At 41.0% G+C, this 72,089-nt stretch overlaps 1 protein-coding gene and 1 non-coding gene across 2 annotated transcripts; both read right to left on the bottom strand.

Moving 5' to 3' along the window:
* Positions 1-9,943: 9,943 nt before the first annotated feature.
* Positions 9,944-41,642, bottom strand: TEKT3 (tektin 3). The gene is made up of 7 exons (XM_034989282.1): positions 41,064-41,642; positions 38,532-38,615; positions 30,836-30,906; positions 26,650-26,793; positions 22,521-22,743; positions 19,349-19,503; positions 9,944-10,424 (listed from the first exon to the last, which is right to left on the bottom strand). The coding sequence occupies exons 1-7, from the start codon at positions 41,640-41,642 to the stop codon at positions 10,208-10,210; spliced, it is 1,473 nt and encodes a 490-aa protein (XP_034845173.1). The 3' UTR covers positions 9,944-10,207.
* LOC118000200 lies at positions 23,562-23,664 on the bottom strand. Its single transcript, XR_004676407.1, has one exon. It is a non-coding gene; the product is annotated as a U6 spliceosomal RNA (small nuclear RNA).
* Positions 41,643-72,089: the final 30,447 nt, after the last annotated feature.

The raw sequence follows: 72,089 nt of genomic DNA on the forward strand, positions 1-72,089 counted from the left end.
AATTAAGGTATATATTAGCATACCGCTTGTGCAGATTTGGAGGTATGTGTATTTGCATACTGTACTCCGAGTTAGGTCATGTCTCTTGATTTATCATAGCTATGTACGTTTAAAGTTACTTTCTAGGTCTTAGTTCTCCTAAATGGTCTTCAATGCCATCTCCTATTTTTCTATTGTACTGTATACTGACTGGTACACTAAACTAAAACTAAAAAAATGATGTTGCCTGTCCCCACTGGTACATTCTTGCATTTCAGGGCTTTGGTTCATCTTACTGTGGTCATCAGCACTATACTTTACAGTGTGAATATAATAAACCTAAGCTCCAGCTCTAAATCAGACTTCCCACCCCACCCCCACAACTTATTGTTAGGTTGTTTTGTAAAATAAACATCTGAAGGTATAGTATTATTATAGGTTTGCCCTCTCTCATCTCTCCAAGCGAAATCCTCCTGACTCTTGGTAAGGTTTGAATCACTGCAACAGAAAGGTGCAGAATCTCCAGCTCCACGAGGCCACCTTCCTGCATGGCAATAGTGAGTCAGAGCAGAACAGGGGTTCCCTCTTTTAGACTGAGCGTGCACTCTACAGTTTACTCCAGGCTAACTCTTCAGTTTCAGGCGAGTTCTCTGTTGTTTCCCCAACAAAGAAGCTCTATCTTAGCCTGATTCTTGCTAGAATTCTTTCTGATGGTAACTAATCATTTGTCTGTCTTCAAAACACTCTTCACATAGGTAGACTATAAAACAAGTCAGATAGCTATTTGACATATAGCTCAGAAGCATGCCTCTGGTGGGTGACAGGTCCTCAGTATTTTCTTCTGTAAAGCAGAGACAAAACTCCTACCAATAATCACTTTATAATGTGAAAACTCTCAAATGAGTGTAATATGCCAGTTTTAAGTGAAAAGCAAATCAAAGGGGACTCTCCTATATGTCTAACCATACTTTCAGCAAGTGGCTTCCTTTCTCTTTTTCTTTAATAATTGCATTCATTCAAAACCACTATACATTTGAACGAATTTGTAATTTTTAATATTTGAATATAAGCTCTCTTCAAAACCAAGTCCAAATTCTTAATCAGAGTCAGTTGGTTCAAGTCAAACAATCTCTTGCCATCCTTGCACAATTTTAGTTGGGATGGTGGGGTTGGCTTCCTCAGTATCTACTCAAACCTTCTGAAAATATACTGTACTATACCATAGAGGCTAAAGCCTTTAAAAAAAAAAAACAAGAAAACTCCATTTCCCAGACTGTCTTGCAGCTCAGGCTCTGGATATGATTGAGGTTGCACTGATCTGGTATACATGTGAGGCTTGCCTTTGGAATTCAGCTCCATGGGAAGAGAGGAAGGATGCGAGGCATGAGTTTTGCTCCTGTGGATGACAGAGGTCATGTTGCTGGAGTTGGTAGCTGTGTTTACCACTTCCTGATTTAGCAGAGGTGACTTTCTGATCCCAACAGAAATAGTGCTGGATGTAATAGCTGTTAGTGGTGGCTTCTCAACTCAATGGGAGTTTTCCCAGCCCATAAAAGGCATCTTCTTTGGTGGCCTAGTTTAGCGACTTGGTTTGGGAGTAACTCAGGAAATCAGCCAAGAGTCTGTTTCTTTAGCTTTACCAGTGACCCTAGAAAATATTTAATACACTATACAGATGGTCCCCTACTTAAAATGGTTTAACTTATGGTTTTTCAACTTTACGGTGGTGTAAAAGCAATAAGCATTCAGTAGAAATCATAATTCAAATTTTGAATTAAATCTTTTCCCAAGCTAGTGATGTTGCCTGTCCCCACTGGTGCATTCTTGCATTTCAGGGCTTTGGTACCATCCTCTCTCATGATGCTGAGCAGAGGCAAACTGCAGCTCCCATTCAGGCAGGGATCATGAGGGTAAATGACTTATACACTTACAACCATTCTGCACCCATGTATCCATTCTGTATTTCACTTTCAGTAGAGTATTCAATTAATTACATGAGATATTCAACACTTTATTACAAAATAGGCTTTGCATTAGATGATTTTGCCCAACTGCAAGTTAATGTAAATGTTTTAAACACATTTAAGGTAAGCTAGGCTAAGCTATGATGCTTGGTAGGTTAGGAGTATTAAATGCATTTTCTGACAATACTTTCAACTTACGATGGGTTATCAGAATGTGACCCCATCATAAGTTGAGAAGGATCTGTGTCTCTTTCTGTCTAATGTAGCTGGAAGAGATCATCCTATCATGAAATTGCCCACTAGGGATAGTCATTATTTCACCATTGATGGGTCTCTCTCATCCCTGACCTTTTGAACTTTCTCCTCAAGAGATAAACATTATCCTTCTCTTCTTGAAGGATGAACGATAAACATCTCAAAACTTCTACCCTCTATGTAGGTAGTTACTCATCCTGAGTACCAATTAACCAGAACAAGGATGATTCTGGAAATCTCACTAGATAGCTCTGTGCTTGTAGATTTAGACTTTTCATCGATTACTCTCTATATTTCATAATTAGACTCCTTTCTACATTCGCTAACACTATCACACCACAATACTTAGTACTCATTATATTAATATGTTCCAGTGTTTCCTGAGCTCCATATGAGCAAAGAAATATGTTGATAACTAAGGTGGGATGAAGAGAGTCCAAACCAACATAACAATGGGAGAGATCTAGTTCTGAATTCTCTTTTCTCTCTAGAGGAAGTTAGGGAGCTATTTTTGTAGCTATAACGCCACCTCAGATGAAAACATAAAATGCACACATATGGGAAAGAACTTACTTTAGTTAACTAGCATGAAATACTGATGTATGTGGTCCTAAACACAATCACTTCCCATCTGGGACTGAATGTTTTTTTAAGAAAAATATGCTGGCAAGACCCAGCACATGGAAGGCAATCCTGCAATCCATCATTGTCTACGGTTATTGCCGACAGAATTCCAGGAAAGGTTGAATGAAGGAGAATTTGATTTCTAGAACTGAGTACCTTCTATTAAACTGTCAGAGATTTTTTTTCTTCTATCTGAAAAAACAGAGTATACACCCAATTATTATCCTTAAATTCTACTTAAAAGATAGAATCAAGGAAGTTTAGAGCTAAGACTTTGAAATACTATGGTAAAATTAATTTATTGTGTTTATGAGACTGCTCAAAATATTATATCCTCATGAACATCTTCTGAAAGGAAAAATAGCACATTGGTTGCAAAATATTTTTTTAAAAACCCACAACTTTGAGAATGTCTAATTCATTCTAAAGAGTTTAGAAAGAGGCAATGTAGTAATGTATCAGTGAAAATTTTTTTTCAATTTTTAATTTAAATTCAATTTGTTAACATATACTGTATTATTAGTTCCAGGGGTAGAATTTAGCAATTCATCAGTTGCATATAACACCCAGTGCTCATTACATCAAATGCCCTCCTTAAAAAAAAAAGAAGAAGAAGATAGCAGGAGGGGAAGAATGAAGGGGGGGAAATCGGAGGGGAAGACGAACCATGAGAGACGATGGACTCTGAAAAACAAACTGAGGGTTCTAGAGGGGAGGGGGGTGGGAGGATGGGTTAGCCTGGTGGTGGGTATTGAGGAGGGCACATTCTGCATGGAGCACTGGGTGTTATGCACAATGAATCATGGAACACTACATCTAAAACTAATGATGTAATGTTTGGGGATTAACATAAGAATAAAAAAAAAAAACTCCTAGAAGAAAACAGGGGGAAAAAAAAATGCCCTCCTTAATGCCCATCACCCAGTTACCCCATCCACCCCCACATCCCCTCCAATAACCCTCAGTTTCTTTCCTATAGTTAAGAGTATTTTATGGTTTGTCTCCCTCTCTGTTTTCATCTTATTTTATTTTTCCTTCCCTCCCCCTATGTTCATCTGTTTTGTTTCTTAAATTCTATATATGAGTGTAATCATATATTTGTCTTTCTCTGACTGACTTATTTCACTTAACATAATACCCTCTAATTCCATCCATGTCATTGCAAATGGTAAGATTTCATTCTTTTTGATGGCTGAGTAATATTCCATTACACACACACACACACACACAGCCACATCTTCTTTATCCATTTATCTGTCGATGGACATCTGGGCTCTTTCCATAGTTCGGCTATTGTGGACATTGTTGCTATAAATATTGGGGTACAGATGCCCCTTCGAATCAGTATGTTTGGATCCTTTGGATAAATGCCTAATAGTGCAATTGCTGGGTCATAGAGTAGCTCTATTTTTAATTTTTTGAGGAACCTCCATACTGTTTTCCAGAGTGGCTGCACCAGCTTGCATTCCCACCAACAGTGTAAGAGGGTTCCCCTTTCTCCCCATCCTCACCAATATCTTTTGTTTCCTGAGTTGTTTATTTTAGCCATTCTGAGTGATGTGAAGTGGTATCTTATTGTGGTTTTGATTTTTATTTCTCTGATGCCTAGTGATGTTTGGAAGAGAACCTATCTGAGTTCAGCTCCTGAATCTGAAACTTATTAGTGTCTTGACTCTGGATTATTCTATTTCCCTCAGTCTCAATTTTCTCATTTTTTTAATGTGAATAGTTAAATGTGTGCACCTTAGAGAACAGCTGTGATTATGAAATAATATTTATAAAGTTCTTCTACTCAGCACAAGTTGACTATCACTGTTTCATTACATGTGTCAATATCAAGAGATGATCATCAAACCAGAGGATGGATGCCACTCATGCTTTAATTTTATGCAAATTTTCCAAAATGAAAGCTTCTTCAATGCCTCTGTTCTCAATTCTAAATCCAACAGTGCCATCATTTTACACATTTTGTTGTTGTTATTGCTAAGAAGAACTATCTAGAGACCTTCTAACAGTATAAAATAGTGGTTAAGAGCTCATATTCCAGTGTCAGATAAGGGGGTTGAACACTTAATCCAGCATTTCTATCTGAGTAACCTCAGACTAGTTGCTTAACAACTGTGGGGTTATGCATCCTCTCTGAGCTTCAGTTTCCCCATTTGCAGAGTGGCAATAATAACTCTCTCATGAGATTGTTGTGGTTATGATGAGAACATAGTAATGAGCAACTCAAGAAACCTGAGTCATTAAAAATATCCAAGACCTTAGTAGTTTAAGACAACAGTTTATTATTTCTTATGATTCTATAGGTTGGTTGGGCAGTTCTACCTCCCATGGTGTCAGCAGAGACACTGGGAAGGCAGGAAGATTCAAATGGTCTCATTTACATGACTGGCAGCTGGTGCTGGCCTCCCTATGAGCCCATCTGCAGCTATTGGCTGAAATTCTGTTCCACATGAGCTTCTCCATGTGGCTGTTTGGGCTCCTTCCCAGTATGGTGATCTCAGGGCAGTCACACTTCTTATGTGGCAGCTAGGTCTCAAGAGCATAAAAGCAGAAGCTTCCAGGCCTTCTCAAGGCCTTGGCCTAGAATTGGCACAATGTTAGACTGCATTCTGTTGGGTCAAGTGATTGGAAAGCCAGCCTATATTCAAGGAGAGGAGAGGATTTTGCAAAGATGTGAATACTTGGAGGTATGGTTATTTTCCCACAAGACCCTAAGAAATATCTACTACATCTACCTTTTAGGGAACTGAGAAAGTTGGATACCCCTTCCAGTTATTTTAAAGTGTCAATGCTTTGAGGTTCCTGGGTGGTGCAGTCAGATGAGCATCTGACTCTTGGTTTCGGCTCAGGTCATGATCCATGATCTCAGGGTCCTGGGATCAAGTCCCGAGTCAGGCTCTGCACTCAGCAGGGAGTCTGCTTGAAGATTTCTCTCTCTCCTTCTCTCTCTGCCCCTCCCCCTACTCATGGGCACATGGTCTCTCTCTCTCTCTCAAATAAATGAATAAATCTAAATAAATAAAATGTCAATGCTTTAATCTTTCATTTGATGGTATGGGTGGTGCTCTTAAATCTTGTCTGTGGCCCTAGCTTATTATTTTCCTCTCAGATTTCCTGGCCTCATCTCTTTTAAAAAGCCTCCATCTTTGCTACACATATCAAGTGACCTGGGGTTGAAAGTTGAAACCAACTAGCTTGTTGCAAATAAAAGAATATCCCCCGATACATATCATGATCTTTGTTATCAGTAAATGCGTAAGTTTCCATAAAGAGCAGGTTCTCAGGCAAGCAGAGCACCATTTGGTGGGGGGCTGGGGAGTAGGAAAAGCATCCTTACATCTGAGTGACTGAAGAGCTAAAATACCCAAGACAAGAACCTTGAAACTTAGTCCAAAGCTATCACACTTCACCTTACAGGGAGGAGGAAAAAATAATACAGAAAAACAAGGAATTTGTATGGTTCCCACAGCCTTATCCATCCACACACAATGCAGTACCGTTTAGAACAGCAGTAAAATGCTCCCTGTTCCCCAACAAGCTCCCTCCTCACCGTGCCATGATGCCACCAGAGTTGCATTTTGGTCCTGGTGAGCTCTTTAGAAGGTCATTTCACTCAAAGGAAAAAGTTGACAGCAGAAAGCTCCCAGCAAAATTAGCAAATAGCAAGGTCCAGAGGGAAAGAGCCGTAGTTCACAAAACAGAACCTTTTTGATGTTGACAGAGAAAGATTCGAGCTGAGGAGGATTCAGAACAACTTAGAGCAGGGCTTATTGTATTTATGCTGCCTCTTCTCTGCCCTGGATCCCTTGCAGACAATGCTATCCTAGGGCTCCTCTAGATTCTTACCAGTCCAAGCTCACCCAGGGCCTGAGAATCCTTCTCAACTCAACACTCCATAAATACACACTACCAAGGTCTGGAGCTGGTCTGCAAGGTGAAATCGATTGTCCATCTCTGGTGAAGAGATTAAGTATTGTCTTTTTCCCCATGAATTCATGAATATGTGGGGTTCCAAAAAGACCATCAGACCACTCTGCACAGAAGGCTGGTCTTGGCAATCATGCCAAGGATAAACGCAGCACTGCTGGGAACAGTTGAAGGAAGGGTCAGGTCTAGCAGAGTGGACACCGACAGGGGAACCTGGGGACACGACAATGAGCAGCCACTCTGCCTCCTCCTGTATGCCTTGGGTCAGCCCTGTGCGCAAAGGCAAGGACTCCATCCCTGTTTTCAGAGCAAAACAAAAATTATAACCTAAAACCAGACCCCAGCTCAGCTATTTACAGCATGAACTCAGGACTCAAAAGTGCCAGGTGAGGTGTTTATGACAACACTTCCCCAGAGGCATAAATGGAAATTACTAAAATTATAGGTGACTTGGCTATTTAGGGGCAGTTACGAGCATTTCTAAATCTGAATGATGCCTGGGGAGGCTGGAAGCCTTTGACATTCCAGCAGCCCTTCTTAAAGCCACATAGTATTAAAGATACTTGGGGCCTGAATATATAAAACCACATCCTGTGTTGGTATCTGCAGGCCTGTGATTCTTAAACAGGATCGCACTTTGTGATTCTTAGCTGTTCGTGGATTTCAGCATTAGAATATTTATCCTCGTGAAGTGGCCACAACATTTAAGACTAGTAACCGAATGTTTATTTGTGGAACTTAGCCTTGCCCACGGTTTACCGAAATAACAGGAAAACTGGCCTTTTTCTGTGTCTGAACTATGTTTTCTTCCCAACACGTTCTTGCAATGCCAACAACGTATGTTTAAGGAAAAAAACTCCACCGGCATATAGTCCTTAAAAAAGTTAACAATTCATGGAAAAAGTTGGTAAGATTTTCCCTGAAACATATAACAACTTAGAGACATGTGGGATTTCTGTTTATTCTTACTGTCGTCTAAAAGTGATGACTATCAACACTTGATTACTCTCATTGCCTAAGTGAGTGGAACTTATAGATCTTTGTTTCCATTAGAAGTGAAGGGAGAAGGACAAAAACCTACAATTTGATTTCTAAAATGATATACTGAGACCACAAAAATACCCCTGGTCCAAGCTTACCATGTTTATGTCAACTCTACTAGCATTTTGAGATGTTTCATGAAGTTGACTAACCAAGGTCTGAGAAACTTTTAAGGAACAGAAAGAGAGAGAGAGATGGGGTTTGGGGTTAATCAACAGTGCTTAGATAGGAGCAGAGAGGATAGACAGAGAGATGCTAGCTAGCTAATGGGAGAGAGGGGGCTACACCTAAGTGACAAGTAGGATAACAGACAGAAAACCTTTCCCTCTGGTAACCCCCCATCTCAGGACTTCTGTGTCAAAGGACTCAAAGCCAGAATGCTGTCGACATCCTATCAGGTTGAATTCTAGATGGTTAAATGTAAGTTCAGAAAACACTAGAGGAATTAGAAGAAATTACAAGTAAATCATCTTGAGATGAGGAAGAGCTTTCCCGGTGTAACTCCGAAGGCATAAATAAACCATAATGGAAACATTGGTACACTTCACCCTCTGTACGTTAAAAACCATAAACAAAATGTAAGGGCGAGTGCCGTATAAAGAATCCATGTTTGGTACCTATGGCGAAAGTGTCCTATGGTTGATATACAGGGAATTCTCACAAATAAATGGAAAAAAAAAGAAAAAAGATAAATACTCAGGGGAAATAGGCAAATAACAAAAACAAGCAATTAACAGAAAAAATTCAAAGGCCCAGGGAAAAATGCTCTACACCATTAGGGTCCAAAGAATAAGATGTTAAAGCAATTAAGATCATTTTTATAGTATTGAATGGTAAAAAAAAAAAAATCAGAAAGAGTTATCAAAGATGCAGAAAGACACACCCTCTCATAGACTGCTGGCAGGAGTACAAAATAACACAATTTTCAGGAGGGCAATATGACAACACACTGTAAAAAAGCTTTTTTTCAAAAAATTGGTTATAGAACATTCTAGAACCTCCATGCAATGGTATTTTAAAAAGCCATTAAAATGAAGTTGTGAAAAGATGTTTAATGACATGGAAAATGTACATATGATTAAGTGGAGAAGCTTAAATGAGGCACTGAGAATGGTATCAGACACATAGTAGGTGCTTTATTCAGAATGATTCTGATTTTGAGAGGCGCACCAGTGTATAAATATAGAAATAAAAATCTATGCATATCAAAATACCTAGTTAGTTTAGAAATATAGAAGACATTTATTTTCTTCTTTTGTTGTCTGTATTTTCTCAAGTTCCCACAAGCAATATGATTGGTTTTTGGAGGTAGAAAGGAAAGGTTTTCAAAAATGATGCTGTGGATAAACAGCCAGTGACATATTTATATATGTAAATAACCATAAACATTACATAATACCCACATGTGTAGATAAATATTATATGCACATAGAGTCAAAGCAAAGGAATTGAGAGCACGGAAAATAAAATGTTGACAAACCTCAGTGACCATTTCTGGGTGTTATGATAACGTGTGCTTTTTAGGAGTTGGTATGTGTGTGTGTTCTCCATTTCCAAAATATGTTATGCAAATGTTTTTCATTTATAATAAAGAAAAAGTTATTTTAAGCAATAACCCCTGGGATACCACAGGACCTCCTGGAATTTAAGCAGTGCCCCATTTTGCAACCCATCTAGGGTCAACGCCTCTGTCATCCTGGACCCCTTTGCACTCAGTTCCCACGGAAAGAGTCACCAAGTCCCGTTGATTGGTTAGAATATGTTTTGCATCTCTCCTTTCTTTGTTTCTACTGCCATCACTCTAATATCGTTGCTCGATCACAATTTCATAAGGCCATTTACCTGCTCGGAGGTGTCCGTCAGCTCTCCCCAACTCCTTGACCTGGAGTTGAAGGCCTCCCCATGTTATATACCCTGCATTATGAATCACAATCAAACCGGTCTCATTATTGTTCCAAATACACTGTGTATTTGTTTCACCCTTGTTTTTGCTCAGACTACCTCCAACCACTACATACCCAAGGGCCTTTCTCCTTTCCGTTGGGTTTCCTCTGAGGCAGAGCTGAAAATCCACCCTATTTGTGATTCCTGCCCCCACCGCCTAGAGGAAATACATTTCTCCTTTCCAGCCCATTCATGTTACACAGAGAACAACAAGAATAATACAAATAATCTTTTTTTTTTACCTTCTCTATTAGATTGATTATATTTCTTTATATCCTTACCATCGCTCAGAAGCCTAGTAAATAGTACAAAATGAAGGTTTGGATGTAAATAAAACACTCTCCAAGACAGGACATTGTTTACATTTCTATCAACACAATCCTTTAATAAGTAAAGATATTAGCACTCCATTTAAATTAGCTGCCACAGGGCTGTGGTTCCACTTCGCTGGCTCCTGGTGGGGTCCCCTAACAGAAGCCTTCCAGCCGAAGGGTGTTGGGGAAGGTCTTGCGCATGCTCATGCATTTTTCTTGGTCAATGTACAGGGAGTTGGCTTTGACGGCCAGGTCATGCTCCAGGGTGGCCTTGGTGTGGACCAGCGACTGCAGGGTGTCCTCCGCGTCCCTCAGGCGCTGCTGCAAGGTCTGGATGGTGCTGTCCACCTCGTACACCTCGTTGACAAGGCTGCGTGAGGAAAGAGGCATCAGGTTAGATTAGCAGAAGTCACAGTCTGCAGGCTGGTTATGCGCTGAATTAAGGGCCTGCAGGGTATTGAAGTCCTACTGGAAGCTGCTGGGCTGAGTGCACACGGGGCTCCCAGAGGCACACGGGTCATCCCAACGTCAGGACAAACATGCAGAGGAAGCAATACTGGGCTTCCTTGTGGTTCTAGAATCAGGCCAGCGCCACTCCCAGAACCCAAAAGGCAAACTAAGCATATTTTAGGGACACCATCAAATTTACCATCAAGTTTTCATACACACACACACACACATTATGGTATTTTTTAAAAAGGGAAAACTTGTAAACATGTGACATTTTTTTAAATAATAAAAATGGGAAAAATCAAAGCTTAGCTGGACTTTCTTACATTTTTATAATCGGAATTATTTTCATGGTTAGGAAGAGGGGGACACCCAAGTTTACTCGGTGGCTAGAATTCAGCACAATAGCAGTGGGAGGGGTTAGTTAATGGGGCATTCCTGAAATTATAATGCTCCTGCCCCCCAGCAACATCCCAAGGCAATGCCTCAAGTTCCCAGACTAAATATATTTGTAATTGTTGAAAACATAATAGAACAGGATAAGGCTTGAAATCGGCTGTATAAACAGTGAAATGGGTTGTAGTTCTAATAGTTTTAATTACCCTGTGATGATTAAAAAAAAAAAGACATTTTTTCATTAAGACAAAAAAGAAAAAATTCATTTCATGGAAAAACCTATAGCATCTCCTCAAATTATATTAGTCAATACTGTTTCAATTTTCATTTCCCTGATTATTAGCAAACAGGTGTCTCTTGGCCTTGTTGCTTGTTGCATTTCTTCTGTGAACTGCTTCTCTCCCTTGCTCCCTTGCTACTGAGGTATCTGACTCATTTGCAAAGAGCTCTTTCCATGTTAGGCATATTGATTTTTTTTTTTTTTTGGTCTGCTTTGCTTCTGGCAAATGTTTTCCCTAATTCATTTTTTGCCTTTTTAATTCTGGTTATGACGTATTTATTATATGTAAGATTTCAATTTTTTTACAGTAAGCCAAATCTTTCTCTTTCTTTGTGATTTCTTCCATTGTGTTTATATTTAGAAAGTCTTTCTCTTCCTGGGGAGAAATTAAGCAGGGGCTCCTTTACCCACTGATTTGGCCAATTATATTGAGGAGAGATGACTATGTGGTCACTTAAGAAAAAAATTAGGGAACAGTTTAAAAAAAGACAATAATAATAATAGCAACACATTTATTAACTACTTTATTATATATATGTGTATATATATATACATACTATACATATGTATATAGTATATATTATTCTAAGTATTTTACACGATCAGACAATTTAATCCTCATAACAACACCATGAAGTAGATACTATGATTATCCCCATTTTACAGATGACAAAACTGAGGTATAAGAAATTTAGATAACTCTCCTTTACAGTTTTGCTTGGAACTACCCATCAGCTGCTTTTAATTACCATGCTGCTCCCCTGCCTAACTCTGGTCAGCTAAAAACACAACTCAAATTTATCAAATTGTAACTAGTGATTCAATATTAAGGTCTTCTTTATTTGGGAATCCATTTATCAGCAGACTGGAGGTGCATGGAATTAATTAAAATATACAGTAATACAGGGGTGCCTGGCTGGCTCATTCAGTAGAGCATGCAACTCTCAATCTCAGGGTCATGAGTTCAAACCCCACATTGGGTGTAGAGCCTACTTAAAAAAAAAAATAAAACATAAAACATACAGTAATGTAAAGAGAACAGCGACCACATAAAGATATGTGTGTCCTTAGGGATAGAAAGGGTTTTCACCAGCACAGAAGAATATCCAGGCCATGTTAAAATTATTATTAAACCAAGGCAACAGTCTAACTTCACAGAACTCTGCAGCTGGAAAATAAATGTGAGAGGTCATCAAGCCCAGCTTCTTTGTTTCACAGACAAGGAAACTGAGCTGGGGGACTGATGAGCTTCCCTCCCCACAGGCACGCGGCCCACATGTGTTTATAAGCTTCGCACAGTTATCCAGGAAACTAAGAAGGAAATAAGGAGTCTCACTGGCCATAATAAGGAACTGGATCCCATTTCCTGCCCCTACCGTCTGAGCTCCCTGCAAGCAAAGGACAGAAGCAGAGACCCGGGATGTTGGCTTCAGCATCCAGGACCCCCTTGGGTAAGACCATTTCTATTTGTAATGCCCACCGTGTAGGGTGGCCAGGTTAATACACAGGATGCCCAGTTAAATTTGAATTTCAGATACATGTGCAATTGTTTTAGTGTAAGTATTTTTTTAACTGTGATCAAAGACACACAACAGAGAATTTACCGTCTTAACCATTTTTGGGTGAACAGTTCCAGCAGCATTCCCTGCATTCACACTGATGTGCAACCATCACCACCGTCCATCCACGGAACTCCTTACCTTGCAAAACTGAAACTCGGTCCTCATGACACACGGACTCCCCATACCCCTGAGCCCCTGGCAATCACCATTCTACTTTCTGTCTCTCTGAATATTTGGGATATATTTATACCGAAAACCATTCATGGTTTACCTGAAACTCAAATTTTACTGGCCATCCTGAGTTTCGATTTGCAAAATTGGGCAACCCCACCAGAGAGGCCCATGTAGTGCTCGGCACGAAGTGGGCTCTCACAGAATATTAAGAAGGTACCAAAGCAACAATTTTTCTACCCCAAACCCTCCATGCTCTCTTCTTCTTAGAGGACAAACGGCACATTTTTAAGGAGATGCACCAAATCAGAAGCCGCTGTTTAGGCTGAGTGGAGGGGAGACAAGAGGGCAGGGAAGGGGGTTCTCATTTCGGACTCCATAGAGATCTGTATTCGGTGAATTCATTTGAACATCAGAAAGCATCTCAATCTTACTTGTGAAATTGAACAAGAAAACTTGCAGGGAAAAATACGGTGAAATGTGTGACATAGAAGAATAAAGGAATAATTTATTCGCAGTGTTATCTTGTGTTGAGCAGTAGTATGAGAAAACAAGAGGAAACAGCATTCATACCTAATGATAACCTATGTTCTAGCCACATGATGGAAGCAATGCAAGCAACACTTTGGAAAAAAGAGAATTGCCATGGGCGAAGAAACTCACAATACGGTGTTGATTTGAAAAGTCAAGATAGGGGTTAAGCGGTTAAGCGACTGCCTTCGGCTCAAGTCATGATCCTGGAGTCCCAGGATCGAGTCTAGCATCGGGCTCCCTGCTCAGCAGGGGGTCTGCTTCTCCCTCTGACCCTCCTTCCTCTCATGCTCTCTGTCTCTCATTCTCTCTCTCTCAAATAAATAAATAAAATCTTTTTAAAAAAAAGAAAAAGTCAAGATAGGGGCGCCTGGATGGCTCAGTTAGTTAAGTGTCTGACTTCAGCTCAGGTCATGATCTCGGGGTCCTGGGATGGGGCCCCCATCAGGCTCCCTCTGCCCCTGCCCTCCACTCTCCTCCCCTCCCCTGCTCATGCGCCCATTCTCTCTCGCTCTCTCTTTCTCAAATAAATAATCTTAAAAAAAAAAATAAAGACTAAGTCAGGACAGAAAATCCCATAAGCAGCATGATCACAATTTTAACACGCCTGGTGGCAAATACAAAAAAACGCTAACCTCGATTATCCCTCGATGGCACAAAGAATCAAGATGGGTTTTATTTTTTACTTCCTTTTTCTGATTTTTTTCTATCATGAACAGATGCTGCTTTTTTTTTATTCTTATGTTAATCCCCATACATTACATCATTAGTTTTAGATGTAGTGTTCCATGATTCATTGTTTGTGCATAACACCCAGTGCTCCATGCAGAATGTGCCCTCCTCAATACCCACCACCAGGCTAACCCATCCTCCCACGCCCCTCCCCTCTAGAACCCTCAGTTTGTTTTTCAGAGTCCATCGTCTCTCATGGTTCGTCTACCCCTCCGATTTCCCCCCCTACATTCTTCCCCTCCTGCTACCTTCTTCTTCTTCTTCTTCTTTTTTTTTTTCTTAACATATATTGCATTATTTGTTTCAGAGGTACAGATCTGAGATTCAACAGTCTTGCACAATTCACAGCGCTTACCAGAGCACATACCCTCCCCAGTGTCTATCATGCTACTTTTAAAGCCAGAAAGAATGCGGTAAATATTTTACCAAAAGGAAACACAATTTTGAGGGACTTAAACTCTCTTTGGCCTTTAGAGACCAACACCACAACAGGGCAACGGGGCAAATTTATCTGCTCTGCCGTGCCCACCTATACCAGCCCGGAGGGGTCTGCTCCCAAGACACCTGCAGGCAGCCCGAAAGGGGCAAGGTGCTCACAAAAGGCTCACAGAAGCAACAATAAGCTGTGAAGACGCATCCACACAAAGCATCTCCCTTCATCTTAGAAACTGCACTGTTAAGAAAACAGAAAGACTTTCAATGGGGCGGGGGAAGGAACTGAAACCTAAGTGCCTAAAGTTTCCTTTGGTCTCCGATTGGTAAGCACAAAATCTGAGAACCGATCTAAAAGCCCATTTCTGTTGTTGCTTCGATCCAAGGTGGATTAAAAAGAAAGTCTCTTGGAAGACCCCAGGGTATAAAGTATCACTAGCAAAGAAACAGGTACTTGGGGTGGTTGCTACAACAGTACCAGGGATGGGGTTTATGGAAGTGGGTTGTATATAATCCCACCAGGCCCGCCTCTCACCTTCCCCTGCACTACTCCGCTGGCTTCAGAAGGAACCCTGAACCCAGAGGCAGGAAACAGAGCACAATGATCTATGAGTCCTTACTCCTAGCTGACAAACACTGGTCTAGTGGAAAATTTATCCCGGTAGAGAACTTTTGAAAATACAGATGTTGAGGGCGCCTGGGTGGCTCAGTTGGTTAAGCGACTGCCTTCGGCTCAGGTCATGATCCTGGAGTCCCGGGATCGAGTCCCGCATCGGCCTCCCTGCTCGGCAGGGAGCTTGCTTCTCCCTCTGACCCTTCCCCCTCTCGTGTGCTCTCTGTCTCTCATTCTCTCTGTCTCAAATAAATAAATAAAATCTTTAAAAAAAAAAAAAAAAAGAAAAGAAAATACAGATGTTGAAAGATCAATGATTTTTTTTTAATTTTTTTTTTTTGATTTTCTATTTTTTTGGAAAGGGAAAAGATCTACAAAATGCAGGCTGCTAGCACCCTTCCTCCCACTCCTGCGTGAATATGGCTGGGGGGTCCTGTATTCCCCTCCCCTTGTGCCCTTAGAAACACATTCTCACCCATCAAGGCCACATCTCTGCCTCGGCTTCCTTGTTCTTGGCCGATCACAGAGAGCTGTTCTGCTGAAACTGCTCATTTTGGGGGGAAATTACAGAACTGAAAAAAACATTTTGCATTCAAATACAAATAAAGCTACCGTCGTTTTTTGGATTTTTGGTTTTGGTTTTTTGGTTTTTTTTGTTTTTCGCCCTAAATGTACCAAGATTATTGAAGCAAAGCAGAACCTGGTGTGGCCTGCCACCAAAAATGCCAAACATGGTTAGAATTGCTTTTGAAGGAATGAGATCTTGCCATTTGCAACGACGTGGATGGAACTGGAGGGTATTATGTTGAGTGAAATAATGATATGATCTCACTGATATGAGGAATTCTTAATTGCAGGAAACAAACTGAGGGTTGCTGGAGTGGGGGGTGGGGTGGGAGGGATGGGGTCGCTGGGTGATAGACACTGGGGAGGGTATGTGCTATGGTAAGCACTGTGAATTGTGCAAGACTGTTGAATCTCAGATCTGTACCTCTGAAACAAATAATGCAATATATGTTAAGAAAAAAAAAAGAAGAAGAAGAAGGTAGCGGGAGGGGAAGAATGAAGCGGGGTAAATCGGAGGGGTAGACGAACCATGAGAGACGATGGACTCTGAAAAACAAACAGGGTTCTAGAGGGGAGGGGGGTCAGAGGATGGGTTAGCCTGGTGGTGGGTATTGAGGAGGGCACATTCTTCATGGAGCACTGGGTGTTATGCACAAACAATGAATCATGGAACACTACATCTAAAACTAATGATGTAATGTATGGGGATTAACATAAAAATTAAAAAAAAAAGCTGGAAAAAAAAAAAAAAGAATTGCTTTTGAAAGGACCCGTTCAGAACACTGTAAATGAAAATAAAAGTCTCGAAATGAAAACTGCCGTTTTTCTCTGTCCTCGTTCCCCTGAGCCCGTGGTCTTTCTGGCAACAATACTTGAACAAGAACTCCTTACGGAAACAAAAGTAGGTTTTGTCCTAAAGTCAATAAAGGGGCAGAGGAAATGGACATAGTATGGATTCCATAGGAAGCAAAGGGAAAGTAAATTCGTGTAGCTGTGAAGGGGTGGAAAAAGTAAAAATAATTCGGCTTCTGTGGAGCAGGCTTCAATGCCTATTGTCTGATAACTCCAACAACAAATTAGACCACTACTCAAAACCCTTTTATTTTTTTTAAGGATTTTATTTATTTATTTGACAGAGAGAGACACAGCGAGAGAGGGAACACAAGCAGGGGGAGTGGGAGAGGGAGAAGCAGGCTTCCCGCCGAGCAGGGAGCCCGATGCGGGGCTCGATCCCAGGACCTGAGCCGAAGGCAGACGCTGAATGACTGAGCCACCCAGGAGCCCCTACTCAAAACCCTTTTAAAAAAACAGCCCCGGGTTTGTCCAATGCCAGTCTGAACAACTGATGGATCCCCGTCTCTACTTCTGGTGACTCTGCAGAAACTCAGAGAATAAAACTTCGCTCAACTTCCCCTAATATGATTTGCAGAAAGCCACCATTCGTGATCTAATCCTAACTGGCCAGATGGCCGTGTCCTCACTGCCACACTCTTCGGAAGCATGTGGACACCGCAGACGGGCCTCTGGAGTGGAGGACAGCTAATGCTAAATAATGAACGGGCTGTGTAGGAAGAGGGGTTCTCTGGAACCCACTTGGGGAAATGTCTAGCCAGCATGGGTGCACACCTATATGGCTATGGCCCAGACAACAGCTCTACAAGGAGAAATGCAGCTAATTCGTTGGCATATATGCCAGAGCATGCTTCTTAGCATCCAACACAGACAACATGCATGCTGTATGGGTAGGGCGTTTTGCTGTAAAGATCTCCTCTGTGACCCTCAGTTTCATCCTCTATGAGAGAGAGATGGGGATACAGTATCTGCTTTGCTGACTCGCTCCATAAGGGCACTGAGGAGGTTGGATGGGATCGGGAGCACGATAGGGGGATGATAAAAGCACCATACGTGTGAAAGATGGGGGAAGCAGAAGCAAACAGTTGGTTTGGTTGGATAGGGCTCTGCAGTGGGGCAGGCAAGAATTCAAACCATGCCTCTACTTACCATGTCACGCAACATGCTTCTGCCTCAGTTTCCTTATTTTTGAAATGCAGACGATGAATGAGGTAGTGTAAGGAGCTGAGGATGGAGCTCAGCACAGAATGAGATCCATATATGGCAGCCTACTCTACTCCTGCCACTTCAGCATCTTTCTTGTCTTCATTGTTGTTGGCACAACAAGGATCTCCCTTACCCTCCAAGAAATCCACACTTGCTTCCTTGGCAAGGCTCAAAGCTGATTTATCCCTAGGATCAATCCTTTGTGATGATGAGGGAATCCCATCATGGAACCAGGTAGGAGGCGAGACTAGTGGCATTTCCCCACGGCACCAGAAAGAATTTGGAGTTCAAGTGAGGCACCTTTGTTCCTCCAGTTGCTATAAATTTGATTTGCTTCTGCACAGAGCATTTCATGACCTGAGAAAAGCCATGGAGAAATCCAGAAAGAAAAGACAAGCTGACAGATATTGGGAAATTGGAAATGAAGCCAGAACGTCGGCGGGGTGGGGGTGGGGGGGGGAGTTTTGCCCAATTCCTGAGGAGCCCATCCTAAAAGGAATGTTCAAAGCTAAAATCATCATCATGATAAAAGACGCCTAGTGTTGGGTGGATAAATGGCGGCATGAGAGTCTTGTGGCCATGTCTATGGGGGGATGTGCTTGATGAAGTCCAGCTGTTTTCGATTTCCAGTGAGAACAGAACAAACTGAAGTGACCCTGAAGGGGTTCTAGGGGACCATGAGGATGGTCTTAATGGGGAGAGTAGATATAAATGCCAAAAAAGGCTAATGAGAACAATATGGGTGAGAGCAAATAGAAAGGGGTCAGTGGAGCTGGTACCACAAGTCCCTTTTCTGATGAGTCCCAGGCACTGAAAACCACACAGCAAGTAATGCACTCTGCTGCTTATAAGAGAGATATTCTGGAAACTCCAGACCCCAGGGAAGCGCAGAGGAACCCAGAGGCCACATTGGCCCCACTGAATGAGGCTTCACGTTTATTATCACTTTTTTTTTTTTTGTATATGGTGTTGATATCATTTCCCTTTTTTATTTTTATTTATTTTTATTTTTTAAATTTTATTATGTTATGTTAGTCACCATACAATATATCATTGGTTTTTGATGTGGTGATCCACGATCCATTGTTTTCGTATAACACCCAGTGCTCCATGCAGTACGTGCCCTTCTTAACACCCATTTCCCTTTTTTTTAAATTGTGGTAAAATGTACATAACACAAAAAACTTACCATCTCAACTGTTTTTCAGTGTACAGTTTGGTGGCATTAAGTACTTTCAAACTGTGGTGCGTCTATCACCACCATCCATCTCCAGAACTTATTCGTCCTCCCCAACCGAAATTCTATGCCCATTATTAATAATTATTAAGACTTCCGAAGAAGGCTCCAACACAATGACTCTTACTGTGCTCTTCCATATGACCAGTGAGAAAGCGGAAGGAAGCGCCTTCATAAAGAGCATGGAGCCGCCATGGGGCTGGTGGGTTGCCCCAAGGAGCGCCCCGAGCTTGCCCCTCCTGCTCAGGGCCCACTTCCGTCTCACCGTAGCTGAGCCATGTCCCGACAGAGCTCTATGTTGGGTCTCCTGGTGCGCTCGTCCAGTCTGGTCTGAGCCACCTTCAGGAAGGCAGACTTGTCCTTGATGGCCTTCTTGATGGATTCTATGGTCATTTCAGTCTGGAAGATCTCCTGCAGCGTCTGTGTGAAGAGAAGCAAATGTTTGAGGCCTCTTGCATTTAAGGCCTGAGGCCCACCTTGCCCTCTCCCATGGGGAGGTGGTTTCTCTGAGGGCCTTTCTCCCCCCACCCCAGCCCCATCCCCGGGAATCTCTGGAGAGCTGACTGTGTGTGTCTCTTCCCAACTCCAGGTGAAATCTGCCAGGCGGAGAGTATTTACACCACAGAAATGAGCAAATACGACAAATCGGAGCCTCCTTCCCACACACAGCCCCCACCGATTGTTAAATAATTACCAGCACACATGTGTGTGTAACTCTGAAAAAAAGTGAGGCCAAGAGGTTTCAATGGCCCTTACATCCCTCCTCACATCAGTATGTCCTGCCTCTTTATCTTCTTACTAGTGTCATAGAGATGTTTTCCTGCTAGTAAGAAGCAAACCAATTCAAGTTTCTGAGTGTCTCCCTTGCAAGGGAGGAGCGCTGGCAGTGTTGGGGAGTCCTGATTTTATATTCTTTTTTTCTTAAAGGAAGATCCTCCAAACTACATAAACCCAGATTCCTCCCTGGTCTCCTCTCCTATGCTCTGACAATTCTTCTCTCTTCTATGACTTTGACCTCTGCACTTGCAATTCTCCATATCTGTCCACTACTCCCCCCTTCCTCAGCCACCTTCCTGTGGCCTGGAGACACACCCCAGTGTCACCCAAATTCTTGTAAAACTTCGTGTCTTGACCACGACGCTCTCACTCAATCCCACCTGGGCATTCTCCAGTTGGTACCCTCCAACCCTCCCCCCATGGTCCCTGCTCCGTGCATTCCACAATGGTCCTGCTCACTCCCTGCACTCCGACCAGCTCATCTGGAGGTGGCCCCTATATTCCTGGACCCAGTGGCCCTCGTGAAACTGTACTCTCAAAGGCGACAATAACCCTCCCCGATGTCTCCCTCTCTTTGAAACCCTTGCCCTGTTTGTCTTCTCCGGCCAGCTGCTGTCCTAATTCCTTGCCTCTCTCTGTAGCTGCTCCTCACCACTTCCCAGTACAAGGCTCTGTCTTGAGCCACTTCTCTGCTCCATCCTTTCTCTCCTGCAGAGCTCTCCTGTAACCTCATGGATTCAGCACTTGCATAATCCAGGAGCCCTGAAATCTGTCACTTGAGCTTTGACCTCCCTCCCAAGCCTTCAACAACCTGTTGAAGATCATTGCACTGTTCCTATCCCCGAAGCCACCCTAGGGGCTCCCTGCTCCCGAAGCCATTCCTGTCTCTCCCCAGTGGAAATAACTCTTCTGCTAAACTTAACGTTTTATCTGCAGCTCCTAGGAGTTCTTTCTGCACCTTTCTGGTCCTTTCTACTTTCATGTCTTGTCTTGCTCTAAGATACAAGATGGCAGGGCCAGTGTGTTGTTCATGTGTGCATACCCCAAAGCACCCAGCACAGTACCTCCAATGTAGCTGTGCTGGCCTGAATGCTATCCCCTCCCCACCCCCAGGAAAGTTCCTGTGTTGAAGTCCTAACCCCCCGCCCCAGTATCTTAGAATATGATTGTATTTGGAGATGGAGCCTTTGAGAGAGGTAATTATGCTAAAATGAGATCATTAGGGTACGTCCTAGTGCAATAGGACTGGTGTCCTTATAAGAAGGGGAGATTAGGATGCAGGCATGCACGGAGGGAAGAGCAAGTGAAGACAAAGGGAGATGGCCATCTCAAGCCAAGGAGATAGACCTCAGAAGAGACCAACCCTGCTGACACCTTGATCTTGGACTTCTAGCTTCCAGAATTGTGGGGGGGGAAAAGATGACTTTTGTTGTTTATGCCACCCAGTCTATAGTGCTTTGTTGGGATAGCCCCAGGGAACTAATGCAGAAGTAAATAAAAATTTGTTGAACAAAGGGACTCCATCAGGGCAGCCTTCTAGAAGCCTTTAGAATAGCTTCATACTGCCCAGTGGATACCTTCCCATCAATGTCCTCTACAGCTTGGCTCCAGGCTGCCTTTGCAAGCTTCTCTCCCAGGACACATGCCCTCCATTTACAGATCCAAACTCAACCTCTGACTGGCTACCTCCTGAGGCTTCGTTCGAGATCTCGTCCCCCCGCCCCGAATGTTCACCTCTTTCTCCAAACCCCAACAACACTTTCTGCATCTGTTATCTGGCAACCGCAATCTGTAATTTTCTATTGTAGTTACTAATTGTTCATGAGCTTGTCCTACATATGCACATCTTCACAAATATAAGCTTCCTGGGACCAAAACTGCATATTATACTTCTCTCTGCTCTTCTCTCTGTCGTCCAATAAGTATTTGTTGCTCAAAGAAGACACCATGAAAAAGGAAGTTAAATTGCTGCAGTCTGAGAAAACATGGCGCCCTCAATTGGATAATACTGCCTTCCAGCACACATGGCCGACTGTGTCAGGTTCTTAAAATAAGAAATGAAAACCTATAGGCAGCATAATCCACAGAAATAATAAGAGCTCCAAGACCAATGCTAAATAAAGAAAGAGCTCCTTGTTTATCTTGAAACACTCAAATTCTGCTTAAATCCTTCATTTTATTGTCATTGTAAAATGCTTATGCTTAGAGCACTTTAAAAAGTTCAATATCAGAAACACTTTGAACTACCTAATAGTTTCCTGTATTTGGTTTTGTATTCCAGAGAAAGGTCCTGAAGTAATTTAACAGAAAACATTCCTACCATATGTTCTAATAATAAATTCACTTCCTAGTTACATGCAGTGATTCATTAAACTTTAATCATAATATTTTTGTTTCTATTAAATACTAAGAACCTTTCAGTGCATAGTGCATTCTTTGTATTCCAAAAACCAGTGGATTCCAATTTCATTTTGACACCTGCCTACCTGGATAAAATAAATGGTGTGCTTTGTACTGTTTTTAATTTTTCTTAGTCTATATGGCCAGGAGTTCATGCGTCTTATGGTGTCTCTCCAGGAGTGGTGAGAGATTTGTGGTCCCAGAGCCCCCTGCTCTATCTATCCAGGTCGGCTAAGGGGTACCACCGGCACTTGATTTACCTTCGCTAAGTGAATCTGAATCTTATTTTTAGCATCTGCAGTCTCAGCAATGCGATTGGTGAAAGACAAGTTCACTTTGTTGAATTGATTCCACATCTCATTGGCAGTCACAACCAAGAGGTTTTGAATGTCGTCTCTTAGCTTGGCAGAGGCTGCTCGTTCACTTTGGGAACTGAGAATATTGTCATCTGTAAATTTGGCCCAGGATTCGGGCACTGAGACCCTGGGGAAAAAAAGTAGAACCATACAATGGTGACAGTGATGAATCAGCCTAGACAGACTGTAAGCGATCATTCATTTTGTGAAAGGGGAAACCCCCATCACTGAATCCTGGTTTATTATATAAAGTGTAAACATCAGAGGAAAGCTTATTTAAAACGTTTCTTAATTGTTCCTTATTTTTCTGCTTAGTTTCTGTAAATCCAGAGCATACACTAAGTCCTCTGCCAATCAGCAGGGAGGGGGGGCAGGAGTGGGGAATGGGTGAAGGATATGGGTATTTTGGGCTCATAAGAAATGTGTCTCACTGGCCCGATAAGCATGTGAGAAAATATCCAACCTCAGGAGTAATCAAAGGAGTACTAACGAAAACAGCAACATACTAATAACCCTTCATCAGAATAGCAAAGACTGAAGAGAATGATAATTTTCTGGTGAGCCTGTTTTTAAAAGGTTACTCTCAAATCCTGCAGGCAGGAATGTTGAATTGGTAGAACCATGCTAGAAGACAACATACACCAAGACCCTATCAAATGTATATAACCCAGAAATTCCATTTATGGAAATTTTTACTGAGATATAATTGGCATATAACATTGCATTATTTTCAGGTAGGTGCACACCATAATAATTTGATACATGTCTACATTGCGAATTGATTGTCACAATAAATTTCGTTAACATCCATCACCATACATAGTTACAATTATTTTTTTCTTCGGATGAAAACTGTTATGTTCTACTCTCTTAATAACTTTCCAAAACATACAATGCAGTATCATTAACTATAGTCACGAAGCTCTACTTTACATCTCTAGGACGAAAAATAAGGAGTGCTTCGTGAATTTGTGTGACACCCTTGCCCAAGACCCATACTCATCTTCTCTGCATCATTCCAATGTTAGTGTATGTGCTGCCAAAGCAAGCGATATAGAAATTTAACATAAGGGGGGCGCCTGGGTGGCTCAGTCGTTAAGCGTCTGCCTTCAGCTCAGGTCATGATCCCAGGGTCCTGAGATTGAGCCCCACATCGGGCTCCCTGCTCAGCGGGAGGCCTGCTTCTCCCTCTCCCACTCCCCCTGCTTGTGTTCCTGCTCTCGCTATCTCTCTCTCTGTCAAATAAATAAATAAAATCTCCAAAAAAAAAAAAAAAAGAAATTTAACATAAGGAAATAATGCACCCAAAAGTGTATATGTGAGGATATTAATTTTCATCAATATTTATGACTATCCTTAAAAAACTGACAACAGTCTAAGTGTCCAAAAGTAAAGAAAAAGTTGAGTGAATTATGGTACATTTAAATAAGTAATCCATATAGCATGCAAACTTATGTTGCAGAATTTTTTCACAATGTTTTTGATATATCATAAAATGAGAAGTCAGACAGACTATATAAACAGCATGTGTGTAATGCCATTCTTTAAAAATATAAATCTCTATCTACGTGTGTGGAACAATATTAGAAGGACTAACAGTTAACATTGGGCATGGTGGGTTTACAGGTGGCATTTCTTTGCTTGTTGATATAATGGGATATCAAATAAGACTCTTACTGTTGACAAGAGGTGTTAGCTCATGCCACAGTGACCCAAAATAACACCCTACATGCTCCATACCCTGACATTCCATGAAGGATGGCTAAAAATTCATGCTGGAAATAGAGAAGGCCCTTGATGGACGGCAAGGTGCTCAGTGTGTGTGGCTTGATCACAGCACATTCCCCGCCCCAGAAGGAAAAGAGGAAGATGATTCCGGCTCACCTCAAACCAAGTAAGAGGCATTTCAAGAGGACCACTTAGGACATAGAGTCTGAATCTGATTCACACCTGAAGAATCTAAAAATCAAAGTTGGCACCTGCTGCACTATCACAGGAATGCTAAGAGATGGGGTTGCTTTGGGGGTGACCAGCCCCACAAAAGAGAATCCATGTGGGGGTTACCTTAAAAGGGGGAGGGGGCATAAGCATGGGAAGGAGAACAAGGGAACTCTTTGAGGTGACAAAAATAGTCTTCATCTAAACCGTGGTCATGGTTACGTAGGCATAGAAATTTGTCAAAACTCACCAAAATGTATACACTTAGACCAAATGCATTTTAGCGTAGGTGAATTTCACCTCAATCTGTCAGGTTGATTTTTTTTTTAAGGGAATGGCTAGAAAAACACCATGAACCCAAGACTGCATCCAGGGACGTGGCAAAGAAACCATTGGTGAAGCCAGTTTAACAAGCAGTGGTCCATAGCCAAACTGTGGAAAGAGCCAAGATGTCCATCGACAGATGAATGGATAAAGAAGATGTGGTGTATCACTGATATGAGGAATTCTTAATCGCAGGAAACAAACTGAGGGTTGCTGGAGTGGGGGGTGGGGTGGGAGGGATGGGGTGACTGGGTAATAGACACTGGGGAGGGTATGTGCTCTGGTAAGTGCTGTGAATTGTGCAAGACTGTTGAATCTCAGATCTGTACCTCTGAAACAAATAATGCAATATATGTTAAGAAAAAAAAAAAAGAAGAAGAAGGTAGCAGGAGGGGAAGAATGTAGGGGGGGAAATCAGAGGGGTAGACGAACCATGAGAGACGATGGACTCTGAAAAACAAACTGAGGGTTCTAGAGGGGAGGGGGGTGGGAGGATGGGTTAGCCTGGTGGTGGGTATTGAGGAGGGCACATTCTGCATGGAGCACTGGGTGTTATGCACAAACAATGAATCATGGAACACTACATCTAAAACTAATGATGTAATGTATGGGGATTAATGTAAGAATAAAAAAAATACAAAAACAAAACAAAACAAAAATAATAATAAAAAAAAGAAGATGTGGTGTATATATACAATGGAATATTATGCAGCCATCAAAAGGAATGAGATCTTGCCATTTGCAACGATGTGGATAGAACTGGAGAGTGTTAATGCTGAGCGAAATAAGTCAATCAGAGAAAGACATGTATCATATGACCTCACTGATATGAGGAATTCTTAATCTCAGGAAACTGAGGGTTGCTGGAGTGGTGGGGGGTGGGAAGGATGGAGTGGCTGGGTGATAGACACTGGGGAGGGTATGTGCTATGGTGAGCCTTGTGAATTGTGCAAGACTGTTGAATCTCAGATCTGTACCTCTGAAACAAATAATGCAATATATGTTAAGAAAAAAGAAGAAGATAGCAGGAGGGGAAGAATGAAGGGGGGGAAATCGGAGGGGTAGACGAACCATGAGAGACGACGGACTCTGAAAAACAAACAGGGTTCTAGAGAGGAGGGGGGTGGGAGGATGGGTTAGCCTGGTGATGGGTATTAAAGAGGGCACGTTCTGCATGGAGCACTGGGTGTTATACGCAAACAATGAATCATGGAACACTACATCAAAAACTGATGCTGTAATGTATGGTGATTAACATAACGATAAAAAACCCCAAGCAGTGGTAATAAAATGTGAAGTTGTTTTTCAGCTTGTACCCCGCAGAATCCAGGGCATCCAACACATTGGCAACACTTTATTTTCTTTATGCTTATCTGTGTTGTCTAGGTTTTTCTGCTTCAAGTAGCTGCTATTTTCATAGTCAGAAATACAATCAATCTTTTTGAGCTTTTTGAGGTATGGTTGACTTACAATGTCCTATTACTTTCAGGTGTACAACACAGTGATTCGACAATTCTATACATTACTCAGTGCTCACCACAATAAGTGTAAACAACAAATATTCTTTTACAAAACAATAGAAGAGGCAAGTGTCAAGGCCTGACAGGAATACACATGCTTACTGAAGACTCGTCCAAAGCAGGGTGTGTCTTTTATCTTCCCCACATCTTCCCATATTTTCCATTTTAATCTGTAAGCTGCATCATTTTGAAGGGGGAGAGAATGAATTAAATGACACGGAAATCATAGAAGTGGTTCATGCCTGACTTACGTCGCATCAACCCTCTCCACGCCGCGAAAGTAGCTGACGCCATCCGATGTGTTTCGCAGATGGTGGCACTTATCATCAATTCGGAAAGCCGCCTGTTTATCACTCAGGTCCTTCTCCAGCTCGTGCTGGGAAGCTCTGTTAGCTCTGTAACACAGAGTGGGGAAATAGAGCTTCAGGCTTAGGAAACAATTTGATATGAGGAAGAGTAATCGGCTCTTCTGTGCTGGGACCCACCCACTACTGCTGTCTGGGTCGCTCCTCTTTCACACAATGTCCAGCTTCCCAATTAAAAAGAGGCTTCCCTGGAGATGTCCATACAAGTGAGTAATTAGAACCCTGTCCACACTTCCCCTCCCATGGTGTGTGGTGGAGCTTGGGGGGAAAAAGGTATAGATAAACAGAAGGCAGGTATCTGGAGCCCCAGGGCTGGGACCTGTCTTCCTAACACAAACATTGTTCCAGACAGGACCCTGGTTTAAAGTAATCTGTCCACATCTGTGCCTCTATTTCCTTCTTCTTTTTCCTCTTCTATACCCTAATTCCTCCATTCTTTGAGTGCAATTCCCCAAGAAGTTCTATAGGCTAATAGACATTTATAGCCAGCCTCCCTCCTTCCATAAGTGACCTCAGTTTGTGGTCACGTGAGGCCTAAGAAGTTTGCCAGGAGATAGAAACCAAGCATCAATATTGAGCTCTGAGGCCAGAGACAGAGTGATTGAAAGGAGATCAGGAATTGGGGGCCCCCAGGCTCATCTGCTCCAGTAGCCACCCTCCTGGGAAGGAAGAGGCTGAGATACATGGCGTTCCCTGCCCTGCCAAACAGAGAGGAGACCCGGCAGCTCACTACCAAGGAGATAGACCCATGGGGTGGGCATGGGTGACAGGTGAGCCATGTCTTTACTCATGCAGTGGTTGATTCAACAAGTAATTACTGAGTGTCTACTACCTGTCAAGCACTGTTCAAGCCTGAATGTATCAATGGACAAAGCAAACATCTCTTCTCTCAAGAAGTGTACATTCTAGAGGGAGGAGAGAGGCAATACCCCTAGTGAATAAGCAAATCATGTAGTTTGTTAGAACAGTGCAGAAAACAAAGCAGAAAAAAGGAAACGAGTGTGAATGATGATTTACATAAGATGGTCAGAGTAGGACTCCTTGAGGAGGTAATGTTTGAGCAAAAACTTGCAGAAGGAAGAAGCAGATCACTCAGGGCCTCGTTGGAGGACATTGGAAGGAGTCAAGTTTTCCTCCAAGTGAAATGAGAGACCACTGACTTACAATTTTAAAGGACCATTTGGTGCTGGGTTTAGAACAGATTGTAGGGGGCAGGGAGACCCATTAACAGATAGGTACAGTTACCCAGGTGAGAGATAGTGGCTTGGACCAAGGGGGTAGCAGTGAAGGAGGTGACAAGTGTTCAGATTCTCAGTATGTTTTAAAGAGAGCCAAGAGACTCCCCTAGGAGATTAAACATGAAGGGGTAAGGGAGAGGTGAAGCTGAGTAATTGGAATAGCAGAATTCCATCAACAACGGTGGGAGAGTAGGCTGGGGAGAAGACAGAAGTTCAGCCAATACACTGAGCTTGAGCGTCCATTAAACATCCAAGTGCAGATACCAAGGAGGTTGCTGGAATTTGGGAGAGAGGTCTGGGATGGAAATAAAAATCGGGGGATCATTAGCATATAGATAGTATTTGAAAAAGCAGGACAACCAGATGATCATCATTTTGGTGTTCCTGGCATCCAAAATGTTCTTGGCGTACAGGAGCCACTTGGTAAAGCCACCGTTGAATGGAATAGATAATTCCAGCTGCAGCTTCCCCTTAGCTTAGCTTGTACCTTTAGGTAAGTCACTTATCAGAGCTCTTCTTTTTGTGTGAAATAGAAATGAGGGTAGCAACATGCCAGTAACCTGCATTTTGATCCTGAAACACTTTTGTGAATTCTAAAACACGTGCAAGAGATGAAAGGTGAGAGAGCTGCCTCCCCTTGATATTTCTGTGTTCAATCTCCCATCTCAGGTTATTGTGTTGAAACTCTGGGATTAAAGGCCTTTCTCATTTGTGGTCTGGGACCAAGATGCCCCATACCCTTCTTCTCTTGGGCTGACACACCCTTGACCTCCTCTGATCTAACCTCAGAACCTCCTTAAGGAAGGTGCTTGAGGCAGCACCCCATCCACCTGTCCTATAGCCCAAGATGGGAAGAACCTTGGCTGCCATGTTGGTGCCTAGTGACATTCCATTTTCAACTGAGATCCAAACTCAGGACTTTGTTGGGTGTTCCAAAGCAAATAGAGTTGAAAAACCCTCCTCGCATCGCCTTCACTGGACCAAGCCCAATGACCACGTTAAGGCTTCCATAAACCCTGGAGAAACCATCCCAGGAAATGAGGTAGGCATTTTATCCACTGCGTATTAAATGAAAAGCAAGGTCTTTAAAGGATCACCAACAAAGGTTCCACACAAGTGCATACATGGAGCCAGAACTTTCTGCAAAGACCTGAACAGGGCTGGGAAAATGAGGCGGTTTGTAGCAGAGACTGATATGAAGATGTGGCTGTGGAACAATCTGGGCAAGAAGAGTGAAGAACGTGGAGGATGAGCTGCAGATTTTAGATTATAAAAGAAAATAGGATTGGGAACTGGAGCCGAAGAAAACAGAATAGGCACCATTCTGTGAACGACGCTAAACTGTGGTTCTATGATTTCTAGGGAGCAGAAGCCAAAAAGTAATATCAGAACTGCACTGCTTTGTATTTATAGCTCAGGTAAACAGTATAGTTAACGAAACCATGTGTAGTAAGTCATCCTTAACTCATCTTCTATCCATCCTCAACATTTCTAGACTAAAGAACACTTCCAATCACAGCGAGGGAGAGATCCCAGCCACCTAAACCTCACCAACCTGTGGAGCATCAATCCTGATGGGCACGTGGGCAAACAAACAAGCAGAACTGATACCTCCAAAACACGTATTCTTTTCAGGGTCTCACACCTTATCCTTGACAAGGTCAGTATAAGCAGAAGCATCCTTTCCTTTGGGTGACATATTCGATGCTGTTTTCCATGGCCATAACCAGATGAACATTCATCTTTCTGGTCATGTTAGGAAAGAGGCTCAACCAATGTGTTTTCTGTGCTGATGGTTGTTATCGTTGCTTAAGACCTTCTTTTGATTATTATTCTCCCCCGCCCCAATCCCCACCATAAATATTAAGTACCTACTATCTACTATTGCCAAGAAAAGAGGGATTTGTATTCTGGGAGAGAGTAGGATGGGTGAACGATTACAGTGTTGCAAGGGGGTATAACCAGAGCACCAGGGAGCAGGTACAAGGGTCCCTGGGAAATCAGAGAAGGCTGAGTCTTTAAGGAGCTATGGAAATAATCATAAAAGTGAGCCACAATTCATTACTTACCCGGCTGCTGGGCTGAATATATACAAGTCAATCTCTCCTCAAAGAATGAAAGTCTTGGGCGCCTGGGTGGCTCAGTTGGTTAAGCGACTGCCTTCGGCTCAGGTCATGATCCTGGAGTCCCTGGATCGAGTCCCGCATCGGGCTCCCTGCTCGGCAGGGAGTCTGCTTTGCCCTCTGACCCTATCCCCTCTCATGTGTTCTCTCTCATTCTCTCTCTCTCAAATTAATAAATAAAATCTTTAAAAAAAAAAAAAAGAATGAAAGTCTTTTGAGTTAAAAGAAATCTTAGCCATACTCCAAGGTAGGGCAGAAATCCTTTCTTTAGCATCTCAAAATTATTTTTTTAAGATTTTATTTATATATTTGAGAGAGAGAGTGCATGTGCCTGCACGTGCAAGTTTGGGGAGAGGCAGAGGGGGAGGGAATCTCAAGCAGACTCATGCTGAGCACAAAGCCCCCCACAGGGCTCAATCTCACAACGCTGAGATCATGACCTGAGCTGAAACCAAGAGTCTGATGCTTAACCGACTGAGCCACCCAGGCGCTCCTCAAAATTATTTCTTTAGCTATAAATTTAAAGCAAGCACTCCAAGTACTCATCTCAACCTCCAAATAAAAATGTATATGTGCACATGTGTGTGTGAGTGTGTGTGTATCCATATATAAGAAATCCTTACATAAGAAGCTAAGAGAAATTTGAATGGGAGGCATGAAAGCATAGTTCTGAGATAGATTTTAAATTGTATATAGAGTTAAAGGTCTTACGCAAGTTGAGCAATGGCCTTATCCAAATGCAGCTTCATCCTTTCTTGACAACACAGAATAATATCAACTTCCTACTCAATTGGAAAAAAAAAAACACATTAATGTTTTCATCAATGGGTATAACATCCAAAGTCAACAATGTAACAAAACATCAACAAAGGAAAACTCTTCCTGGAAAAAAATTGTCAAGTGAAACAAGAAAACAATTTTTACACCCACTTATTTACCTTTATGCCCTCATGGTCCTGCAATCTAAACATTAAACTGAGGTTCACCCCTTTATAGGGTCACAGGAAAATTATATTATGTAACAATTTGGGACAGGAGTAAAACTGTAGGATTTGTCTTTGTTTTTATCTCTGGCCCGTAACTAAAACAATATAACAATGTTAATAAATAAATTCTGGTGATGTGCAAGGTTGAACTTAATGCAGGCTTCTTTTATAATAACTATTCTTCCAAGACAAAGTAAACTGGGGAGGGAAAGGGGCAGCCAAAAAGGGACCTCCCTCTGGCAGTGCATATAACCTCAACAGACCCAGCTCTTTGGTCCAAAGAGAAACTTGACTTCCACACCGGGAGGACAGCCCTCCCTCCATTGCCTGTACCCTGCAGCTCAGCTCCTACATACGCTCAGACAAACACCTCTGTACGCTGCTCTACTTGACCACACACGGCATTCCGATGCCTCCAGGATATATACGCTATTACACAGCATGTGCTGTATCAGAGACGTATTAAGTAAATATTTTTCGGGGCACCTGGGTGGCTCAGATGGTTAAGCATCTGCCTTCGGCTCAGGTCATGATCCCGGGGTCCTGGGATCGAGCCCCGCATCGGGCTCCCTGCTCAGCGGGGAGTCTGCTTCTCCTTCTCCCTCTGCCTCTCTCCCTGCTCATGCTCTCTCTCTCTCTGTATCTCTGTGTCTCAGATGAATAAATAAAATCTTTAAAAAAAAAAAAAAGTAAACATTTCTCGCTGCCCTCTGAAATTCATATTCACATTAGAAAGTCTAGAAATTCAAAATAGCACCGAGAAGACATTTAAAAAGCGCACATGGTCACTGTTTTCACTTTTTCAAGCACATCACCCTATGTGTATTGTTTTGTGGCCTGCCTTTTCATTTTTTTTTTTTTAAGATTTTATTTATGTATTTAGAGAGAGCAGGGGCAGGGGCAGAGGGAAAGGGAGAAAGAGAATCTCAAACAGACTCCCTGCTGAGTGCAAGCCCCTGTCGGCTCGATCTCATGACCCTGAGATCATGACCTGAGCTGAGATCAAGAGTGGGATGTTTAACCAACTGAGCCACCCAGGTGCCCCCCACCTTTTCATTCTAAACCTGAACATTTTCCCATGACATTAAACTGTACCATGATGAACAACCTCAGTAAATGCTGAGACACCACCAAAGGGGTATGCCTTTTTTCAAGGTTTTGACAAATACAACCAATTGCCCTTCCAAGAAGTTGTACCCATTTACAACAATAAATGAGAGTAAGCTTCCTCTCCTCACCTACTAAGCGGTCACTACCAAATCCTCTCCATTTCTGTCAGTGTGATAGGACCCTCTCCCAAACAACAAACCTGGTGAAATTTGCAAGTTGATTTTTTTTTCTTTTTTTTTTTAATTTTGTTTTATGTTATGTTAGTCACCATACAGTACATCATCAGTTTTTGATAGTGTTCCATGATTCATTGTTTGCATATAACACCCAGTGCTCCATGCAATACGTGCCCTCCTTAATACCCATTACTGGGCTAACTGCAGGTTGATATTTTAACTATGTATTTGTTCATCATTCTACTTTCTTCTTTTGCGAATTACCTGCTTCTGCACTTTTTCTGTTGTTTTTTTTTATTAATTTATAAGTATTCTTATATTTAAAATTTGATCTTTTCCCACCATAAATGTCATAAATGTAAGCATAAATATATATAATATAAAAGCATATGTATATTTTTAACCAGTTTGTCCTTTGCCTTTTATTTTTGCATAGTGAGTTCAATATTTAGACATACATGATTTCTTTGATGTCAAATTTATTAAATATCCCCTTTTGGTCTCTACTTTGTTCATTTGATTTTAAAGGCCTTCTCCAAAGGGGAACCCTCCTACACTGTTGGTGGGAATGCACACTGGTGCAGCCACTCTGGAAAACAGTATGGAGGTTCCTCAAAAAGTTGAAAATAGAGCTACCATATGATCCAGCAATTGCACTACTGGGTATTTACCCCAAAGATACAAAAGTAGGGATCCAAAAGGGTATGTGCACCCCAATGTTTATAGCAGCAATGTCCACAATAGCCAAACTGTGGAAAGAGCCAAGATGTCCATCGACAGATGAATGGATAAAGAAGAGGTGGCATATATATATACAATGGAATATTATGCAGCCATCAAAAGGAATGAGATCTTGCCATGTACAACGACGTGGATGGAACTGGAGGGTATTATGTTGAGCGAAATAAGTCAGAGAAAGACATGTATCATATGACCTCACTGATATGAGGAATTCTTAATCACAGGAAACAAACTGAGGGTTGCTGGGGTGGGGGGTGGGGTGGGAGGGATGGGGTGACTGGGTGGTGGACACTGGGGAGGATATGTGCTCTGGTAAGCGCTGTGAATTGTGCAAGACGGTTGAATCTCAGATCTGTACCTCTGAAACAAATAATGCAATATATGTTAAGGAAAAAAAAAAGAAGAAGAAGAAGAAGGTAGCAGGAGGGGAAGAATGAAGCAGGGGAAATCGGAGGGGTAGACGAACCATGAGAGACGATGGACTCTGAAAAACAAACTGAGGGTTCTGAAGGGGAGGGGGGTGGGAGGATGGGTTAGTTGGTGGTGGGTGTTGAGGAGGGCACGTTCTGCATGGAGCACTGGGTGTTATGCACAAACAATGAATCATGGAACACTACATCTAAAACTAGTGATGTAATGTATGGGGATTAACATAAGAATAAAAAAAAAAAAGAAAATACTATTTAACACCCAAAATCCTAGTGAGCTTTTATACTATGTATACACAAGGCATGTAGTGGGAATGTCCGGGACTTTAATGGGAAAAAAATGTATTTAATGAGACTCTTGTTATAAAAAATATTCTTCAACAATAATTTCTATATTTGAATTTAAATAATGTCGTATGATAAATATCAGATGGTTGGAGGCAGAAGGGTTCATGGAAATAGGGAATGCCTACCTTCGGAATTGTCTCCCACTGTTAATTTATCTATTAATCTGTACTCAAGGTTCATTTGGCTTTAAAAAGTTCAAGGAGTTAGCCTAGTCTAGGAGGACCAAAAAGATGGTACCCTGATCAATCCCCCAAGAGAAGCCATTCTATAAGAATTTGGTGAATATCACTGATTGAATGTAAAAGTCAACAGAATTCATGAGAAAATATTTCAATGTGGCCACCTTCTTCAAAAGCAGGCCTTTTAAGGCTACTTCTTTTCTTTGCCAATGTTTATTTAGTTATTCAAAAAAATTAGACCAGTGTTGGTTAAAAGATATGCTAATATCACTACTTTGAGTAAGCTAAGGATACACTCATTACTTGAATTAATTGGCAATGATCAAGGCACCCCTCAGTTGACAAACCATTACTTTAACTGCAGATTTAGTTATTTTGAGATAAAGTAACCTCTGCTACTGGTCTAGAAAATATTAAACCCCTAAAGCAGTGGTGGTGGTTGTTTAAAAAATAGATTTATTGAGATATAACTCATGTACAATAGAGCTCACGTATTTGACTGTACAATTCAATGGTTTTCAGTATATTCAGAGTTATGTAACCATCACCAGAACCAATTGTAGAACATCCTCATTACCTTCCAAAGAAACAACATACCCTTTCACTGTCACCCCGTTTCCAATCTCCTGAGCCTGTTTCTCTGAGGCTGCCACTAATCTACTCAGTCTCTATAGATTTCCCTAATCTGGACATTTCATGGAAATGGAATCCTGCAATGTGCCGTCCTTTGTGCCTGACTGCTTCACTTAGCATAAATTTTCAAGGATCATCCATGTAGTAGAATGTTTTAGCACTTTTTATGGCTAAATAACATTCTACCGTATGGCTACACCACATTTTATATGTCACTGATCAGCTGATGGACATTTGTGTTGTTTCTAAATGGCTGTTATGAATAATGCTGCTATGAACATTCATGTACAAGTTCTTGTGTAGGTATGTACTTACTCCTGGGCAGATACATAGGAGTAGAACTACTGAATCATATGGCTACTCTATATTTAACCATTTTCCAAAGCAGGTGCATCCTTTACATCCCAACCGGCACATTTCCACCAACACTTGCTATTATCTGTGTTTCTAAGTATAGCCATTCTAATGGGTGTGAGGTGGTATTTCATTGTGGTTTTATTTGCATTTCCCTGATGAACTAATGATGAGCGTTTTTTACTGTCCTTATCAGCCATGTGTATACTCATTTTGGAGAACTCTCTGTTCAAATCCTTTGCCTATTTTGAGTTGGGTTATTTGGGGTTTTTTTAGCTTTAATTTCAAGAGTTCTTTATATATTATGGATACAAGTCCTTTATCAGATGTATGATTTGAGAAGATTTTCTTCCATTCTATGGATTTTCTTTTCACTTTGTTGGTGATGTTCTTTGAAGCATCCAAGTTTGTCATTTAGTGATGATCAGTTTATCTCTTTTTTCTTATGTTGTGTGCGGTTTGTGCTTTTGGTGTCAGATTTAAGAAATGGTTGCCTACTCCTGTGTCACAAATATTTATGCCTATGTTTTCTTCTAAGAGTTTTACAATTGTAGCTCTTACATTTAAGTCTTTGATCCACTTTTATTCAATTTTTTATATATGGTGTGCTGTAAAAGTCCAACTTCAGTCTTTTGCACACAGACATCCAACTCTCCAATCACCATTTGTTCATGAGAGTATTCCTTTCCCATTGATCATCTCGGCACCCTTGTTGAAGACGAATTGATTGTAAAAGGGAGGGTTTATTTCTGGATTCTCAAATTCTATTCCATTGATCTATATGTCTATCTTTATTGTCTCATGTATTGTAACCTTTGTAGTAAGTTTTTAAATCAAGAAGTGTGGGTCCTCTGAATTTCTTCTTTTTCAATATTATTTTGGCTATTCTGAATCCCTTGAATTTCCATGTGAAATTCAGGATCAGCTTGTCAGTTTTTACAAAGAAGTCAGCTGGGATTTTGACAAGGATTCTGTTGAATCTATGGTCCATGTTGAGAAGTACAGCCACCTTAACACTATTTAAGTCTCCCAATACACGCACATATGTCCACTCATTTAGGTCTTCATTAATTCCTATCAACAATATTTTATAGTGGTTCTGAACTCTGGCTGTTCATTAAAATTATCTGGGGAATATTTTTAATACCAATGCCTAGTCCCCACTCCAGATTTGAATCAGAATTTCTGGGTGTGGGACCCAGTCATTGATGTTTTTAAAACCTTCTTCAAGTGATTCTAAGGTGCAGCCAGGTTTGAGAGCTAGAATAATACACTAAAAGTAGTAAAGTTTAAAAAAAAGAAAAAGTCTTGTAAATACCAAGAGATATTCTGATGAAGTTAAGAATTGTTAGAACTGATGTATAATTTACTTGATACAAACATCTCAGGATCAGTGAGAAGAAGAGGCCAAAGGATATTTGCTGGTAAATTCTTCCCCCTTTAGAATGACAAAGTAGATTACAGATTATTTCAAGATGGGTGATTCATCAGAGGCAGGGAAGGAAGAAACAGCAGAGCATCAACCCATCCACATAAAGCTACTTGATTTGGGGTCTTGTTCCTAATCACTCATGTGGCAGCAATAGGTACTGTGGCTTTTACAAAATAGATTGCATAGCCTCTTTGTAGTGGCCAGAACTTTCTTGAATTTATTATTTCCATGCATATTTCTTTCAGAGAATCACGCAGTAGAGGAAAGCAAAGAGCAAATTAAAAAAAAAGCTTCTGCTTATCATCCATAATGCAATAGGTCACTAAAAATAATTTAATGCAATGTTAAAAGGGACCCTGATGATTTAGGAGGATAATATTACTGATGACCAACTTGCTAGCTCATCACATTTACTTTCTTACCAAGGATTCTTTTTTTTTTTTTTAACCAAGGACCAATCACAGAAAGGCAAACAGGTGGGACCCAGCCATGCTGGTTCAAGGATAGTGAATTGATTTCCTGCTGCAGAAATTCAGCAAGTCAGAGTAGGAAATGGGACTGAGAAGGAGTGAGAGCCAGACAATGGAAGGTCATAGAAATTAGGGAGTCAAGGGAGAGTTTTTAGCGGCTCGAACCACTGGTGGTAATGGTAGTAGAGATCCAAGTGAAGGGAAGATATTTGGGGATTTCGCATTAACCAGTTCTGAAGGAGGAAAGGATGGTTTTGAACAATGGTAAGAGAGAACAGAATGGAAAGGAGAGGAACAATTTTACAGGAGCTGGAAACTGATTACAAAGGGTGAAGATAGTCAGCAAGCCATGCCACAAGTGACAGGAGAACCTTGGTACCATCAGTAGGAAGGGGAAGGTGGAAGGCATCGGGGTAGAAGGAAAGTACACTTTCAGGCTTCATGAATATGAACCAAAAAAGCGGGGAGGGGTAGCAGGCTTTCCAACATAAATTCATTTGACAGGGACTTAGGGACACAGAACTAATGCACAATAGAGTGTCTGGCCTGAAAAAGAGATTAGGAAGGCCAAAGCATGAAGCGGATGAAATCTTAAGGAATGGCACAGATCTTGTGGGAATAAGTCTGGCAAGTGAAGGCCAGAGAACTTAGACCTAAGTCACATTTAATTGGTGGACATGGAAGGGAGCCTAGCAGGAGAATCAGCATAGTAGTGCGCATATGACTCTCAGCTTCTGGATGACAATTTGGCTATAGAGCAAAACTTCCCAAAAGCATCTGCCTTTTGACCCACCCATTACATTTCTTGAAAAGTATTCCAAGGAAATAATCAGAAATACATACAGTTATCAATAATAATATTTTTGTACACAGCTGTGTTATTATAATAGCAAGAAAACCAAAGGGGGACTGAGATAGGGAAACAACTTAACTATTCAAAAAGAAAGTTCATCAATGGTGACAAATGTACCACTCTGGTGGGGATGTTGGTAATGGGGGAAGCTGTACCCTAGCAGGGGCTGTATGGGAAATCTCTATGCCTTACCCTCAGTTTTGCTGTGAACCTAAAACTGCTCTAAAAAAATTAAGTCTTTAAAAAGAATGGTGCTGCCTTCCCTACAACCATATTTAAGAGTAAACATCGTTGAGCATTTATCCATCAAAAAAAGCACTATTCAAATTATGTATACAGTATAATTCTAATCTTGAAGACATGTTTGTGTGTCTTTTAGTTGGGTGGTGTCTAAGTATGATTAATAAAAAGAAATTCTCTGAAATTCTCTGAATAAACTGAAATTCTCCAAAATTAACAGTGATTTCTGTCCAACTGAGCTTCAGATGATTTTTATCTTTCTTTATCCTAGTCTGTATCTTTTGAACGAACATCTATTACTTTTATAACCAAAAAAAAAAAAAAATCTTTTCTAAATGCTATAAACATTTGATACTATAACTTATTTATAAATGGCTTCATATAACATAATTTTTGTTTGTTTCTACACATTAAGCACATGTTTGCAACTACATTTCTTGCTATTGACTGTACTTACCGTCAACAGTTCGGCTTCCACTTCATCGTGAACTAGATCAATCCCCATTCTCTTCTCTCGATGAAATAGACATTCTCTGGCTACCTACAGATACACAAATAATGGAAAGCACTAATACAAAGTAACTAAAATCAGCGATGAGCAGCTCTAAGGATTTGGTTCTAAAACAAGTCAATAGATACTCCCAATACCAATTTACCAACTTTTCAAGCCATTTTGCGGGAAATCTAGCATGAGACCCACCATAACAACTAAGTAAATCCTTATTGCTAGTTAAAAGGTAGAGTTCACTCTTCAAAGTGATTTGGAAAAAAATTCTAATTTGGAAAGGTGACAAAATCAAGCATATGGCATCTACTTGATTCCTACAAATTAACATTGGAGAAAATTACTTAGCATTAATTTCTGCTACAGAAATAATATCCTGAAACATTATTTCCAAATATTTTCTATTGAGATGAGTGAGGAAGAAACAAATTATTATCTTTAAAGAGGCCAAAATATTTGTGTAGCCAAAAATCCAAGTGATTATTTTAAGTACCATTTATTGTTTTCCTAATTACAAAAATAATGTGCCTTATCCATTAAAAAGAAAAAATATAGAAAAGTAGAAAATGATTTAGCCATATTCCTATCACAGTTTGTCCTTGCAATTTTTTATTATGCTTTTTAGGATTGACATTAAATGGTAGGCCCCAGTCATAAAATATTCTTTGAGACAAAGTATGCTAATGACTCGAGTGGAAAACAGCTTGGATTGCTAACAATAAATTATGTATGAAAGAACATTATGCAAATGTTAAAACACTTTTTTCAAAGACTATTTCATGACATGGAATGACTGTATAATGTTAATGTTTTCGGCATAAAATATAATAGTATGTACACTGTAATGTGGACATCATATTGTTGAACAAAATCTTTGAATGAATGTATATTTTCATTTACTAGAAAATGAATTCATGGGTTGAGGGGAACTCTGATTATTTTCATGTATATTACTAATCTGCTTTTTGTAAGTTTCTACTAACCCAAGTCTAGTAGAATTCTACTCATCTTACCTGCAACATAGAAAAGTATCCATCTTCTTCACTTTGGCCAATTCTAGATATCATCAGTTTCTACTGTTGCAAATATGATAGGCCAAAGATGGATACTTCATTGATTTAATTTGCATTTTTATTAGGGAATTTTAACTTTTTTTCTTATATTAGTTGATCATCTGGATTTTCCCTTTTGAGACGTTTCTGTTTATGTGACTAATTCTAATTTTAATCAGGACCTTCCTACACTGTGCTGATAGTAAATGTTCGAACACAGAGGAACATTTGGACAAGAATTGCAGAAAAAAATACAAATTAGACCCATATCACCAAGAGGAGTACTGAAAGGAAGAAACTTGAAGTCCTCTGGAAATTCAGAGGGCAAGTGGCTATCATTTTAAGGATACTCTAAAGTGGAGTGGGTAAGGTGGGGTGCAGAATAGACCAGGAAACCTCAAGATGAGCCAGAGCACAAAGAAAGTATGGAAGGGCTTCCGATCCTGAAAAACATCTAATGATAAGTTAATTTAAAAGGACATCATTTGAGAAATCCTTTCTTAGGATTTCTGGAGGTTGTGTGTATTTTTGTGTGCTTGTGTTTGGTGGGGGGACGGGGTGGGAGTGTGCAATAAGAAATAACAACGTTCAGGGGTCTCCAACAGACTCTTCAACCCACTAGACTTCTAGCTCCTTAATTCTCTAAACTCTTCTGCTACAGATGTCATAATAAAGACCTACTGCAAATGCTTATCACATGGGAAGTAAGTCATACAAACATGAAGAAAAATGGTGTTTGCTTCATCAATATATATACACTTCCTGATTTCTGTAATTTGTGCATCTTCAAATTACAGAATGGCTTCTTTCAATGGTGGTGGGTGGAATGGGGTTGGAGCCCCCTCCCCCAATCACACACTTGGTGGGTGAGCAGTAGCCAGAGGCCAGCAACAAACTAAAATGCTGCCTCCATGACCATAACAACTGGCTTAACCTCAGGCGCATTTCTCTATTCAATCAAACTCACCCCATCTCCTAAGATGGTCTCATTGATCATTTCACTGTGCCCTAAAAAGGAATCATAACATATGCACAGGAGGCATTTCATGACACAGATTAAAAGAATAGTACTTTTTTCCTTCAAATATTATATACAATAATCCAGGGACAGCAATGCCCAGGCAGCCTATTTAATAAATGGGTAGATGGCATTCTTACCATAAAACACTGTGGACCCTGAGGGTGTCTCTCTACTTAACCTCCTTTGCTTTGCATTCAGAATTCATTCTACTTAAATGGTTGTTCTGTAGGATGTGTAAAACTGGTCATGGTTTTACCAACTACTGAAAGTAGTTGTAGATGAACTGATAGGACGTTGGCTTCTATAGGTGAAGTGAAGCATAATTTGACAGAGAATAACCACAGTAATTCACTTAGTGGATTATAATCATACAAATATGTAGTGTCTTTTATTATAAGGTCTTATATTTACCTGAAGAGGGGCTTCTGTCTCCATCAAAGCCCTCTCCAATTTTTTCTTAACATCAGTGAGTTCATTTGTCTCTCCAATCATTGCATCCAACTCATGAGTGATTTCAGATTTCCAAAATCCTATGTCATTGACTCGTTCTCCCAAATTTTGGGTGGAGTCTGCTTGAGTTTTTCTTGTTTGCTGATATTTGTCTTGAATCAGGCGAGATGTATCTACCCTTAGTCTCTCTGAATTATGTCGGGAAGTGTTGGATTCGAGATAGTTGGTTAAATTGGACCTGTACCAATCATCAGGAGTATACCTTGTGAAGAGAGTGGTTCTATTGGAAACAAAGGGAAGCATGGTACTCTCGCACACCTTCTGAGATCTGGTGCAGTACGGACCCAAGGTCGGCAAGTTGGAGGCTACTTTGTAGTATGTACTTGGTCTCCAAGGAAGGCTCAAGGTATGGGTTAAATTGTAGTGGGGGAAGCGGTCCCTATAGCTTGATGCCATAATACTGATGGCTGGTAGAAAGTTGGTCGGTGTTGGTCTAGGGTGGGCATAAGTTGCCATTAACGTAGAACCTAAAGGCTCCATGATGCTCAAACACTATTTGTAAATCTCTCCTGTTTAAAAGGGGGGGAGGATGTAAAAACAGACAGTCACATAAATTAATCTTTGGTGAAAATTTACAAATAAAAGCCACATTTGACTTTTAGTAGCAGTACTCCCTAACATATTAGGTATTTGTTCTAATTTGATATCCACCCTTACCAGTGATAATATGTTCCAAAAATATTTTTTCCCATCTCTGTTTCTAGAATATACTAAAAACTACTTTTTTTTTTGGATTGGCCACTTGAATTTCTGAAATTTTTTTAAATTATGATTTAAATTTAAGTTATTATTATCTTGTAACAAATCTAAATTAAGAGCCTGAAGTATGCATTTTAACAGGGACTCAAATCTTGGCTCTGCTATTTACTAGCTGTGAGGCATTGGGCAAATTACTTAAGCTATCCATGCCTCAATTTCCTCATCTCTAAAATGGAATAATAGTAGTACTTACTTCTCTGGATTATTATGAGAGGTATTACCAGCAGGATGTTACTTGGCAGCATTTCCCCTACCAAGTCATCCTAAATGAGCACAAAACCTGGATAACAATAGTGTGCTTGGTGTGCAAACATAGCTCAAGGCAAATACCTGGCTCCCTTCTCCTGGCAACTTCCCACCTCTAGGCACCTCCGATACAGACACTCTAGAGCAGTTATGAGAGTAAGCAAGACAATGCTAAGCACTTGAAATGCTTATCACAGTTCTGGGCTCAAAATAAAAGTTCAATAAATGTGAGCTTTTTAAACTACTAATTCAAAAGAGTATATAAAATAAAAGATAAATATCCATCCCTCCCCCAAAAGGGAACACTTTGAACATTGAGTAGTTCATTAATAGCTGTTTCTTTCCAGATTTTCCTATTATATACCAACATATGTATCATTTTTAAAGCTACCTTAAAAATGCATCTACTTATATACAATTTATACATATGAACAGAGCTTTTTAAATACAAATATTGAATTATCTTAATCATTATATGTATTATTTATCATTATTAATCATTATATGTATATATTATTATACATTATTAATCATTATATGTATTATTTTTTTTCTTTTTTTTTAAGATTTTATTTATTTATTCATGAGGGACAGAGAGAGAGAGAGAGAGGCAGAGGGAGAAGCAGGCTCCCAAGGAGCAGGAAGCCTGACGCGGGGCTCGATCCCAGGACGCCGGGATCATGACCTGAGCCAAAGGCAGATGCTTAACCGACTGAGCCACCCAGGCGCCCTAGAACACACATTTTTAAAAATATTTCTGACCTCTCCCCCTGTTAGAACATCTAGATCCACTTCATTCTTTTTACCAGTTGAAAAGTATTCTATTGTCTAGAACTTTTGGTTATTTTTAGCCCAGACCACAGCTGATTGACATACTTTTCAGCATGTAAACATCATTCTGTTTGGGGGTTAATGTCTATGGACTCATTTACTGAAAAGGAAAAATAAATCAGATCCAATTCTATAACCATCTCAGGAAAAAAAAAGAAATCATTCGATGATTATTTAAATCTTTTTTTTTTTTAAGATTTTATTTATTTATTTGAGAGAGAGAAAGAATGAGAGACAGAGAGCATGAGAGGGGGGAGGGTCAGAGGGAGAAGCAGACTCCCTGCTGAGCAGGGAGCCCGATGCGGGACTCGATCCCGGGACTCCAGGATCATGACCTGAGCCGAAGGCAGTCGCTTAACCAACTGAGCCACCCAGGCGCCCTCGATGATTATTTAAATAGCTATGTCTTAAGGCCTTTGGTCCCCAAACCACAAAATAATCTATTTGTAGAATTGTGGTCAAATTGAAACACACTCATTCCGCATGTGGTGAAATAGCTGCCCATGCAATGGTGGTGGCCCACGCAACCCTAGCTCCCTGACCTTTTCCTAATTCTTCCCTCCCTCAGTCCCCAGATACCTTGTATTGGCCAAGCTTATGAGTATGGTCGTGAAAAAGAAACCTTAATAATCACTTGCAGTTCTTCCCCTCAGTTTGGAAGTTAAACAATGTTTTTCAAAAAAGAAAATTCAAAGCAACTTGAGGCCTTAGGGTCCTCATAGCTACTTTCAGTTCTAACCTCTTCTCCAGTCAAATCTAGAAATAATCTTGTCAGTTTTCTTTCAGCAAGAAACTTCAAGTGGGCTTTGGGTCACTCTTACTTGGATTTTCTTAGTTCTTGACAATAAAAGCTAGCGACTTACTTGGTCCTTCAATCAAGGAATTCCAAGTGTAGAATTACCACATATGTTTACTCAACACCTATTATGTTGAAGTCTTGAGCCATCTAAACCCATGTTTTTCAAACCATGAGTCATCTACTATGAGTGGTGATTTGTGAAATGCAGAGGTTCATAAGCCAGAGGAGACATATGGATTGAGAAATTCAATATAGTTTACAAAACTTTCCAGTGATATGCTTTTTAATTAGGGATGGGGATATAATTTAAAATCTGGAATCTGAAGTATAAAGCTCCATTGTTTAAAGTTCACAGATGTAGAGCTCCTCATGTGTGGCAGTAAGTTTCACATGGAAATACAATATTCTACACAAGACATAATATTCTATGCAGTTACACAATGGAAGTTCTAGCTCCAGCCAGCCATCTTATAAGTCATTCAGGAAGACAGATTAAAAGACAATAGCATGGCAACATCTTATATTCTGGGTCATTGTTGGTCAAGGAAACTGAGAGTGTCATGGCCTAAGAAATACTTAAAAATTCAAAATAGACTTCTGATTCCAACCATGATAGAGTAATAAAAACTAGACTTAGACTCTTACATCTAAAACACTAGACAAAATATATGAAACGCCTGTTTTGGACGATAGGGAGCACAAGACTCTGATCTCTGAGAAAAGAGAAACAAATAAGGCAAGCCCTCTGATTGTCCTGGCATTCTACCTGGAGGCAATTTCCAGATTACAGGAAAAACAGATGAAAACTGAACAGATCCTGGCAACTTTGTGAGTTGAGGAGGAGATCAGAATTTTGGGAAGCTGAGACAGCTGGAAGTTGTGAAGCAGGATTCCAGAATAATGCAAGTGATGTAGAAAAAGAGCTCCCTAAGTCTATATAGGGGTCCACTTGTGTCTTTGCTAAGCAATAGGATACACATACATCAAGGGACACTGCATGAACTTTGGCAAAGAATGATGGCAGGGTTGTCAGCTGAACAATTTCTAGAGCTCACAGAAGATGGAGAGACATTTTGAACTCAGACCACGTCAGAGTGGAGAGTTGTTGGTGATCACCTAGAGCATTCTGTGGAGACCCCAGAGAAGTCACACATTAGAGACAAGGCTGACCTATCTCTGGGGTGAAAGTACTAAAGATTCATTCCAGCAAAGCTTAAAAAGAGGCACAAAGAGATCCAATTAATCCACAAGTAATTTAATTGCCTGACAACATCAAGACATTCAAATATGTACTATCACAATGTCCAGCATTCAATCAAAATTACCAGACAAAGGTAATTTTGTCCAAAATTCCCTATTGTCCAAAACAGCATTCAGACAAAATTACCAGGAAAGATTTGATAGAACAAGCAAACAATATACAAGTATTTAAAGGAAAACAAGAACATAATGAACATAAAACAAGAACAGAATCTTTAAAAAAGAACCAAATATAACTTCAGGAATAAAACATACAACATATACTTATACAGTATATACTTGAACAATTTCACTAGATGGGATTAACAGCAGAGTAGACACTGGAGAAATAAAAATTAGTGAGTTAAAATCTAAACAAACCAAAGCACAGACTTTCGGGGCGCCTGGGTGGCTCAGTTGGTTAAGCGACTGCCTTCAGCTCAGGTCATGGTCCCAGAGTTCTGGGATTGAGCCCCGCATGGGGCTCCCTGCTGGGCGGGAAGCCCGCTTCTCTCTTTCCCGCTCCCCCTGCTTGTGTTCACTCTCGCTGTCTCTCTCTCTCTGTCAAATAAATAAATAAAATCTTAAAAAAAAAAAATGCTCTACCAAAGCACAGACTTTCTCTAACAGAAAAAAAAAAAGAGAAAAGCCTCAGTAATATAGGCACAAATCAAGTAACAAACATCACGTATTTGGAGTGTCGTACAGAAAGGAGAGGGAGATAAAATATTTGAATAATGGCTGCATATTTTCCAAATTTGATGAAAACTATAAATCCTCAGGTCTAAGAAGCTCCAAACACTCCAAAAGGATAAGCACACACCCATACACACACACGTGCGCACACTACTACCACCACCATCACCTCAAGGATCATCATAATCAAATTGCTGAAAATCAGCAATAAAGAGAAAAACTTAAAATCAGAGCAAAAAGACACATTACATAGAAAGGAATAATGGTGGGCGCCTGGGTGGCTCAGTTGGTTGGGCGACCGCCTTCGGCTCAGGTCATGATCCTGGAGTCCCGGGATCGAGTCCCACATCGGGCTCCCGGCTCAGCGGGGAGCCTGCTTCTCCCTCTGACCCTATCCCCTCTCATGCTGTTTCTCTCACTCTCTCTCTCTCAAATAAATAAATAAATAAAATCTTTAAAAAAAAAAAAAAAAGGAACAATGGTTAGAATTAGTGCAGAATTCTTGTCAAAATCTATGCATGCCAGAAGACAATCAAACAACATCTTTAAATGGCGGGGGGGGGGGGGGGAATGTAAGCCTAGAATTGTATGTCCAGTGAAAGTATCCTTCAAAGATGAAGGTGGAATAAAATTTTTTCATAAAAATAAAAGCCAAGATTATTCATCATCAGCAGAACTGCACTAAAAGAATTGTTAAAAGAAACTCTTCAGGCAAAAAGAAACTGTACCAGATGGAGACTTGGATCTACACAAAGAAATAAAGTGCCAGAAATGGTATGTGTGCTAATATAAAAGATACTCTTTTCTAATTTTTAAATTTCTTTAAAAGACGGTTGTGTAAAGTGAAGTAATAAAAAATTATTGTGGAGTTCATAGTAAAAATAGAAGTAAATTATGTGGTCATAATAGCACAAATGTTGGAGAGCTGAAATGGAAATATATTATTCTAAGGGTCATAACTAAAATGGAATAATACTGTTTAAACATATACTGCAACAAGTTTAAAAACGCATATTGTAAACTTTAGAGCATCAGTTCTCAAGATATGACCCAGAACCCACGGACTTGTCCTAAACCTTCTCAGGGGTGACAAGGTCAAAATTATTTTCACAGTAAATGCTCAGGTGCTATTTTCCTTTCTCACTCTAGTTCTCTCACAGATTTACAATGGAGTTTTCCAGAGGTGACATGATATGTGATATCACAATAGACTAAATACAGTAGATAGGAGAACCTAGCTGCTAAGACAGAAATCAAAGAACTCTACCACATATGTAAAATGATGCTACTCTTCTCACTAGATATTTTTTGTTTCAGGAACATAGCTTTTTAATAAAACATTTTATTTATGTTACTATATAATGGATTGTAATGATTATTTTTAAAATAATTGATATTTTTAACTGTTCAATTTTAATTTCTAATATAATGAATATTAATGGATGCAATCCACATAAACTAAAGCTCTTTGAGATCCTCAACGTGAGGTTGTTTGAGTACAAAGGGGTCCTGAGACCAAAAATATTTGAACCACTGACCTGGAACATCTTCTAAAAAAGAAATAAAACAGAATTAAAGCTAATCACCTAAGGGGGGTGGGGAAATAGAAGACTGACAAAGACACATAATTAATCCAAGAGAAATGAGACAAAAGTAAGACAGAGGAAACAAGTAGCAAGATGGTAGACACAAACCAAATCACGTTGTTAATTATACTTATAATAAATGGTTTAAACAATCAAATTAGAAGGCACAGATTCTTAAGCTGGTTTTTATAAAGCAATATTGAACTACATGCTGTCTCAAAAAAACCCATTTTAAATATAAAACATAGATAAGTTAAAAATAAAAGTATGGAAAATGGTACACCATGTAAATACAAATCAAAAGAATATTGAAGTGGCTATATTAATAACAAACCAAGCAGACTTCAGGACAATAAGTACTATCACAAATAAAGAGAGAAATAAGGATAAAAGGATTAGTCAAGGAGATATAATGATCTTCAATGTCTATGTAACCACCTGTAGAATTTTAAACACATAAAGCAAAAACTGGCAGAACTAAAATGAGAAATAGATCCACAGCTATAGCAGATATTTCAACACTTCTCTGTCAGTAATTGTTAGAACAAATAGAAAACTGGTTAATAAATAGGCTCTTTGAATAATACAGGACCTAATTTACATCTATAGAACACACCACTCAAAACAGCAGATTCTTTTGTATCTATATGAGATGACAGATGTTAACTAAACTTATTGTGGTAGACATTTCACAATATATGTAAGGCATTATGCTGTATACCTTAAACTTATACAGTGTTACGTGTTAATTTATCTCAATAAAACTGAAAGAAAAATATTTTTAAACAGCAATTACATACAATTTCCAACTACACAGAGAATATTCACCAAGGTAGACCATATACTGACCCTTAAACAAGTTCTCAATAAACATAAAATACTTAAATGATACAGAATATGTTCCTGACCATATTGAACTAAATTAGAAATCAATAATAGAAAGATATTTGGGAAATTCTCAAATAGTAAGAAATTAAACAACACACTTTTTTTTCTAAGCAGGCTCCACGCCCAGCGTGGAGTCCAATAAGAGGCCTTAACTCATGACCCTGAGATCAAGACCTGAGCGGACTCAAGAGTAGAATGCTCAGCTGACTGAGCCACCCAGGCATCCCTAAACAACACATTACTAAATATCTTCTAGGCCAATGAAGAAATCACACAGAAAATTAGAAAATATTTGGGCGCCTGGTGGCTCAGTTGGTTAAGCGACTGCCTTCGGCTCAGGTCATGATCCTGGAGTCCCTGGATCGAGTCCCGCATCGGCTCCCTGCTGAGCAGGGAGCCTGCTTCTGCCTCTGACCCTCCCCCCTCTCATGTGCTCTCATTCTCTCTGTCTCAAATAAATAAATAAAATCTTAAAAAAAAAAAAGAAAAGAAAAGAAAATTAGAAAATATTTGGAACTGAATGAGAATAAAAACAGAGCATATCAAAATTGTGGGATACAGCTAAAATAGTATTTAGGCAGAAGTATATAGCTTTCAATGCTTATACAAAAAAATAAAAATTAGCTAAAATCAATTATCTCAGGGCACCTGGGTGGCTCAGTCAATTAAGCATCTGCCTTCAGCTCAGGTCATGATCCTGGGGTCCTGGGATTGAGCCCCACATTGGGCTCCCTGCTCTGGGGGAGTCTGCTTCTCCTTCTCCCTCTGTCCCACCACCCCCACTTGTGCTCTCTCTCTGCTCTCTCTCAAATAAATAAATAAAATCTTTTTAAAAATTAAAGATAAAATAAACTCAATGATCTCCACTTTATTCTTAATAAAGTAAGGGAAGCAAAGTAAGACCAAAGTAGAAGGAAAGAAATAATAAAAAGAGAGAAGTCAATGAAATAGCAAATGGACAAACGGGGCAGGGGGGGAAGCAGTGAAACTCTAACAATAAAATTGGTAGACCTCTCACCAGACTGATCAAGAGGAAACAAATTACTAATATCTGTAATGAAAAAGAGATATTGACACAGACCCTGCAAACATTAGACAGTTAATAAAGCAATGTTACTAATAACTTTATGCCAAGAAATTTGACAACAGAGATGAAAGGTACAAAATTCTTTAAAAACACAAATACCCAAAACTGACTAAAGAAGAAATTGATCATCTGAATAGCCCTATGGTAGTTAAAAGAATTGAATCTATAGTTTAAAATATTTCCTCAAAGAAAACTTCATGCTTAAATGGGTTTGTTCAAATTTTAAGGAGGAGTTTTTTTTTAAAGCCTATGGTTTAGTTGATGATGTGCCTTTTACAACATTAAAATCATTCTCTAAATTCTAACTCAGTCACATCTTAACAGGGCTCGTGCAGCACATACTAAGATCATTAACTGATGCTATAAATGTCTCCTATTTGCAAGCAAACTGAACAAATTCTTCGGGGAAATGACTGAAAATAGCTGTGGAAAAATTCATACCCTAAGTTATGCAATTTTTTTTATTATACTTTTAGGCATGACCAAAAAACATTTTAAGAAATGAAGTCAAATACAGTGTTTGACTGTATTTATTTAACGTGAAGTCAATAGTTATTTACCTACTGAAAAAAAAATGCTATAATTGTCTTCTATAAATATTAACATGCTAAAAATATAATCAATAACGCAAAGACTGTAGGTACGGGGAAGCTCCACTTATAATCCCAAAGATGACCTCTTGTTGGATAAACATATTTTATTAGCATATTTAGGCAAGGCTCTAAAATCACAAATATTTTAAGGTATAAAAACCTGTGGATCATTTTCTGCGGAAGACATGACAAGTACAGATTTCCATGACTTGCTTCACACGGTGCCTCAGATCAGTGACCAGGATAGGCTTGAAATGATCACATACAACGCCCCTTAGCTCCTTTGGTCATATCCATCTAACTACTCACAGTTTCAAACTGGGGCAAAAATAAAACCCTGCTCCCACTACATTAATGAGCAGCAGATTTTTAAAAAAATTATATCAGATTTCAACACTTAAGCAATTTCTCTTTATGCATATATTAAATAAGAATGCAGGAAAAGTTAATCTCTTTCTTCCAAAAAAAAATGTTCAATACGGAACTCTCTTCTCTGAGAGTGGAAATATAAATTAATATACCTTGGAGATCTATGTGGCAGTCTCTAACAAAGTTGAAAAAGCACATTCCCCATGACTCAACTCAATTCAACTTTGTGATAGACCTAGAGAAACTCAAGTATGTACCCAAGAATGTACAAGAACGTTTCTAACAATAGACTTTTAGTCTATCAACAGGAGTAGGCATACATCGTTGGTAAGTTCATAAAAGCATTATCACACAGCAGTTAAAATGAGTGACCCAGAACACGACACCATTATATAAACGTTTACAAATAACACTATATATTCGTTTTTGGACAAATACACAAGTGGAAAAGGTACACAAATATACAGAATGTAAGTAAACACTAAATTCTGGTAGATAGGTACAGCTGGGAAACGAGAAGGGGAATGGGATTCCCAAGGGGTACATAGGAGGGAGGTCTCATCCACCACGGTGACGTTAGCTTGTTTGTTCCAAGTGAGGCATGAGTGCAAGGATGCTTGAACACTCTACTTATTGAGTAAAATATTTCACTTCAAAAAGAAGAGTAGAATATTTTATCAGAAACCTCGAAACACTTTGCCCATTAGTGAAACAATTTGCTTGCTTTTTTCACGGTGGCCAAACAAGTAATATTACCTATTTCTAAAATATTTATCTACAACCATCATAAGCATCCAGGGAGAAAACATAAAGGGGCTTGGTCTAAAAGGTCAAAACACAAGTTAAGAGCTTCAGAGTCAGAGCGGAACAGAAATGGCCACAGGCCTTGAGAGAACACCGGCCCTGATCAGAATCTCAGGGACTCTCTTTGAACAGCCAGGTGGTGGGACTGCCCTCCCCTTGACGGCGCTTGAAAACAGCGCTACCGGGGAAAAGCACAGCACTGCTAACTGGTGTAAGAAATTACACCAGGGAGGGCGCCTGGGTGGCTCAGTTGGTTGAGCGACTGCCTTCGGCTCAGGTCATGATCCCAGGGTCCTGGGATCGAGCCCCGCATCGGGCTCCCTGCTCTGCGGGGAGCCTGCTTCCCCCTCTCCCACTCCCCCTGCTCTCTCTGTCTCTGTCAAATAAATAAATAAAATCTTTAAAAAAAAAAGAAAGAAAGAAATGTCAGTTACAAAGGCATGGGGTAGGGGGTCGGGTAGCGGGTACCAGTGGGTCTGCAGGGTTTCTATTCTGAAGGGTGGGAGCAGGGAAGTGCAGACCGGGGAGAGGAATTCCAGGGTTTCCACGACTTCACCCCGAATTCTGAGGTCAGACGTTGGGGCCTCACTGGGGAAGGGGACGCTGTAGGGGTCGTCCCAGCGGCAGGCAGGAGCCCACCAGACCACTCACCTGCCAGCGGCTGCGGGCGAGGGGCGGGGAAGGGGCGGTGAGCGGTAAGGACGGCAGCCCCCCACCTACCGCCCTTGATGGCTGGGACCCCGACAGGTCCGGCCCTGGCCCCGCCTTCCCCACCTGTGACGTCAGCTCCCGCGGACCACTCAACGGTCGCCCCGCCGGCTCGCCGGGAGCCGATTGGCCGGTGGGAGGAAAGGCGGGAGGCGGGAGCGGGAGGAACGGGGGGGAAACTCTGCGGCGGGCGGTTGCCATGGACGCTCTCGCGCCTAGTAACCGCGGCTCGCGAGTAGACCGGCTCGGTCGCGGACGTGACGGGGTGAAGCGCAACCCAAGGGAGAGGCCGCGGTGATACCCCCGCCGCTCCTGCGGCACCGGAATGGGAACTCCTCCGCGGCAGAGGGCTTGGTGGCCCATTCCAGGTGCAGGACGCGGACGAGCCTCCACATTTACACCTGTCTTCCGCCCAGCCGGGCTTCTCCCGTGGGGGCATTATCTAGTGACCGTCCCCTCCGTCCTCACTTTCTAAGGAAAAGATTTGGGGTTTCCCCCTCTCTCTCTTTAGCTAGTACTTCCGTAAACAGTAGCCTCCACTAGTTCATCCAGAGGCTGGGTCACCTGTCTCCCATACATCACTGTTCACCCTTGCAACTTCCTTACAACCGTGTGGTAGGAATTTACATTTTACACGAAAAAATTCAAGCTTGGAGAAGTTAATTGACATAGGCAAGGTCACCCAAACGGTAAGTGGCAGGATTACTACTAAAACTCAGATCTGTCCGGCTTCGAGGCGCTCTTTCCACAAGGCAGCAGTCTTAGTGGGTGAGCAGTGAGGCCATGGAGTTACTATTAGGGCTAAGGAAAATACAGCCCTCAGTTAATCAGTCTTGGTTGGTCTGGGAACCCCTGTGTGACACTCCACCAAAGGGTAACAGCGGGGGACTTGCTGCCAGGATAAGGCACCATCAGGCTGGCCCCTAACAGACCTTAGTGAGGTGACTAAAGGTGAGGAACCTCAGCTTTGCCAATTCAGAAAAGTGTTTTGGTCTCCTTTACAAGTTTATTAGAGGCTAACTCACATTAACTGAACTCCTAGGAACCTGAACTAGAAAAGCAGGGGTGGGGGGTGCCACCACAAGGGTTTATATTAAGCAACAAGCACCTCTGACAATGGAGACAAGCCCAGAATATTTACCCCAAGCAGGAAAACCACAGACAACATCCGATGATCAGAAGCTGCTCATTAGCCTGCCCACGGGACTAAACGGCCAAGTCTAGGCTCCCAGACCCCACCAGGGTACCAGGGCTCCCCAACCCTGTCCTTCTGTTCTCCTATGTTCCTTACCAGCAACTCTTTCTATTTCTGGCCTCACAAACATTTTACCTTCAGATACCTTTTTTTAAAATTACTTTTTCTCATGCAGAGTTTATATTTTGTATTCATCTCAGAATTCTGGATGGGTCTGTAGGCTGTAGACTTGGTAAATGCTACCGTGGGTCTAAAATGGTACTGGTTCATTTGTTCTGGTTTTTAGATTTCACATGTAAGTGAAGTCATATGGCATTCGTCTTTCTCTGTCTGACTTATTTCCAAACAAACAAACAAAAACAGAAAGAGACACATAAATGCAGAGAACAGACTGGTGGTCGCCAGAGGAGAGGGGGTAGGGAAATGGGCAAAATACGTGAAGTGGATTCAGAGGTATAATCTTCCAGCTCCAAAATAAATAAGTCACAGGAATGAAAAGTAGGGCATAGGGAATGTATATGCTATATATCATAGTAACTTGGTAGGATGACAGATGGTACCTACACTTTTCATGGTGAACATTGCATAATATATAATTGTCCATTTGCTATGTTATACACCTGAAACTAATATAACACCATATGTCAACTATTCTTCAATTGGGGAGGAGGGACCCTACCTGTAAATACTACCAGCCAAAAGGCCTGCAATAGTCCTAGAACAGATTTAACTGCCTGTTAAAGATGACACCCAGTCTTTGTGCTTGGCATGTGTTAAAATGCCTAATATCACCACTAATTAAATATCAAATTCATTCAATGTCTGACCTAAAAATAAACAGGTGAAATTATAGCAGAATTTGGTCCTTTGAATGATACATGGAGCCAGTGAAATTTTAAAACCTTCTGATGAAAATTTCTGGTTACACTGGTCAGCTCTGGTCTCCACAGAAAGAATTGGATGATTTTTTAAAAAATAATCCAGATGCCCTCCCTCTAAAATTGTTATGTGATCATCGAGTCTTTGACAGAATGAAGAGGTTAGTTGTCTCCCCCCTCAGCTTTATTTTACAATGGAGAGCCCCTACAATGCTTATTTTCCCTGTTTATAAAGAGAATATAGCAAAACAATGTACATTCAGCTAATCAACCTCACATTTGTCAGCAGCTTCATGAGTTCAGGGATGAATCTGTTTCTGTCCATCTCTGTATCTGCCGGACCTGGCTTGGTACCTGCTGCAAAGCAGGTGCGCGATCGATGTTTGTTAAATGGAGTGAATCTGTGATGACTGGCGGGATAGGAGATCATCAAATGTATGGAAGTAGAGAAGCAATAAAGCAGAGTCTCCACACCTGACCACCCCGCCTCCCCCTCTACACCTGACCACCCCATCCCCCCCACACCTGACTACCTCCCATCTCTTCTCTCACTCATGTCTCCATCCTTAGGCAAAGGAGACTTTCTCATTAATGGTCACTCAGAACCACATTGCATCCCACCATTCAGATATCTAAAATATTTCCTTTCCTCTCCAGCATCTTTTACTTCTCTTACTCCCTAGAGAACTTCCCTTCCATCTCCCAACATACTCCAACCATTGCTGTTACTGAATTAAGACCCTAGGCTTTCCTGCATCATGAAGTCATTGACTTATACCTCTCTTCCTTACCCCATCAAGTCCCTAATAAATGGGACCATGACCATGGTCTCTACATAGATTTTTGCCATGTAGAGTCCAAGGAGTCAAGTTTTGTATATATGTTGTTAGCTCCCATGTCTACATCTCTGACCCAGTGTTCCAGTCTGGTTTGACATGTGCAGGACATGTCTAAATCTGTGCAGGACAGCCTGTTGCCACCACCTTCCACCATGACTCTCTTGGACTTGACAAACACCTCATTTGTCCAAATTATGTCCCATAATCTTTAGCAAAATCTCTTTACATGAAGCAGGGACCCAATGTTCAAAGTAAAACATTGAAGCCCCTTTGTCCCTCTGCTTCCCCATTTCTAGCTATGATTAAAACACAGACTAGAAATCTCTCATTCATTCATTCAACCATTACTTAATAAGTGCCTGCTACCATATACCAGGCACTGAATAGCAGAGAACAAATAACACAGGGTCCCTGCCCTAAAGCAGCACCAGGTTGGGAAAGATGGAATATGGGTGAGCTCTCCAACCCTCTCTCCCCAGTCCATGACCCCAAACATAGGTGAACACACAACCTCCGCCCCAGTTTCCCATTCTCCATGCGGGCCCCCAAGAACAGCCTGTAATTTTTCTGCATCCATGATTTGTTCGGACTGTCCCCACAACCTGGAGCTCCCTTCCTCCCATCTCTGCCTATATAAATGCTACTCATTGTTTGACGCTAAGGGCAAATGCTACCTCCAAAACATTATATATTTTGCTCATCAAACTGAACTATTCTTCTCTATCCCGTTAGTTTGTATGGCAAGTATGGTATAATTCACTTATGCTATATTTATTTACTAATGTTTTGGCCTCACTCCCTGGAGTACGCCTTGTATCTGCACACACATGCATACACCCCATTACTGGACTGCAATAATAATCGTAGTTGATATTTAATGAATCCTCACTCTGTGCCATATACCGGATCTTATGCTAGGGCTTTACATGCATAATCTCATTTATTTCTCTTACTAGCAGTAAGGAATAGATTATTATTACTTCTAGATGAGGCAATGTAGGTTTGGAGATGTTGGGTGGCTTGCCCGAGGCCACACAGACAGCGAGAGGAAGAGCCATGCTCTGAATCCAGGTCTGTCTGGTCTTAACTTCGATGCTCTTTGCCTCTATATGATAAACAAGTTTGAAATAAGTCATGTGTCAGAAACACAATACCAACCACAAAGAAGTAGTTTTAAAGGATTACACCATGGCAGGCACTAGCCTTCACATCCATGAACTTCAACTCATCAACACCCCTGGGGGAAAGGTACCTCTGCCCCAACACACATTAATACCTGCTGAAGGCCTGGTGAGTTGCCTTGTCTGTAACAACAGGTAAAGCAGGCCCTGGGGCACAGATTCCCTGTTGGGAGGCATTAAAGTCACCTTTTCTAGGATCACACCTTTAATAAAGGCAGGCAAAATAATCTTGATACCACCTAGAAGGGAGAATGACAGCTCCCCATCTAAGTATCCTGTCTAGGAGTGTGGGGGATGGAGAGGAGGAGGCAAAGGGTAGCTCTTGGAAAACTGATGGAAGAAGGACCGAGAGAGAAAGAAAAGTGAAAGAGGGGTATGGGGGTATGAGAGTAGGGGGAGTAGAGGGAGAATGTTTAGGAAAATGAAATAGAAAATATTGCCTTTATAGCCAGCTGTCTCTAACCTGCCCACTCTTTCTGAATTCTTTTAATTCCATAATTCTGTTTTATGGCTATTTATATGGGGAAACTAGAAATATTGCATTGTAAAAATGTGAGAGTCTCAATTATAGAATAATGTAAGCTCTAAATTGCAGTCTAAAATTAGAGAATAATGTAAATTCTTTTTTTTATTACCATATAATGTACTATTTGTTTCAGGGGTACAGGTCAGTGATTGATCAGTCTTACACAATTTACAGTGCTCACCATAGCACATACCCTCCCCCGTGTCCATCACCCAGCCACCCCATCCCTCCCACCCCCCCTCCACTCCAGCAACCCTCAGTTTGTTTCCTAAGATTAAGAATCTCTTATTTTTTGTCTCCCTCTCTGGTTTTGTCTTGTTTCATTTTTCCCTCCTTTCCCCTATGATCCTGTTTTGTTTCTCAAATTCCTCATATCAGTGAAATCATATGATACTTGTCTTTCTCTGATTGACTTATTTTGCTTAGCATAATCCCCTCTAGTTCCATCCACCTCGTTGCAAATGGCAAGATTTCATTTTTTGATGGCTGCATAATATTCCATTGTGTATATATATATATATATATATATATATATATATATTCTTTATCCATTCATCTGTCAATGGACATCTAGGCTCTTTCCATAGTTTGGCTATTGTGGACATTGCTGCTATAAACATTGGGGTGCACATGCTCCTTCAGATCACTACATTTGTATTTGGGGTAAATACCCAGTAGTGCAATTGCTGGGTTGTAGGGTAGCTCTATTTTCAACTTTTTGAGGAACCTCCATACTGTTTTCCAGAGTGGCTGCACCAGCTTGCAGTCCCACAAACAGTGTAAGAGGGTTCCCCTTTCTCCACATCCTCGCCAACATCTGTCCTTTCCTTACTTGTTAATTGTAGCTATTCTGACTGGTGTAAGGTGGTATCTCATTTAGGTTTTGATTTGTATTTCCCTGATGCTGAGTGATGTTGAGCACTTTTTCATGTGTCTGTTGGCCGTTGGGATGTCTTCTTTGCAGAAATGCCTGTTCATGTCTTCTGCCCATGTCTTGATTGGATTATTTGTTCTCTGGGTGTTGAGTTTAATAAGTTCTTTATAGATTTTGGATACTAGCCCTTTATCTGATATGTCATTTGCAAATATCTTCTCCCAGAGAATAATGTAAATTCCTGAAATGTATTCTTTATCATTGGTTCTCAGAAATTACTTAGAAACAGATGCACATCATTTTATTCAAATTTGCACCATCCATATCAATGGTGTTATTTTCTTTGAGTGCTGTGATGATTATCAGTACTTTTAGAAGCAGCAATATCAACCTACGAACTGGATATGGGATCCACGTTGACTTAATGTGCAGAATACAACACTCATATTTACAGAAAAGTGCTTCACCGAAGACTGATTGGGAAACTTGATTGAGTGTGTGATGCATTCGTTGAGAATTTTATCATTTACAACCATAGTAAGGCGATATCAGCTTTCACTGTTACGTTTTGCTTTTGTTAGTAAGCTATTTGTAGGGATGTGTATCACCGTCAGCTTTTTTAACTGAATAGACTTTCTCATAGCATGAAATTGCAGGGCACACCTTGTTGGGAGTACCTCCAGAGATCCAAAGGTACATAGACTCAGCCAAGTTTAAATACCATCTAGCTCCCTTGTTTAGCAGTGAGGAGCTGTGATTCTAGAAGCTAAATGACATGCCTAGCATCACATTTTTGCTGTGGCCTCCTGATCAAGTAGGAAATGATAGGCTCCCACGGGACTCTCTTCCCTTGTGTTTCCATCAGAGTCATTATCCCATTGTCATATGTCTTTATAGATCATCTCTCCCATGAGATTATGAGTCCTATGAGAACAGGAACGATGTGTCTCCAACCTTAGTCACAAGAACCATTTTGGAAGTCACTCATGCCGTTGAGTGAAGTTCCAACATGCATCTTCATTTTTGTCTTACCTGTTAACATAAATGAAGGTATCAACCAACATTCAGGTTGGAACTCCCCTTGTTCATCAACTGCAACTATAGGTTGGCCAGAGATAGAAGAGTTAAGCAAAAATCAATAAAAGCACTCTGTAAAAATCAATTGGCTATGTGGAACTTATAACACGGAGTATTGTATAACTTATTATTATTTATAAATTGTGTGCTCTACATCCTTTATATCGTTAAAACATATAATAAAGTTGTGTATGTATATATGAATACATTTTTCCCAGAAAGCCGGTGGCTAAAAGTTTGTATGGCTGTAAGTGGGTCCCTGTTCCTATCTTTAAAGAGATTATTGTCTAGTGGAACATGGGAAAGACCCATGGTGCAGGCTCCAGTGTTGTGAGAGTCCCCAAAAGAGGACTGTCATCCAGGGATTCCTAAAAGTTTAGTTTATAAATAATATGGAATATAATGTAGCTCTTTAAACTGAGGAGAGTTTGTGGAAATAAAAATGGAGCTGGCTGTAGACAGATGTGCTATATTTGTATCGGATATTTGAAATGGTATTACTCAGTGATTAATAAGAAAGTTAATTTCTTTTTGTTGATATGGTTGAAAACAGTTCATCTCTTTTTAATACACTTGCCTGAATCTGGCGAGTGTGAACTCTTGTCTGCTCTGTGTTGGTCTTTGTCTGATTTTTGTGAGTTTGGTTGACCATTTCTGAAGGTGCCATACTGTAGACACAGGTATCAGATAGCTGACTGCACCTTTTATGTTCCAAACCGAAGTTTTCAGCTCAGGTTTTGTTGTCAGTGAGGTAATATAGGGAAGACTTTAGTCAGCTCATGGTGTTGGCCATAGTGCCCTGGTGAAGAACACCTCTCTAGCTCATTCTTTAGGGGCAGTAGCAGATGCTGTTAGTGCTACAATCCACATTCCCTCAGATGTTTTGACCATTTCTTTTTAAGATTTTATTTATTTATTTGAAAGAGAGGGAGCGCACGAGAGAAAGCATGAGCAGAGCAGAGGGGCAGAGAGAGAGAGGGAGAAGCAGACTTCCCACTGAGCAGGAAGCCCAATGAGGGGCTCTGATCTCAGGACCCTGAGATCATGACCTGAGCTGAAGGCAGACACTTAACCGACTGAGCCACCCAGGTGCCCCCACTTTGACCATTTCTTAAGCACAGCCTGCCAGTGCACTTTCACCCATAACAGTGGACTCTACATCTCCTTGAAGAGGGACTGCCTTTGGCTGCCAACGTCTACTTTGCCAGCATAAGAAAAGCTGGATGTGTCTAGGAATCTGTGCCTTGAGCCAACCCTTGCCCAAAGACTAATGAGTTCAGGGGTATAAATACCCCAGTTCCCTTGCCCTAATTGGACAACACTGAGGGGTGACCTACCCTGTCTCCAGAGCTCCCCCTATGGTATTGAACCAAACCAATCCCTCCTGGGGATTTGATTTTATACCAAACTCCTGCTTCCCCTGACTTCCCATCTAAATATCTAGATCTCACGTCCTCATTTCTCTACTAGTTTTTCCAGGGCAACAGTTTCTGATAAATCATTTTCACACTAATCCTCAGGGATGGTTTCTTGGGAACCCAACCTATTCACCCCCATCCAGCACTCCCTGGCCACAGTTGATTAGACCACAGGTGGGCACCTAGCTCAAAGGTAGCCGATCTGTAGTCTGGCCAGCAGACTGAGTGGCCATAGCACAAAACTAATCTAACTAGATCCTCTCTCTTGGAATGTTTGATTTTGTGGCCTATAGAGAGTAGCTGAGTCAATATATTTGATGTTGCAAAATTCTAGTTTAGATTCATAGATTTAGACTGCCAGGGAGCAACAAGACAACCCGGTCATCGAGGCCCTATTGCATCCTCAGCGACTCTCCAGTTTGCAAATATATTCCCATTTCCATGAGATTTCTTATTTCTACATTCTCCTTCCTGTAACCCTCATTATTCAAGGTAATTAGATATCTCTGTTTTCCAAAGAGCCTAAAACACAAGCTAGGAATCACCTCACTGATGGCCCCAATTTTCTGGCCACTCATTGCTAAATTCTTCAGGAAAAGTTTCCTGACAATTATCTAGGCCATAATGATTTGAATAGAAGCAACATGAAGCCAAATTAGTATTCAAATAAGTTGAATAATGAAGATGGAAGGAAATCTGATTGAGATATTGAAAAGCTGAAAGGAGGCAGACTAGTGCACATGCTTGAGGTAGAAAAAGTATTTGAATCCTCTTCAGACTTCCATAACCTCTTCTGTCACTTGCAGCAGCCAAGATGAGGTTTCCAAGCTAGGGAGGAGACAGAGAGGGGAAAAAAAGAGTCAAAAGTCTACCAACCAGGAGTGTGGAGGGAACTATAGAAACCATAAACATGGAGCCCTTTGACTTAAAGGTGACTCTTGAGCCTTTGGACACCTTTGATTCGGTGATGAAGGGACCAGACTAGAATGGAAACTGAGGCATGTTGTCTGAGACTTGCTCCAGGTTTGCTGTATAACTAGATTAAAAAGGAGCTTCTGATCTAGCCCAGCTCATCAGAGCCCAAAAAAGAAACAGGAGCAGAGGGCAGACATCTTTGTTCAGAAATGGAAGTTGAATGACCTTTGAAGTATCAGGCCAGGTAGGACATGGAGATGAGTGGTACCCACAGTACAACCCTCCATGTCAGAAAGGAAGGCCAGAATTTTACAGACGCAACCAAATGCAAACAGAATTCAAGCTTGCCTAGAATCAACATCATCTTTCCCACCCCTACCCCACAGTTCTCTAGAATGCTCATAAAAATACCGATGCTCTTCATAGGCCAATAATTAGCTCATCTGAGTCACAATGCATAGACATCTTTGCTCTGCTAGAACATTCCCAAGTACTGAGCATGACACATCAGAATTGCCCAGAGGGCTTTTAAAATGCAGATTTCAGGGTCTCATCCCTAGAGGATCTGATTCAGTAAGTCTAGGGTGGGGTCTGGGAATCCATACAAAGTTTATTGCAAAGGAGTTTACTTGGATTTGAGCAATAATACAATTTTGTTTAGATAACCCTTACTTTAATTTGGGGGATTTAATTGAAGTATAACTAACATACAGTGTTTTATGTTTCAGGTGTACTTTACAATCAGGGGATTTTTAAAGGAAAGAAGGCATTCTGTCTTTTGATTTCCTTTGTTTGAGATAGATATTTCTACACTTACCATAACCTATAGTGTAAACAAGTTGTCATTTTTCCTGCTTGTGATTGAGATTTTTTTAAACATATCCTTATATTTCTAATTCAAAGTAAGTTTAATTTTTTTTAAGTATCCAGGAGTGATTTTTATGTCTCTCCTGTTTCTCCCTCCCCAGGTTTGGGAGACCCATCACCAACATCCTTTGATGTCTCCCTTACACCCAGGAGGCCTGGTGTGGGCATTCTCACTGGAGCTTTATTTCTAGTCTCCTGCAAATAGTACTTCTAGGCAAACTGAGCAGGGATGGACGTATTACCTCTGAACAGAGCCTACCTAGGTAGCTCCATCTTCCCTCTGTTTGATCAGACCCTGGCTACAAAGCATCCACCCCTCACTGCTTTGAAGCTTCCCTAGGGAAGAGCCTTCAAGACTACAATTAAAACCAAAAAGCAAATTTCATCATGCCTCAAGATACTCTAATGTATTCTCATTTACATAAATACCTGGAGCCTGCTTACACATACCTGCTGAGAATATATACCTATATATTCTCTCTTGTCTCTCTGTCTCTGTCACTCTCTGTATATATGTGTGTACATACATATACACATACATATATACACCTATATATTGTCTACTTCCTTAGAATTTATTTGAGTCCAAAGTGAGAATCATCAATTTCCACACTATAATATTTCTTCTTACTTCATTCAGAACAACGTTTGAATTGTCAACCAATTAGAAGAAAAGGAGAAAAGACAGTGAGCAACTTTATGACCTGTGGGCAATCCCAGGCCACCTCTCCACCCCCAGGGACAAGAGGTATTACAGCTCCCCAAGAAACACAGTGTCCTCCCACTTTCTTCCACCCTACCACTCAAAGTCACCAGTGCTCTGAGGACACTAAGCATGTCATCGTGAATTCAAAAAGGGATCATCTCTTGCTTATCCTGTGAAGGGATGCAATTCTGCAGAGACCCCACTGCCATGGTGGCTGGTCCTCAGGGATCGTGTTTGAGTTGCACTTGCGCCCTGTGGGTCAGACCGCCATGCTCTACATGGGTTACAAGTGTGCAGCCTTCAGCAGCTGGGATGACATTGGCCCTTTTGCCTCTAGCCTTGGAATGCTTCTGTATAACCCAAATGCCTGCTTTCCATTTCTCTACATGCTGTGATGCAGAAGTGGTTGGAAAACGCTGCTCTAGACACACATCTACTAGGCATTTCTGAAGACCGCAGTCATCTACCATGGTGGCTTCCCACACCCCCACCTGGGGTACCGACCACAGCTAGGGAGACATTTTCTACCTAAGGTGGCCCCATGCCTGTTGGAAAGAACATAGCCCCAGTAATAAGACAGACCCAACTAGTAGTCTTGGTTTTGCCCTCCACGGGTGCGCAACAATGGCCAAGTCATAACCTCTCTGAGACCTGGTTTCCTTATCTGTAAAGTGGGGATAATAATACCACCTTCACAGGTGGCTATGCAAATTAAATGGGAACACAGGGGAAATAAGAGCTCCCCTTCTCCTCAGAGGAGCACATCGCTGTTCCTACAGAACAAGAGAGGGGTGACGGTGGAAGGTTCCTGAACCTCCACAGCCACACAGGGTGGCTATTTTCTCCCGGCCTCCCCCTCCCGTAGCAGTGTAGCAGAAAAAGAAGCATCACATTATCGTGCAGCAGAAACATGGCAAGACAGAATTTAATTATATGTGGCTGGAAGTTAGCCACAACATTGGATGAGGTCATCAGTTCTTACAGAAAATGACCAAGGCTTCTTGAAAGGTGACAACTATTTTTAAATAACGAGATTTAAAAAAAAAAAAAGTGTTTTCTCTCTCCTCTCAGTTTAAGGCAGATTGGCCCAAGGCCTAATTTAGATCAAGGTTTCTTATGAGGGCTAGAGATGATCTTCCCCTGGTTTTCTATCCCTGGAGTTCTTAGGTACTTCCAAGCATGCAACTTAGATATAACAATGGAAATATATAACTTGGTATCTGAGGCAGACATCCAGGAAGTTTAAATAATTTACTGGGTACTGCACTCCTTCTGGGGGGTACCTAAAAGAGCCAGGAAGAGACTGCAGAAGACAGGGGAATAATGATTCTACCATGGCTCTGAGAGTCGTTCTCAGAAAAGGCAGAGCATTGAGAAGGACAGGAATGTCTGCTGGGTCTGGGGCACCAGCCGAGGTGCAACACAGCAGCTTTCATCAGCCCAGCAGAACATTCTAGACTATTAGGCAAGCCTACCGGAGGCACTGGGATACTTTCCAAGGGGGGGCATGTCAGCACTCAGATGGTTTTAGAGCATCAATTTCCAGTCTTCAGCTTCAGTACATATTCATTCCTACAACTGATCTGCCTTGAGGGGAGCAGGGTCAAGGGGTCCTCCTGGTTCCCTCACCCTTTCATGAAGACCCTTCTTATTTTCAATTGCGTATTGGCCTCAGGTGTGAAACATCCCGGGGTGCCAAACGAAGGGCAACCCAAAGACTTGGCAATGGTTCAGAAAGTGTATCACTGTAATAATTAAGTAATGAATTATTTTGCCAATCTAGTGGGTTTTTAGTTCATTTCCTACAAAATTGAAAGAGGATCCAAACGGTTGTCCATCCATCAAATAATTTTTTATGATAAATGATCTTGTTAATTGGGGCATGTCACTCAGAAGGAGTTATATTTTAAATTGAGTAACATTGTATTTTAAATTGATATAGGGATTCTCCTTCCAGTCCTATCTAATTTGTATGAACAAAGTTTCTCAACATCAGCATCCATAAAAATGAGACGTTGGCACAGAAATAACAGTGAAACTCACTCAGTTTAGCAGTGTTATGTGTGCTAATAGTAAAATAAGTAAATCATGTCCCATCCATCTCATGGAAATGTGCATTTCCAGTAAAATGCTGCTTGGGAGTTTAAAAATAGGATAAATTTCTGTTTCTTAGGTCAATAGTATACCAGTAATTAAAAGTTTGACATTTTCCATTCAGAGCCTTATTTGATGGAGTTATAAAGATTTTTAAATTGTTAAATTTCACTTATATACATATTTCTGTTTTGTTTATGTTTTCTTTTTGTTTCATTTATATACAAATTTTGGCAGAGAAACACAAGAGTGTGGTCAATGGGAGATTTTCTTTTTTTTTTTTTTTAAGATTTTATTTATTTATTTGAGAGAGAGAGAATGAGAGGGAGGAGGGTCAGAGGGAGAAACAGACTCCCCACTGAGCAGGGAGCCCGATGTGGGACTCGATCCCAGGACTCCAGGATCATGACCTGAGCCGAAGGCAGTCGTTTAACCAACTGAGCCACCCAGGCGCCCTCAATGGGAGATTTTCAAGCCTAAATACACATTACTTTAAATGCATTTCTGTGGGGGAAGTTGAATAGGAAAATGAGCTCAAAGAATTGATGTAAAATTTCTGACCATTAAGATAAGCTTATTTGTTTATTTTTAAATGGGTGATGGTGGATATCATTCATTATGTATTTAACTGGATATATTAAAAAGAATGATGTTATGACTTTATCAATACTGACAGTACATAAAAATTACTTCTTGGGGCGCCTGGGTGGCTCAATCGTTAAGCGTCTGCCTTCAGCTCAGGTCATGATTCCAGGGTCCTGGGATCGAGCCCCACATCGGGCTCCTTGCTCCACGGGAAGCCTGCTTCTCCCTCTCCCACTCCCCCTGCTTGCGTTTCCTCTCTCACTGTGTCTCTCTCTGTCAAATAAATAAATAAAATCTTTAAAAAAAAAATTACTTCTTTGCAACTACTGAAACTTACAGTTTTTTTGCACATCAACTTTAAAAAGTGCAAGAGAGTACAAAATTTTTCAAAAAAATGTTTAAGGTTACATGAGCTCCGTATTTTGAAGACTGTGGCTCTAAGTGCCCAGATGGTGTTGAATTGGCTTCTCCTATCCCTACCTCCTAAGAAATTCCTGCCCACGTTTTAGCATTCAAACCCAAAGCTGCTCATCACTGTCCTGTCACCCAGGGATAGCCCTGGAATGATCTGTTCATGAAGAAGACACATTCTGGTATTATACTTTTTAGTCAATATCTTTCTACAAAAGGTAGGAATAATATGAAAGCTTGTGGTACTCTTTTCAGGACATAACCTTGAGATAAAAGAAGTGAAAAAAGTGTTATCCAAAACCAGCTACAGTGAGAGCAGTTCCTGGCAAACACAAACTACATCTGGGATGGAAGAAAAGATTATTCTGGGAGAGGGTGAAGGCTTGGCAGGAACTAGAGGGGAGAGAGCAAGGAAAGGATGTGGAGGGGACATGCCAAGACTGGTGCTGATCACAAGTCCCTCTCCAACCCCTGCTCAGGGTCCCCAGGACTTGCAGATGAACCTGCCCTTTACCAGTGTCACCATGAGTCAACCCCATTAGCTCCTACCAAAAAGTGGATATTGGAGTGAATATCCACTTTTTGACTGGTAACATTCATCCCAATGTTGAGAAATGAGCAGGAAGTAACAGCAGGAGGCACTGAGCCCCATGAGATCAGGGAGGGGCCTTCGTTTTCCAAAATAAGCCACCAAAAGCAGAAGCTGGATATGCTGTAGGAAAACATCAGCTGCACAGTGTTGCTATGGCCTGACCATGTTTGCTTTCAACGAGGTAGAAGAAGCAAGTAGAATTGTACAGACTGATGGCTTAGATCATGTGAATGATTCAAGTACACCATACTACAAAATCCTTGCTCTTCCTACACCAGGCATACCCCTTGAACACCTTCTGAAGAATTTTTGCTTTGACATGGCTGCCTTCACGATTGGAGAATTTTGTTGGCAGGTAATTAGTAATCAAAGCAAGAATGGGCCCACCCCCACCTAATCCATGGCCGCAAAAAAAAAGTGTGGTCTATAGACCAGCAGCAATGGTATCCCCTGGGAGTTTATAAGAAATGCAGAGCCTAAGATTATGCCTTTATGACAGAGCGACGGAATCCAAAGTTGTTTTTTTTTTATTCTTATGTTAATCCACATACATTACATCATTAGTTTTAGATGAAGTGTTCCATGATTCATTGTTTGTGCACAACACCCAGTGCTCCATGCGGAATGTGCCCTCCTCAATACCCACCACCAGGCTAACCCATCCTCCCACCCCCCTCCCCTCTAGAACCCTCAGTTTGTTTTTCAGAGTCCATCGTCTCTCATGGTTCGTCTGCCCCTCCGATTTCCCCCCCTTCATTCTTCCCATCCTGCTAGCTTCTTCTTCTTCTTCTTCTTTTTTTTATTTTAAGGCTAAATTTTTTATTTTATTTTATTTTATTTATTTTTTTATTTTTTTATTCTTATGTTAATCCCCATACGTTACATCATTAGTTTTAGACGAAGTGTTCCATGATTCATTGTTTATGCACAACACCCAGTGCTCCATGCAGAATGTGCCCCCCTCAATACCCACAAGAAATCTAAGGAAACTCAAAAATTATACAGTTCAGTCTCATTTATTTACAAGCAAAGAAACCGAAATGAAGCCCAGGGAGTTTCAGTTAGTTGCCCAAAGTCAAATTGTTGGAAGAATCTGGAGCAAAACTAAGGTGCTCTGACCCCAGGGAACATTTTCCAATCCATCAGACTATGTTTTTCACACGGCACATTTGAGCTCCCCTTCACACACCTGACATCCTGAGACTTCCATTGGCCTTTTTTTCTCTCTCTCTCTTTCTATTAAATATTCTCTTTCCTGGCTCCTTTGCTTTTTTCATTTCTAGTTTTCACTTCCACTTCAGTGGAATAAATCCTTATAGCTTCCTATGCAAAAGCTCATGGTCACTAAAATTTGTCTGAAATCTATCTGAAAATGACATCAGTCTCCCCTCACTCTTGATTAACCTTTTGACTCAGTATTAAATTTCAGGTTGAAAATAATTTTCCTGCAGGATTTTGTCATCTGCCATCCAGGTTTGTGTGATAACACTGTGATTCTTAATCCCTCCCTATGTAACCTGGTCCCCCCTCCTTTTCTTCTTCCCTACTGTTCTGAAATTTTATATAGATTTGTTATACAGTTGTTGTTGTTTGCTTATTTAATTTGTCACAGTACCACGCACCTGGCTGGTCCTTACTATGTAGACTGCCATGTCCGTCAATTCCAGAAAATTTTCCACACTATTTCTTTGATAACTTTCCCCCTTCTGTTTCCTCTGGAACTGGTGTTAGGTGGATTTTGTTTCTCCTGAATTGAGCCTCTAATGTTCTTATCATTTCTCTCCTGTTTGCCATTACTTTTTCATTTAATGTTTACACTATTGGAAGATCTCTTCAACCATATACCCAGACTTCCTGTCACATTTATTTTAGTGATACTTTTCATTTCTTTTTTTTTTTTTAAGATTTTATTTATTTATTTGACAGAGAGAGACACAGCGAGAGAGGGAACACAAGCAGGAGGAGTGGGAGAGGGAGAAGCAGGCTTCCCGCGGAGCAGGGAGCCCGATGCGGGGCTCGATCCCAGGACCCTGGGATCATGACCTGAGCCGAAGGCAGACGCTTAACGACTGAGCCACCCAGGTGCCCCGATACTTTTCATTTCTAAGAGTTTTTAATTGTGATCCAATTATTTTTTCTCCAAGAGCTATGTTCTTTCGCGAATGCAGTGTCTTTGGAAACATTAGCTGTGCAATATTTTCAGTTTCCTTCTCTTCTTAACATAATTTCTTCCCTCTTTTCTTATGTTTGTTTTGGACATTTGTGTCACTGGTGATCCTTGACTGTCCATTTATGTTTCAGAGCGAGGTGTCGAGAGGCAACTGGGAGCTCTAAGTATGTGAACAAGGCTCATCAGCCAGTAGCCTCCACATTTGGACACCTCCAGATTTCACTGCGTGGATCTGTTCTTCTCTGGGGAAGAATCTCCAAACCCTCACCTTTGTGCAGCTGCTGACACTGTGTAAGCAAAGCATCGTGCCTTAAATGTCCACGACCAGGACTCCTTCTGTCTAATCTGTCCAGAACATCAATCTGCAGCTTCTTGTGTGGAGCTGGGGAGGCAACCTAGATCAACTTCTCTGGATGAAGAAGGTAGTCCTGTTGCCTATTTGCAGCCCCTGGCCTGCCTCCAACTTTCTGTGGTACCTGATGCCTCTGAGTCCAAGGTCTTCAAGGCCTTGAGTCCAAGGTGTTCACTATTTATGGAATTACATAGCTTGGTTTCCTTCAGTATTCCCTGCTTATATCACATTAGAATGTCGTTTCTTCCTCTTTACTAAGTCAGTTCCTCTCTCCCATCTATTTTCCATCATCTAGAAATGTGTTTAATTCTCTGGTCCATGGATGGCTTCTGTCTTGCCTCCTTAGCCTTATGAACATGCACCCTTAGTCCTCCTCGAATATCATTTCAGAGTGGTCTTGGATAGAGAACTGGGAGAGAGAAAGGACACACAAGTATATTTAGTCTGCCACCTTTTGCCAGTTCTTTTTTTCCCTTCTCTTCTTGTCCAATTTCAAAGTTAAGCTCAGAGCAAGCACACATTAGGAAGGTTTATGTGTTTTTCTATGTTCTGAGAGATTTCGTATAACATATTTCTTGGTAGAATTTGCCCAAAAATGGAACTGGGCCTTGTATCCTTTTAAGGGTTAGATTTTTGACAGCCTTTTCCATTTTTCTATGGTTATTGGTTTCTTTTGGTTTTCTACCTCTTGTCAAACCTTCTCAAAATTTGATGTTTGTTGGGGTGCCTGGGTGGCTCAGTCGGTTAAGTGTCCAACTCTTGATTTTGGCTCAGGTCATCATCTCAGGGTCATGATCTCAAGGTCGTGAGATCAAGCCCTGAGTCAGGTTCCCTGCTCATCAGGGAATCTGCTGGAGATTCTCTCTCTCCCCTGCCCTTCCCACCCACTCTCTCTCACTCTCAAATAAATAAATAAATCTTTTTTAAAAATGGTGTTTGTAGGGCACCTGGGTGGCTCAGATGGTTAAGGGTCTGCCTTCGGCTCAGGTCATGATCCCAGGGTCCTGGGATTGAGTCCCACATCAGGCTCTTTGCTTCTTGGGAGACTGCTTCTCCCTCTGCCTCTCTCTCTCTCTCTCTCATGAATAAATAAATAAAATCTTTAAAAAAATAAAAAAATAAAAATAAAAAATGGTGTTTGGAGCTTTGGATCTCCAGATCTCTGTTTGTTTTACAGTATAAAAATCCAGAATGTAGAAAGCATTATTCACAATAGGCAAAAGGTAGACACAACCCAAATGTTCATCAATGAATGAATGGATAAGCAAAATGGGGTATACACATACAGTGGAATATTATTTAGCTTTTCATGAGGAGAAAATTCTGGCACAAGCTACAGCATGGATGAACCATGCAGACATTACCTAAGGGAAAACAAGCCAGTCACAAAAGGACAAATACTGGATGATTCCACTTTTAGGAAGCCCCAGAGGAGTCAAATTCAGAGACAGAAAGTAGGATTGTGTCTTCCAGGAACTGGAGGAGAGGGGGAATGGGAATTTCATGTTGAACGGAGACAGAGTTTCAGTTTCATGAGACGAAAAGAGTTCTGGAGATGGATGGTAGTAATGATTGCACAACAGTGTGAATGTGCTTAATGCTGCTAACGTGGTTAAAATGGTAAACTGTATGTGTATTTTACCATATTTTTAAAATTTTAATAAAAAATTATTTTTTATTTCCTTAAAGATATTTATTTATTTATTTATTTATTTATTTATTTTTTTATTTTAGAGAGAGCACGTGCATGAGAGGGGGGAAAGACAGAGGGAGAGAGAATCTCAAGCGGACTCTGCACTGAGTGCAGAGCCTGATATAAGGCTTGATCTCACCACCCTGAGATCAAGACCTGAGCCAAAATCAAGAGATTGATGCTTAACCGACTGAGCTACCCAGGTGCCCCCCAGATTTTTTTAAATCAGGGAAAATTTCTTGGTTCTTTGAATCATGGATTTATTTTTTACATAGTTATTTATTCTATGTGTAAAAGTTTTAAAAAATCATCTTTTAAATTTATAGAATTCCTACTTGGGTCTTTTTTTACATCAGCTATTCTTATGGGGTGATCATCCAATTAACCTATCATCAGACATTAATTAATTGATTAATCTTTATTTTAAAGTATTTCTCTGTTTTTACGATTTCCTTGGAGGATGATTTCCCCCCACACACATCCTGTTATGCTCAATGATTCTCTTTCTGGTGTTTGTCTGGAATGGTCATTCTTATGCTTCCTTTCATACTGAGGATTCCCTCCTTGTCTGTCTATGGATGAGGTTTACTTTCACTATACTTTGCTCTTGGTGATTGTAAGGTGGGGTTTTCAAGCTGTGGGCAGGTCTCCATCCTTCTTCAGTTTCAACAGCTTCTGGGGGCACCTCCTTCTCTCTTAGCACCCAGTGCTCACTCTCACTGTCTGGGTCAGGGTACAAAAATCATTGCTTCTGGAAGTAGGAGTTGGGGGAAGGGGCTGCCTGGCCTTCCAAATGCAGCTCTCAAGTTATGCCCCCAAAGAGAGCCCAGGAGTCCCATCTGTGTCTGGGTTTTTATATGGGCACAGGGCTTCCTCCCACCACTACATCTGCAGCCTTTCACCACAATGTCCTCTGGGTGGCTTTTCTGCTGTTCTGTCTTACCCTCCATCTTCAGGAACAGCCCTCCATCCTTATTGACTAATGGAACCCAATCTTCTTTTTTACGTGCTGTTATGGATTTATGACTTCAAGAAACTTTCATATAGGAGTTCAGTCCACCCCCTGTGCCATGCCCTTCATTTGTTCTTCTTTTTAAAAGCCTCTCTGGGGAGGGCCATGTTTCTTCTTAGGTCCACACCCAGCTGGTGGATTTGATATGTTTGAATGGTTTTAATACATTTGAATAATACGTTTGACTGTTTTCCACACCTGGGCTAGGCCCACAGAATCCATCACAGCTACACATGCCCAAACAGACAAAAGGGACCCTTGTGACCAGTCAAAGGTGTTTTCTTCCACAGGCTGCTAGGTAAATGGAGCCTGTCGTTTCTTGCATCCCATAGCCTCACACGCACTTTCCCGGGAGTGCAGGAGACCAAGGTGCTGTGTTCTGTTGCTGCGAAAAGACCACTGGGTGGAAACACTGGCTGTTTTGATACCAACACCATAAAGAATCAATGCACAACCATGGAGTAGAGAGGGACATAGGCATCCTTTTGTTCAGCAGCAATTAGTGCATTCCAGTAGAGCCAGTTCTGGGCAGGGGGCAGAGGGAGTAGCCACAAAATGGCCTTTGTCCCAACTCCCCATAAAAATTCCAGCCAGTGGGAGTGAACACAGGCACAGTCCAGAGAGTCGATTGTAGATGTCCCCGATCTTGGCTTTTACAGTGAAACTATTCCAGGAATTCATGGAGCGTGGTCTATCGAAGGAGGAGGAAAGCAAACACCCTCTCAAGAAAAGGTGCCACTTTCAGAAGAGTTGACTTTATGATCAAGGACTTACTAAGCACTCGATCTCTAGAAAGCTGGGAGGGTAATTTTGTCTTTGGATGGCTGCATATAGATGCAGCATATAGATGCAGCCATCCAAAGACAGCGTTCCCTCTTCATTCAACCCCATGCCCACCCCCAGTTCCCTCATGCACGCTTAGAAATAAGGGTTTGGC

The sequence above is a fragment of the Mirounga leonina genome, unplaced genomic scaffold, assembly GCF_011800145.1.
Source record: "Mirounga leonina isolate KUSES-001 unplaced genomic scaffold, KU_Mleo_1.0 Mir_488, whole genome shotgun sequence".
In the NCBI taxonomy this organism is placed as follows: Eukaryota; Metazoa; Chordata; class Mammalia; order Carnivora; family Phocidae; genus Mirounga; species Mirounga leonina.

Excerpts from the sequence above, each read along its gene's own strand:
- TEKT3 (XM_034989282.1), bottom strand. The coding sequence starts at position 41,642 with ATGGAGCCTTTAGGTTCTACGTTAATGGCAACTTATGCCCACCCTAGA. Across the intron at positions 38,616-41,063 it reads AGACAGAAGCCCCTCTTCAG|GTAGCCAGAGAATGTCTATT; the intron begins GTAAATATAAGA and ends GTGTATCTGTAG. Across the intron at positions 22,744-26,649 it reads GTGGAGAGGGTTGATGCGAC|GGTCTCAGTGCCCGAATCCT; the intron begins GTAAGTCAGGCA and ends TTTTTTCCCCAG.